This window comes from Hoplias malabaricus, chromosome 5 (genome assembly GCF_029633855.1).
Source record: "Hoplias malabaricus isolate fHopMal1 chromosome 5, fHopMal1.hap1, whole genome shotgun sequence".
NCBI classification, from domain to species: Eukaryota; Metazoa; Chordata; class Actinopteri; order Characiformes; family Erythrinidae; genus Hoplias; species Hoplias malabaricus.
The window spans coordinates 35,709,965-35,782,053 of record NC_089804.1 but is presented as its reverse complement, the minus strand read 5'-3'; the positions used below and the strand labels follow the sequence as shown (position 1 = coordinate 35,782,053).

At 43.9% G+C, this 72,089-nt stretch overlaps 1 protein-coding gene across 1 annotated transcript; it reads left to right on the top strand.

The window, feature by feature from the left end:
- The first annotated feature begins 34,748 nt into the window (after positions 1–34,748).
- camkvb (CaM kinase-like vesicle-associated b) lies at positions 34,749–70,183 on the top strand. The gene is made up of 11 exons (XM_066671469.1): positions 34,749–34,954; positions 60,419–60,520; positions 60,736–60,867; positions 62,769–62,843; positions 64,129–64,267; positions 64,532–64,652; positions 65,412–65,487; positions 65,762–65,898; positions 66,652–66,730; positions 66,858–66,945; positions 67,596–70,183. The coding sequence occupies exons 2-11, from the start codon at positions 60,426–60,428 to the stop codon at positions 67,968–67,970; spliced, it is 1,317 nt and encodes a 438-aa protein (XP_066527566.1). The 5' UTR covers positions 34,749–34,954; positions 60,419–60,425; the 3' UTR covers positions 67,971–70,183.
- Positions 70,184–72,089: the final 1,906 nt, after the last annotated feature.

The following is a 72,089-nucleotide window of genomic DNA, read 5'->3' as shown; positions in this document are numbered from 1 at the left end:
CACAGGGTTAAATCGGGATAAGAAAGTATGCAGAGCAACAGGTAAAAGACGTATCCTGCATTTAGCCGTGACTTCATTGCACCCTCCTGAAGGGAACAGTCTATATTCTCCCTGTAGGGCCTGAGCTGCTGCAGCTGATGATGATGATGGTATTGATGATGATGATGATGATTCATCTCTCCCCACGGAGCGAGACAGTAATTAAAATATTCACCTTTCCTTGTCCTGGTGGGTTCTGCAGCTCCCTGCAGTTTCCTCCATGTGAGTTGTGCTGTAATTGCAGCCTCCAGTCAACCGCTGACCTTAATTAAAGATCAAATGTAGATCTGCCTGACCGACACCTACTACCTACTGACCGCCAGCCTCGGGGTCAGCCATCGTTGTGGTGTAAGCATGGTCTAATGACCTCCAGTCTCTTTATACCCGCTACAGAAATTCAGCTTTAAAAAGACATTTCATCTTCGATTGTCTTGCTGTAAGTGTCCTATAGCATCGTGGGTAACCATGGCACAAGAAAAACTACACCACCAAAAATTACATAGTGTAGTTTCTGCAGTGCTGACTCGACAGAGGGTCTATTCTCCATATTACAGCTCAATGGCCTTGTAGCTGTAATTTTAAGGTAAAATACTAATGTTAAGTGTTTTTCTGATGGATTTCAATCATTTGAAGTGTGTAAAAGACATTCTGTGTGTTTTAAATGATTTTTTTTATATCCATGAACATTTAGTTGTCAGTGTATGTTACAGTTTTACATAGACTCCTTCAGTAAAAGTCCTGTCACAAACCTGCTGCTGAAGAATTGTTTGAGGGTGTATCAGAATATATATGACTATGCTGCATACTGCAGATGGGTATAGAGCATATTATTTCTTTAAGTAGAGTGCAGTATATTATCAAGTTTGATTAACTTTCCCAAGAACCAACCTTAAAATCGACACATATCTACGAATGGCAGGTCTTGTGGTGTGTTCCCCACAAAATCAACTTCAAGTTGCCGTATGTCGGGATCAGACTGCATGAATTTGGCCTGATTTTGTCATATCTGACCATTTTTTTTATGTCAAAACTGAACATGAGCATCCGGGACAAGTAACGTTCATATACTGTAAAATAATCAAAGATCAGCGGTTTATCATTTTTGACGCCACACAACTCCTTGAGGAAAAGTGTAGCATGTTAAATGTTTGGATCTTTTGGCCTTGTCTGACATATCCTATGAAATGTTCCTTGACAATGACCAATAGGAGGACAGAGCTCTGTCTCGCACACATCTACAGAGTAAAGAAAGAGGGAGGCAGCTGCTGCAGCTGTCAGATGAAAAAAATGGAGAAAACTACCTCAAGTTCTCTTTGCAGGATGAACAGTCCATACTCTCCTAATTGAAACACCCAGGAACAGGTCCACAATTGTTTTTTTCTTCTTTTTCTTTTCGGAACACAGAACTGGCAGCATCACACACAGTGCTTCTGTAGCCATAATTGACAATTTCTTGACCTGCCTCCCCAGAAACCTTGGATCTCATTTAAAAGGATACAAACAAAGAATGGTCAGTGTCAAACGCATAGTGTTGCCAGGGTCTCGATCAAGACACGGCACAAATTTACAGCACTAATCTGACATAGTAAATGCTGTGACAGACAAACATATCATGTAAAAGCAACTCTGAGGTTTTTGGGGAAGTGCTGTTCTCTCTGGTTTGTTTACATTCGGAAGCTCAGCACAGTATAAGTTTGAACATTGTGTTGGAGGGAAAGAAATTGACGGTTTGTAGGTGGCTTTTACTTTACTTAAGTTTTTATTCACTGTTTGAAATACCACAGAAACTCATTTGTAACTCCAGCTTTTTAGTTTTGTAGCACTTTCAGTCTGTGTTTAATTTCATGAATTTGAAGTCATCTGAAAGAGCAAAAATAATTAAATCAAATCAAATCAAATTTATTTGTATAGCGTTTTTTAAAACTGATGTTGTCACAAAGCACCTTCACAGAATTCCAGTAAAGACAGGAAGTTTTAACATGAAATGTAAAACCCCCAGGTGAGCAAGCCAGAGGTGACAGTGGCAAAGAAAAACTCCCTGAGGAGCTGAGGAAGAAAGGTTGGGAAGAACCAAGGCTCACACCGGGGGACCTATCCTCCACTGGTCAATATACCCACAAATTATTGACAAAACTAAAAGGACCCTATACATCACATAGGTCTGCTGTTATGCTTATGTGTGCTGATACAATCATAGTATATATAATGTAAGCAATGATGATGACAGCTAGTCCAAAGCAAGTAGCCATAGCTAGAGCATGGGCAGCTGGTCAGAAGCGGGTAGCAGGAGAGCTTGACAATCATCCAATCAGTTGTTGGCCGTCATCCACTCTGAAAAAGGTAGAGGGATGGAATTAGTTTTGATCTGTTTGGATGTATGTGAAACAGAATTTCCAAAGTGTGACTAATGACTCCGGCAGATCTGACTATAACAGCTTAAACTAAAAGGAGAGAACCAGAAGGACAGACAAACGAGGGAGCATCCTGAAACACTGGCATCCCTCCGCTCCACCGTGGACAAACCTGAGTGATCGCCTGAGAGCGGCAGGACAACACCAGCGTCTCAGTTTACTATAATTCCCTGTGTCCACGGACCCCCTGGATCTAAACAAATGAATATTCAGCCTAGATCTGAAGATTTTGACTGTGACATTTGACATTTTCTAGAAGATCATTCCAGAGGTTGGGGGCTTCTGAAGGCTGAGGCTGAAGTCTTCGGAATTCTGAGAACTATTGAAAAGCCAGTAGTCTGTGATCTGAGTAATCATGGTGTCTCATAATAGGAAATAAGATCTTGCAGGTATTCAGGAGAGAGCCCATGTAGAGCTTTATATGTCAATAATATTCATTGATTGATTCATTCATTCATTATCTGAAACTGCTGGTCGCGGTGGGTCCGGAGCCTGCCCGGAATCAATGGACACAAGGCAGGAACACTCCCTGGAGGGGGCGCCCGTCCTTCACAGGGCAACACACACACACACATTCACTCACGGACACTTATGAGTCACCAATCCACCTACCAACGTGTGTTTTTGGACTGTGGAGTGATGATAGAACTGGACTGATATGTTCTAAATTCCTAGTTTCAGTGAGGACCCTGGTCGCAGTTTTTTGAACTAGCTGAAGTTTACTTAAATTTCTGCTGGTGCATCCTGACAGTAGTGCATTGCAATAGTCAATAAAGAAATAGAGGGATAAGGCATTTCTTATATTGGCAATGTTGCAAAGATGTAAAAAAGCTGTCCAGGTGATAATGCCTATGTGTTGATAGAATGATAAATCCGGGTCAAATATGATGCAGAGATTTTTTGCTGCTGAACCAGGTTTAACTAGAAAGTCAGTGAGACCTCTGGTTTATTACTCTTCAGAAGGAGGACGTTACACAACATCCAGCCTTTTACACGGTCCTCTATTTTCTTTAATCTGCTTTTTGCTAGTACGGCCCATGCCCGTGGAGGCTGAAATGGGGAAGTGAACTCAGAAGTCTTTGGGGAGGCTCAGGGTGGCTTATGAATGTGTATGAAGCCGATAACGGTAACATGTATAATGTAAATAGTAATGGTCCTAAAATAGAGCCCTGTGGAATTCCAAATCTTACTTTAGAATAATTGGAAGATAAATCATCCCTGTGATTCCAATCATGTTTACTATCCTTTCTAGGACAATATTGTGGTCTATCGTATGGAAAGCTGCACTGAGGTCAAGTAGCACCAAGAGGGATACATACGTTGGTTCAGAATCAGAGGCAAGAAGAAGATCATTCATTATCTTAACAAGAGCTGTCTCATTGCTATGATGTGGTCTGAATCCAGACTGGAATTGTTCATGGTTCTTATGTAGATATGAACTTAGTTGTTTGGCCACAGCTTTATCTAAGATTACAGACATCAAGGCTTTGTAAACACATCTTGTGGCTGAAGGGTGTGTGTGAGGTAGTACTACACTGCTCCCAGAATATCTCTCAGGGCAGTGTGTGTATGACCTATTTGCTACAGGGGGCTACATATCAGGCCTAAGGGGCAGCTCCTCAGGCTAATTCACTCTTAATGAAGTGCCCCCAGTATAGACACACTACAGTCAATAAAGGCCCTTCTGACCCAAGACATCATGGATTTGATGATGATGATGATGATAAGAGGGACAGGCAGAAACAGTGAGAGAGGGTGAGAAGCCCCTCTCCACACACACACACACACACACCATGGGATGCACACCTCACCCTCGCTCCCATGGCAACCACTTCTGAGGCCATCAGGCCCAAAAGGTCATGGAGGAGAGGGGTGATGGCAAAGAGGTAGAGAGTGCTTCATCCCTCACTCCTGAAAACACAACAGCCCTCCATCCTGATTATTCATTTGCACAATGACACTACACTCACACTCTCTCTCTCTCTCTCTCTCTCTCTCTCTCTCTCTCTCTCAGGTGTTTGAAATTTGTGCTAAACACTCTTCACTACAGGAAGCCAGATGGACACCACAGGAAGTGAGAAACTAAATTCAGAAAGAAATTGTAAGTTCTTTATTTGGTAAACTGAGGCAGTGTTATCCCACATCTGCACACAGCTGGAGTTAAAACCATCGCTAATATCGCCCTAGTGTCAACTCGCAACTTCAGAGCTCAGTTGAGTGTTTTAACACTCTCCTTAAACAGAGTCTGCTGCTGTTTGTGTGTGAGTTTTTTAAACATAATTTTTTTTCTATTGCACGTAGCAGAACCAGTTTTCCATCTCAGCCGGGTTGCCAGTTGCCATAGTTATTGAGAACGGTGGAAAACTACAGCAGCGGAAAAAAAACCCAAACCCTCAGAGAAGAAAGAACGCGAGCCCAATCTTACAGCACTAACAACATCCTGCTGCTGAGAGAGAACCACAACCAAACCACAGCACTCTCAGATTAAAGCCTCTGTCCATTCCTGCCCTCAAGGTCAAACCTCTCATTACTGTTTACACCACGAATTCAGGGCACATGGGGCAACATCTCTATAACTAACCCTTACTGACCCCTCACAATGTCTTAAAGCAGTGTTGCCAAACTTTGTCTGCAGTGACCCCTTTTGTATGAGAATATTTCTGAGGACTCATTTCAACGCACACAATTTATTTTAAACATTGAAGTTCATCCGAAACAAGGTTCTTATTGATCACAACAAAATAAAGTCACAAATGATCTTTACAGTGGAAGTGACAGGAATTATGTAGCTCATTTATTTGCCTTGTTTTGTGTGTGCATGTGTGTGTTTGTGTGTGAATGGTTGGGGGGAGGTGGGGTCTATATTTTCATCACTTTGTCTTCACTTCATGTCTCCATGGTGTAAATCAATACATTTTACGGTGAAGATGGGTTAGGGTTAGGGTTAAGGTCAGGGTAAGTGTCCATGGAAGGAATGAAATCTATGCAATGTCCTTTGAAAGCATGAAATATGGTGTGTGTGTGTGTGTGTGTGTGTGTGTGTGTGTCCGGGGTGTGTGTGTCTCACCAGTCAATGGAAAGAGGAGAAAAAAACATTAGAAAGAAAAAGACAGACTATAAATCCGAAGCCTTGCAGATGATCAGCCCACAAACACACACTAGCATTGCTGCTTCCACACACTGCTGACACTGTGTGTGTGTTTGTCTGTAATAAGAGAGAGAGCAAAAGAGAGAGAGAGAAGATTGGCAAATCCCTGTTGTCTAAACATCTCCAGATGCTGTGTCTCTGCCGTGAGCAGAAAGAGAGAAAGCCTAGCATACAGGACTGAGACACTTTGTTTTTTTGTTTTTACCCATTTACCGACACGGGCACTGACTGTCAAAATAAGACGTGCTGAATTATGCTAAACATGAACCTGTGGTCACTAGGATTTTCTCAGTCTGTTACATCTCACACCAAATCATGTTTCTCCAAACTTCTCCCCCATTCCCACAGCTCCATGGTGCGAGCACTCAGCTGCTAACTTTAGAGCATGGTGTGGTGGTTAGAGTCGGTTTGATTCGAGGTTTTACATCTGCTGCAGTAAAACCACCACTGTTAAATTTGCTCAGCACTGTGGGAGGGATATTAATGCCCCAGAAGCACAGCTGGGTCCCAGTGCTGAAGAAGCTGGATTCACTGAGGAAAGGAGTGTCTGGTGTCTTTGGACTCGTAGGCTGCATCACGGTTGTGTACAACACACTAATACAATAGAGTGTACACTATGTACTAACTTTATAAGTGTGTGTTCAGCAGGCTAGTAAAACAAATATAAGTATTAACATACTACATGGTTTCTTACTAACAGGACATGATGAAATGTTCCAGAGCCAACCTGGAATCATTGGGCGCAAGGCGGGAATACACCCAGGAGGGGGCGCCAGTCCTTCACAGGGCAACACACACACACACACACACACATACACACACTCACACACAAACACCTACGGACACTTTTGCGTCGCCAATCCACCTACCAACGTGTGTTTTTGGACTGTGGGAGGAAACCGGAGCACCCGGAGGAAACCCACACGGACACAGGGAGAACACACCAACTCCTCACACTACAAATTGCACAGTGTAAATAATAGTTTCTGCACTAAAGTAGTGCACTAAATATCAAATAATAAAACATTTTATATTCAGTGTAAGCTTCATGTGCCTCTGTATAACATTAGTGCACTGAGTGTAGAAGTATTAGTTTAATAATCTGTGAAGTGCACAGATGTAGGGAGTAGGGTACAATTTGTAACAGAGCCAAAAGTTTCCAAACAAGAGAAGCTCCTCCCTTTCCGATTTCTGTTGGATTGTGGCCAATAGTGTCCAATGGATTTTTCTGTATATTCAGCTTTGACGTTTGTAAATATACTTCACACTAAAACAATAATTAGGATTAGTGTTAAGTGTGCAATCAGCAGCACCCCTGCTGGGAGGAGAAGGTATTGCCACCTGGGAGAAATCCTCATTCCTCCTGAAGGAACTGCTGACATTTCTTCCCAGAGAGAGCAAGAGAGAGGGGTTGAGAAAGTGTGAAAGGATTCGAGGTGGGTGGAGTGATGGAGGGCTCTGTGTGTGTGTGTGTGTGTGTGTTGTTGTTGTGGGGGGGTCAGAGGGAAATAGAAATATTTTTCCCACCCCCACCTCCCACATCCAACCCAACCCCATGGGGAGAAGGCCCCCAGGAATGAGGAAGCTGTCTTCCTTCTGACACCCACCATCTGCGTGAGAGAGAGAGAGAGAGAGAGAGAGAGAGAGAGAGAGAGAGAGAGAATATAACCTGACTTGAATGAATATGTATACAGTTTATGCAAACATTCAAATTGGATGCATTTCTCTCTATATCTATCTATCCCCACTCTCTCTTTCTTCCTCTTCCTAACCTCTCTCTCTCTCTCTTTATCCTCCCCTCACTCTCTCTCTCTCTCTCTCTCATATTTAACTTGTTCCCATTTATAGATGATTTCACTCCATCTTCCATTTCTCTGATTAAACTCAGTTGTGTGTGCGTGTGTGTGTGTGTGTGTGTGTGTGTGTGTGTGTGAGAGAGAGAGAGAGAGAGAGAGAGAGAGAGAGAGAGAGAGAGAGAGAAATATGGATCTGGTAAATGCTCCAGCTGAAGTGCGGATGGTGATAATCCCTCTCTGTGTCAGGTGTTGAAGCTTATTATCTCTTCAGCTTCTTTCAGTGACTGAATAAACGCGCGACGCTGCTGCTCCTGAGAGGTTTCGCTCATTAATTTGTCACAAATCCACCCTTTTAAAAAGCTTAATCACCTCCACTGCGGTCAGTTCAGACTCACAGCTGTTTCCAGGTATTACCAGCAGTTTCACAAGAAAGGCTCCGTCTCCAGCTTGGTTTCTGCTCTCCATCTTTAGCATTCAGAGCAGAGGACGCAGGACGCAGGACTCGGGCAGTGTCTGTAGAATATTAAAATTTCATGTTCTGTAGCTGATATTTATTTATTTATTTTTATTTCCCCACTGCTTCGCTGCTTTAAAACTGATGTTTTGGAACGAAAAATAATGTGAGAGTAAAAATAACTTCTGCATCACATTAAAATGACCAGCATACCCTCGCCAGCCCAATAATTCTAATGACCTCCTTGTTTCTGCACTCACGATCAGCTCCACTGACCACACAGGAGCACTTTGTAGTTCTAGACTGTTGTCCATCAGTTGCTCTGCATACTTTGTTAGCCTCCTTTCATCCTGTTCTTTAATGCTCAGGACCCCCCACCCCCCTACATTTTAAGAAGAAAAGAAAGGCCTATGATCCAAGGTATTCCTCTGCTCCCAGAGGGTCCAGCAGGTGGTCCCTGACGAGTATGAGGTTAATTGTGTGGGGGCGGCTCCAGAAAGAGGAAGAATGATGACAATTTTTTAACGCTTCTATCATTGTTCCACAGCGGATTGAACAGAAGTCTGTGGCCAGGACAAGAAGGGCGAGAAAGGGGTGAATGACTGTGGGAGAGAGAGAGAGAAAGAGGTGATGGATGCTATCACTCCACAGTGTGTGTTGACTTCCTATGTCTCTTGCCTCATGGCTCAATCGGATCTGAATCTTTGCCAACTCAACTCATTTACTCTCTTGATCTCTTGCAAACCCTGATTCCAAAGACAGCATTTAAACCTCAGACCCTCAGCCTAAAGTGAAAGAGCCCCACCAGTTGACAGGAGCTCACTTATTCATTCATTCATTGATTGTCTGTAACTGCTTCATTTCAGGGTCGAGGTGGGTCCTTCAAAGCTTAGTGACCATGAATGAATTGATGTTATGCAATAACATAATTTTGGGAGTAGGACCATGCCTGAACTCCTCCCCTCTGCCCTATAAATACCCTGTAAAATCACGTCATTTCCGCGTTAGCCAAACTTGCTTCATTTGGCTCATGAGACGGACCTCAACTTGACTGCTTCGCAACGCCAGCTCACTCCTCTGCGCTGGGTTTATTTCTGCTGATCCTCTGCCTCATATTTGGAGCCACGTTTATCAAGCACATCAAGCCTCCTATTTCCCCCTTTTCCGGCTAAACAGCTATGGGACTGCCTGGTATTTGGGGCTGCTTTCAGCTGATGTCGTGCCTGCTTCCTGCTCCGACTGCTCTAAACTCTGGTCTTCCACACGCACACTGCTCTCTCCTCCTGAGTGATCCCCTGCATCTGACTCCGATGCCGGCGCACAACTTTGAGCCTCCCCTTACCTCCATCTTCAGCGATAACAGCTATGGGACTGCCGTGTGTTTGAGGAACACAATCAGCCATTGTCATGTCTTTTTCCCCACTGCTCCCACTACTTTTAAGCGCACCTGCACCTGCACTGACTGTTCTCCTGCTTCTCCTCCTGCTGTGACATGCGTGAGACCCCACCTCGAACTCGAGAATCACATTTCCTCCTCTCCAGCTGAACAGCCTCGATGTTCTTGTAATATGCACCCTGCTGCCAGTGTACGGAGCCCCTGCGATGCAATGTGGTGATGTCATGACCACCTCTCTCATGACTCAACACCACCTGCTGGAGCGTTCCTCATTTTCCTATTACTCTTCCTGATGGTGTCTGACTTTGAAGGCATTAGCCTCAATGTTTTTTCATGTCTTTGCTATCTCTTGGTGCCTAAGAGGGGTGCTTTTTAAATTCATAATTTTACCTAAGCTGCATTAGGATATGACTTGTAATCTGCACTATTTCTACACATTACTAGAGCACTATTTCACCTACAGTGCTCTCCAGGATGATTGCATTTGAAAATATTAAAACAGAAAGCAGCATGTTTCAGCATTCATTCTAAATCAGCACCTCCTTCCCTCTGAACAATGCCTTGATTGACAGCATCCTCGTCTCTTTCTGTCTCTAGTCATCATCCTAACCACTCCTTTTATCATCCCACCCTTCACTTTCCCCTCCTCTTTCTATCTTTCTATACTCATCATCACAACCCCTACCCTTTATCATCCCAAGCCCCTCCCATTATCATCCCACCCCCCTCCCTTCATCATCCCACCCTCACCCCCTGTGGCAGCTGCCGCTCCATGCCTCAAACTTTCCAGCTTGCACCCCATCCACAGGTGCTGCTGCAGGCAAGCCTCCAACCCAGCACTATAGACACTCAATGCAGTCTCCTCGCTGCACTGCTTTCTCATTGTAAATTCACTCTCATCTTATCATCCCTTCCTCTCCTCATCCTCTCAGCCTCTATATCGGCAGCTTGTGTGCTTTGTGGACGTTCGTCCCAAACCCTTTACTATGCGGCTGTGCTATACTCAGCCTCTTACTTTACAACTCTCACTTCTCTTTTTAGGTGCTGCTGTGGACCCTCGACCCGACCCATCTGCTGCTGCACTTCTCCCACCCTCCAGCTTCCAGCTAATGCTCTCTTTTCAGGTGCTCCTGTGAACTATCGTCCTGGACCCTCCCCTCTGCTGCTGTGCAGCTCACACTCAGCTCATGTTCTCTTTTGTTCTCATTTTTTGTGAAGCTCCCAATCTCTGACTTTCCAGCTTATCCTCTTTTCAGGTGCTGCCAGGGACCTTTGTCCTAATCCACCAACTCCACCCCCCTTTGCGCCTGTCCCACACCCCGCCTCTTCCTTTACAGCACACCCTTTCTCCTGATGTGGATCTTCCACATAGTCATCCCCTTCCCCTTATGCTCTCTCTTCAGAAACTGCTGTGGACCCTTGCCCCTATGCTCTCCCCCTCACAAACAAGTGCGTCCACTGTACGGCTCGCACCCTCTCCTGCTGGATTTTACTTCCTGTCTCTCTGCTCGTAAATACGCTGCTCCCAGCCCTAGCTTTGCAGCTCATGCTTTCTCCTACCACATACCTTCAGCCCAACCTCTCTCCTTTCCAGCTACACAGCTTCTAACCTATAATTTGTCAGGCCTCACTCTGTCCCAGGTACTGCTGTGAACCTTGGTCCCATCCTCTCCTCTCGGCAGCCATGCTGCTCCCAGCTTCTAACTTTCCAGCTTGTGCCAATAAGGACCTTCATCCATATCTCTCCTCTAGCAACACCCTGCCTCCTATGGTTCAGTTCCCACTGTTTCTTCCAGCTAATGTGTGCCTTCAACCTGCCCGCTCCCCTATGCAACCACACTGCTCCTTGCCTCTAATTTCCAGCTCAAGCTCTTTCCTTAAGCAATGCCTTGGACCAGCCCCCCTGCCTGACACTCCAGGCACTGGATACCACCTAAGGACATTTCAGTTCATTAATGCTACTCCTCTGTTGTATTCGACTTTCAGGGCTGCTACTAATCCATTTTCCATCTACTGTTGCCAGCCTCTGACCCCTCGCCAATACCCACCACTATCAATTACACTGAAGTAGAAACCGACTCAGATTATCAACACTCTGACTGAGTTATTTTGGCCCCAGATTGATGTCACTGTTATTATTATTATTATTATTATTATTATTATTATTATTATTACACTGTGGCATAATGACAATTAGATGCTTATTAAAAGCAGTTCATTTGTGGGCTCACTAACCCCTTTCATTTACGTACCAGCCATCCAGGACACCAACCATACCCTCAAAAACAGTACCTCAAACTGTCCTTTCTTTAGTACTCAATGACTAGCATTGCTGTAATTGTTGGCGTCCAGCTTCATACACATTAAAAAACCACCCAGAACTCCTCCCCAAAAACGTCTGTGTTCACCTCCCCATTTCAGCGTTTATGGGTGTGGTTTGTACTAGCAAACTATAAATTGTGATAAAGCAAAATGTACAACTGTTACAGACTTCTGAAATGCAATTTTTAGTAAAACATTTTCCAATTTTTGGGGAGTTTTTTGAGTGGTGACAATTTCCTGCAGCACCCCTAAAGGGACATGATTGCTGTTTTTAATATGGTGTGGCCATAAAATAGTTCAGGGTCGCGGTGGGTCCTACCCAGAATCATTGGGCGCAAGGCAGGAATACACACTAGAGAGGGTGCCAGGGCAACACAAACATTCACTCACACACTCAAACCTACAGACACTTTTGAGTCGCCAATCCACCTGTTTCGTTCCGTAAAATACTTTTTTGTGGACTTAATTTATAATTATATATAATTATATAATATATATATATATATATATATATATATATATATATATATATATATAATTAAATATAAATTATAATTTATAATTATAATTTAATGACCGTTAATGCCTCTATCTATTTTTCTGCATGCTTAAAATATTATTATGTGGCCTGAAAATATTATTTCATGAGCAAAATATGTTATTTTGTGTCCTCAAAATATTATCGTATGGCCTCTACACTATTTTAGTGTTTACAGATAATGAATGAATGAATGAAAATATATTAAGGCCTCAAAACACTATATTGAGGCCACAAAATAATTTCTCATGCACCTTTTATATTGGAGATACTATTGACTTCATGAGATATTAATCCAATGTAAAACAGCTTTTGAAATAATATATTACTTTGTGGGCATGCCTTATTAGAAACAACCACCATGTCACCTTAGTGGCTCCTTAATTTCCACTTTCTGACAAAACTCAATATCAACAGAAATAAAAAGAAACATATTGGCTGTGTTTATCATTACACTACACATGGTTTACGCTTTATTAATTTCAATTAACCAACCTTTTATCTCCGTTTATGATACTATGATATGTCATATTATAACAGTACGATTACAATATTTACTGAGGAACTATTGATCTTCTCCTGATCCCACACTCTGGGAACAATGCTAAAAAGCATCACGACAAACTCTTTCATCCTCATACAATAGAGGAACAATTTCAGTAAATGAGATGTGCACAAACTTTGTTAAAGACTAAAGATTGTCCACACTGTATAAAACCAAGAACCAAGGACTTCTGTTTAAGAGGATGCCCCTTGCTCTAGAACACCTGCCTCAGCTCATTACCAAGACTTCCATCTCCTGCTGATTCTGGTTTATTAGAGAAGGACCAAATCACACAATCCTGACAGGGGTGTTCCCCAGAGGATAGTCTTAGGACCAGTGCACTTTATTACTCCCCTGCTACAAAGGGACGAAAATACATGCAATAATTGGTCCAGGTGTGCTCCGCTTGTCTCAATGCACTTTTTTCCCCTATCTGCTGGAGATACTATTGACTTCATGAGATATTAATCCCATGTGAAGCAGCTTTCCAAGAACAGAGGGGAAATTTGCTGGGGACCTGATGCCTGACTTAGGCTTTCATTACTGAATGAGAGGACTTTTGCTCTCGGCAGTTCTCCTCTGAGCTGTTACTGGTAGTGACTCCTTTAATTAGGAGCCAATGGCAATGGTAGGTCTGAAATTACCCCACCTCTAGTGCACTGCACAATCCATTTCTACTCCATGGAATTCACTCGGTTTGGACATTCCTGTACAAATGGCATATTATGTTGTATATATTGTGACCACCTCGTTTCTACTCTCACTGTTCATTCTCTCAGCTTCACTGACAACAGGAGCACTGTGTAGTTCTACAATTACAGAATTGTGGATAAATCAATGAACAGCCAAATGACAAAAGCAAATAGGAAAACTGCAGCTTTTCTAGAAACCAGATTAATGTGAGAGCACAAAAGCAAGGTAGAATGTAAAAAAAAACAGACACAATGAGACATCACTGAGTAAAAACAGAGAAAACAAGAACGGAGAAGAAAGAGAACAGAGCAAAAATTGCTAAAAATCAGAGCTCTTCTGCTCCTTGCTCCTCATTGCTGTGAGCTTGAGTCAGGGGTGAACAGTGAGTGGCTCATTATTATTTAAAGGAATAGGCGCTGAAAGCAGGTGTTCTCCTCCTGATGTGGGTGCTGGTGTGTATTTACTCACTGGCCACTTTATTCTAAACTTTTTACTGTACTCTGTGGCTATTTTATTAGAAAAACATACAGCGCTAAAGACAACCAGACCACCACACCAATGCAGTGGCATTCTTTGGAACAAAGTAAGAATCAAAACTCATGTAGAAATTATACCTCTAACAAAGTGCTGAGATCTCTCTGGATCTCTCTTTCTCTCTCTCTCTCTCTCTCTCTCTCTCTCTCTCTCTCTCTCTCTCTCTCTCTCTCTCTCTCTCTCTCTTTCTCTCTCCCTTCACAGGGGATAGAACCACAGAGAGCCAGGCCCCTAGAGGCCAGCACAGCTTCTTAATTAAACCTTTAACTGTATTCTCCAGAAGTGTTCTGTGTTTTCAAATACAGTCCTTTTTTTCCCTGGATAGAGGCATAAGCTATTACAGTGAGGGAGTCAGAGAAAGAGAGAGAGGCAGACTGAGGAGATGTAAGTGAAGCAGATAGAGGAAGAGAGAGGGGGCGAGAGAGAGGGCAGAATGGAGGGATGAAGGAGGAAGAGCAGATGAATTGGTGTGAGGCTGATCATTAGCAAGTGTGTGAGTGTGTTAGTGCTGATGGAGCAGAGTGTGTGAAGTGTGTGGAGTTGTGTGCCTGTAGGGATTCAGAGCATAATTTAATAGATAAAAACAGAGAGAAGTCCTCCCAAAATCCGTCTCATTCTCTTATTAAGAGCATTTTAAACAGCCAATCAGGAAAAAACACTGTCAGGCCACCGGGCTTCATTTGCATAAATGGTGAGTAATGCAGTGCACTTTTATCCTATGTGTTTCCTGTGCTGTTAGAAACGCTTGTGTTTTCTCTCACTGAACAGTTTATTAGAAACATTGAACTCCCAAAACCAGGCCCAGACTTGACATTTTTTCACAATTCATTGAAGACTCTGAATTGTTCACAGTGACGGTGAATGGAATCAAATGTCTGCCTCTGAAAGCTTCTCACTGGAAGCTGTTAGAAGGAAACAAATTTTTATAAACGTGCTTCCCGCTGTCTGAAACTCTCTTACGATTCTTTAGAGATCGGGGTCTTGGCGTAAATCTGTGTCTTTCTAACGTGTTCCTGGTGGAGAACTGTAACCACTAAAGCCATGTGCTGGTCCTGCTGCTCTGAGCGGAGATCTTCGGTGTGGAATTTCATCAAAGCTCTTCTCCGCAGCAAAGCCAAGCTCCTCTGAGCTACTGAGCAAAGATCTCACTCTTTCATCTGCTTAATCAAAACATAACCCTACTCCCCCGCAAAAAAAAAAAAAAAACCTGACAGCACACCGCACCCACAGAGCCATGTGGACGGAGCGGTTGGAGCTGAATAAGGACATGTCTGCAGCTGATGAGCGATGCGTGAGGAATGAAGCTGTTCTGAAGCATGTCTGAGTGTAATGCGGACTCTCTGGGGAGTGGAGAATCTAATTTGGTTCGATCTGCATCCCTTTGGCCTTGAAATCCCTTCAGAGCTGGCGCTGATAAATACTGCAGGAGGTTTGCTTTAACAGGAGCGAGCAGTGTAACACTTCATTAGCTGCAACGTGGGAATGCTCCAGTAACGGCCGATCCCAAGCTCATTTGAGCTGTGGGTGTTATTTATTTTTTTCCGCCTGAATTGATAAGTGGGGGTGGGGGGTGCCCAGGCCTTTTTGCCTGGTTTCCATGGTTGCATATGTGCTGTGTTGCCAGATCCATATTTTGCTGTCAGATCTCTAACCCCTTCACTCCCTCCAAAACTGACTGGACTTCTCTGTCCTTTTAGCCCCTCCTTGATCGATGCATAAAATCAGCTACTCTAACATGCACCCCATTATGGACACATGCCCATTGACCAGAGGGATGTAACGCCACCTGACACAGAGCTGTCTGAGACCCAGAAATAATAATCCAGCAACCAGCAGGATTGCAAATCTGGTAGTTTGTGTTCTCCTCCAAGTGCGTTGAGCTCTGAGGATGTTGTATTATGCCGACTTTTCAGGTGATTTCATTGTGGCAGATAAAATCATTTCATTATCTGTAACCGCGTATCCAGTTCAGGGTCACGGTGGGTTCAGAGCAAGGCGGGAATACACCTTGGAGGGGGCGCCAGTCTTTCACAGGGCAACACAGACACACACACATTCACGGACACTTTTGAGTTGCCAATCGCCAACATGTGTTTTTGGACTGTGGGTGGAAACCCACGCGGACACGGGGAGAATACACCAACTCCTCACAGACAGTCACCCGGAGCGGGAATCGAACCCGCAACCTCCAGGCCCCTGGAGCTGTGTAACTGCGACACTACCTGCTGCGCCACCATGTAGCCCGGCAGATAAATTTCTCTAAAGCTCTTTTAACACTTTATATATGGACATATATCGCAACACTGAACTGGATTACAGATAATAAATGAATGAATAAATATATGGACATATAATTATAATAATACAGAGAGCCCATCCCACTTTCTTCCAACCTGCAGCCACAAAATATCACATCCCCTCCTCAGAGTTTCACTGAATCAACCCTACGACAACTCCAGAAGGCTCAACAGTTAAGTCTGGCATCCCAGCAACCCCCCTCCTCCAATCTAGCTTTACAGCCCTACCATACCCTTAACAATCAACTACCATAAATCCACATGGGCATCCCTGGTGACTAAGGCTGTACCTAGCCCCACTGGCACCGTTAATGCATGCTCAGTGCAACCAGTCCCATGTGAATTCTACATAATATATTGCCAACCACCACATCAGGATCTCTCCAGTGCATTTCTCCAACTAGTCTGTGTTCTCTTTATCCACAACCACTGACTAGACCTTTCAGCTGTTTCTGATAACTCCTTCACAGCGGCCCTTGGTTTCCGGACCCTGATGCACAAGCAGGGATGTGGTAGACTTCGCTACGAATCCCCAAACACCTATTTCCACTGGTCTTACATGTGCCTGTCACCCATGTTCCCTCACCTCCGCTGCCAAGTCTGCATACTTCAGCTTCTTCCTTTTGAATGCTTCAACTACTGCATTCTCAAATGGCTCTGTTAACTCTATGAAGTAAAATATCCGTTTACTTTCAGAGTATAGCACCAAACCTGGCATTAGTGTAGTTAGCAGGGCACTCTGGAACCTGCAGATTTTTACCTACATAAACCACCACCCGCAATTTCCCGTCTCGTGCTCATCTACCCCATCTACCAATATTTACAGCCTGCACACACTCTTGAATACATGCCCATTCATTCGGGTGACCAGATCTGAGATGGCTACTGACGTGCAGACTGATCCATTAAATATTTACAGAGAAGGTTATCGACCAATAATGGTGGCTCTACAGTCAGAACGTCCAAGCGAACCAATCGGAGTAGGGGAGGGCGGGACTAGTTTGTGAACGAAACGCTTCTTGAAGTTCTATGTAAGCTCTAGAAAAACAAAATCCCGGACGTTTGTGAAATTCCGCCCGGACATTTTTTTAAGTCTAAAAAAGAGGACATGTCCGGGTAAAAGAGGACGTCTGGTCACCCAACCATTCATGCACCAACCTAACCGCTTTATTGCTACAACCACTTGTCATTGCTCTAGGCGTTTTCAGTCCAACAAACATGCTAAAACCTTTAAAAGCTTTCCAATAACACATGACCCAAGGCCTGCTCTTCCACAGTGCACCTTAGCTTTAGCTTCCTTAGCTTTAATGAGCTGCTGGCTACCTGCACCGCTACTTGTGGATTTCACTTCCTTCATGCTTTTGTGAGATGATTTTGTGTTAAAATCATCTCGTGACTCACCTTTCCACATTTAAATTTCTCAACTAAACTTTTTAGTGGTAACTCCAGTATCCCTCTCCCATAACATGCCACAATACTTAAACACTGCTCCACCCCTAGCCATTTCTTTATGGTCTTGTTCATAACCCTTTCCATCCTCTCTACTTCTGTGATTAAAAAATCATAACTATCATCTAATTATCATCTAATACGATGCAGTAAGCCAAATGGCAGACACCACAATTTCAACTTCCCTGGCAAATATGATCTATCAATGTTATTAATAGCCTTTACCAATTCAGCCTTTAGTCCCACAACTTGCTCGGAATTTAATGCTGCACTATACCATCTACCGTGTTTCCCCGATAGTAAGACACCCCCGATAGTAAGACGCAGTGTGGGTTTTAGGGGGGTCGGCTAATGTAAGACGTACCCCGAAAGTAAGACATAGTAAACTGTTCGTTGGAAAAATATAAGCCATAGTACCGGTACCTTTTGCTGCATTAACTGCGGGATGCAGACGGATCTGGAGCGGAATGAGCGGAGGGATGTGGCCGCGGGAGCAGCAGTAATGTTGTCCGTGGTCCAACACGCTGCCTCAGTGCCCTCATGTGCAGCCGCTGGTGGCCGCTCTGATTGGCATGGCCATGGTTGTCATGGAATAAATCTGTTTTATCTTCCAGTATAACATATTCAAACTGTTCGTTCTTACCGTTTTTCATTGTTTTACATGTTATACATGGAAATACCGTCATGATACGGTTGTAACAAGACATTCTTGGCACTTGCTTTTATAAAACTGTTTTATGGTGAATACCATACTGTTCAGGTTGTTAATAAATGTTAATTTTATGGTTAAAACAAAAATCGCCATTTTTTACCAATATAAGACATACCCCGAAAATAAGACATAGTGGGACTTTTGGGGGTAAAAAGAATGTAAGACACTGTCTTACTTTCGGGGAAACACGGTACCTAAACTATGGTCTCTGGTTCACTGGTCTCTCCAGAACTGTAGGGATCACAACACATTGATTCCTGACACAGGGGGATCCTGATCAAACTGTTATATTTGAAGAGTTGGCAATGTGAATATGGAAGTGGTAGTCACTAATAAGTTGCAGTGCTGTGGTGGGTGAAGTGGCTGGTTTTGCTGCCACATGACCCGCCACTTTGGGCTGTCACCCACAATGCCAGGACCCAGCCCCTCCTGAGGAATCTAGTTGCAGTCCTGCGAACAGTGAGACTCGTCTGTGAGAGTTGCATATGAGGGTGCATCAGCTGCCTTCATTCTGCAGCATGTTAGCCTCATGTAGCTAATGGAGAAGCTAACTGTGTTAATGTTTTCAGTGTAATCGAAAAATGAAGGGCTGCCCTGTTGGAGCCACTCTTTCCAGGAAAGCATTTGTCAAAGAGCCACTTTGCTTTATGACATCTCTCCAAAACGAGCTCGTCTCATACACAAATCTGGACACGTCAGCAGATGACCACTTGCTCTCTGACCCCTCCTACCGCCCACACAACATGAAAACCAACATGTTTATTTCAGCCTGAGACTGTGTCCAAATGTTAACGGCTACAAATCTGGAGTTATTTCCTTTTTATGTTTAGGCTTACATTCAGTTCACACTGAATTTTTTCATAAGTTGCCCAAAATGGTATTTTCTACATTCATTATCCATTCTCTCAGCTCCATTGACCACATGGAAACACTGTGCAGTTTTACAATTACAGGCTGTAGTCCATCTGTTGCTCTGCATACTTAGTTAATCCCCTTTCACCCTGTCCTTCAATGACTGGGACCCCTACAATATATGATTTGGGTAGTAGATCATTCTCGGCGCTGCAGTGACACTGTCGTGGTGGTGGTGTGTTAGTGTGTGTTGTGATGGTGCAAGTGTATCAGACACAGCAGTGCTGCTGGGGTCCACTCAATGTCCACTCTTTTGGACACTTCTATCTCATTGGTCCACCTTGTAAAGTCAGAGATAGTAGCTCATCTGTTACTGCACAGTTTCTGTTGGACATCCTCTAGTCCTTCATCAATGGACACAGGACGCTGTCAGCTGGAAATTTTTGGTCTGTGGACTTTTCTCAGTCTGGACACTTTAAAAGGGGCTTTAAAAAATTCCTTGAGCACTGCTGTGTCTGATCCACTCGCACCAGCACAACACACACTAACACACCGCCACCACGTCAGTGTCACTGCAGCGCTGAAAAAGGTCCACAACCTAAGTTTGATATGAATTTACATCAAATTCAGGTTATAAAAAATATCTCCTCTTCTATTTTCAAATATGAATGTGGTCTGGGCTTAAAGTTTAGAACCTGCACAATCCCACACAATTTCTCTTCTTGCTTCAGTGACTTACAAGACAGGAATAATTAATGAACATGTAACAGGAGACGTTTGATCCCCTGTGGGGACCTAGAAGTATTAAGCTTATGTCCTCTTCAGTAGAGTGGACAGCGGCTGGTCCCTAAGTGCCTGACGTCATTTTGGCTCAAGCCTGGCTTCCTGGAGTCCAGCCGAAAAGACAGACTCTGTCTAAAAGCTTCTGTTTGGCAGATGAGATGGACGTCTGCGTCCAGAGAGGTGTTGGAGCTCGACTTTGTAAAATGCCAATTTGTTTAATTTACTTCACTGTCTTTACAGAAAACCTCTGTCCATTTGAATTGTCCTTGGGAGAAAAACAAACTCAAAATGGACAGGTTTTAAGGGAGAAGTATTTCAAAAATCATAATTCCATTTACTTTTGGATCATTTCATACATGTGACACTGCCACTTCTGGATTCTGGATGTAATGCTGTTTTTCCACTGCATGGTACCTACTTGACTCAACTGGACTCTATTTTGTCCCTGGTCTGTTCCCCTTGAAATGTATCTGATGTCGTCTCAAATCCCTGTCTCTAACAGGAACAGCAATGGTGGCGGTAATGATAATCATTGTTTACCCATTGTGTATTGGCATGTTGTTGTTGTTATTGTTTGGTATTGAACACAACTCTGTCATCAGTTCAGACGGATTAGAGTTAGTTCCTTCCTTGTTGCAGGGTCCAGTTCTCACTGGATTTTTTCGCCAGCCACTAATACAAGGAACCTCTTAAAGACCACAGCATAATTTTACTAGCTGTTGTTGTGAGTCGGTTCCAGGACCAGGACCAGATTTACTGAATGAAGAAGCAGAAAAGATGAGTAGAGCTCAGCCAAATTAAGTAGGTACAATGCAATGAAAAATCACCATAAAATCCCTCTTTAATGGTTTCCAAAGATCCAGAGGATGCAGTTCTAGTGCTCCAGAGTTCAGCGCTTAAACCAGTATCATGGCAAAGTAAAACAAAAACCATTAGTGATCTGTTGTGTTACTGCAGAGTGAAATGCACACTGCTGCTAAATCCAGCCCCTAATTCTAATCTTAATACTGCACTCATATGCAGTTACTCTTTTCTAGAGAGATAACCTCCAGTGTGTGCTCACAGTGTCCACAGTTTACAGCTTAAAGCATCTGAAATTAAGCGTCTTCCAACTAACACTGTAGCATTTCTATTGGTCTGTCCATCTTGAAGCATTCACACAATGTAAAGGGCAGGAGGGGTTTTCAGAGCTGTGATTAACAACCAGAAAGATTGCGTTACACAGTTTTAATAGCAGCAAAATGTAGATTGCGTCAATAAAACAGTTCTGAGAAGACAGCTGTGACTTTCACTCAGCGCTGACCGCTGCAGGACTGGAGGATTAATCCTGGCCTTCCTGAAATATGACGGCAGCCATCTGTAAAACCGTGTTTACTGCAGTACTTAAAGTTGAAGGATGATGTGTGTATGTGTGTGTGTAAGAGAGAGCGAGAGGTGTTATTGAGCGTTTATGATGTTTCTAAGTTTTATTAAAAAGCCCATAAACAAGTCTCTTCTCGACACTGATGTGTTTGAAAGCGCCAAAGTCATAATTCATTTTATACAACCATTTTCCAACCTGCCTTTACAGTTTACGTTTTTGTTACTGTATCTTTAAATCTGAGACATATACATGGCTCCGTTCTGATTGGCTGCTTTTGCATTGTGGGATTGAAATCAGCTCCTTTTAGTTGATTCTGCAGTGATCTATTTGCTTCCTGGCAGCCATGAATAGCACAACCTTGAGCCATTTTCTCAGTCCTAGAAGTGCACGTGGTCCCAAAGTTTTCTGATGGTGCTCCATCACTCCAGCCCAGGCTTTTCTCTACTGTGATCTCTGTGTCTCGTTACTTAGACAACTTTCTGACCATTAAAGCACTTTGCACGTGCTTATATAAGCAGCTGATGGCAGGGATGAGATGCTGTCTGTCTTTAAGGAAAAATCTGCTGGGTTCGGCAAAAAGGAGCAGTGTTTGAAGAGAATGCACTCCTCAGAAAATGCTCAGCTGGTACAACACTGCAGCGTTTGTGACCTTTCTGTGGTATGGTCTCTCTGTGTCTGTGGGAGTGTGTGATACCCTGCAATGGCCAGAGACAGAGAAGGACATGGATGACGATCAGGACACATAAGGATTTATTTAAAAATATAAATAAATAAATCAAGGACCATGGGGACAGGAAGCATATGCAAAACATGTGGGAATGACAATGTTTACACTGACAATGACAATGTTTACACTCTGCTTCAAGTATCTGCTGTGTGTGTGTGTGTGTGTGTGTGCTGGCTGCTAGCCTTTGCTGCAGGCGAACTTCAAGAGATGCTCCATGTTCAGATGTGTCAGAAACCTTCACCACAACTTTTTACCCCTGAAGCTCGAAGGTAGTTTTCACAGCCCCCCGGTTTGTGGGAGTGTTATCAGAGGGACTGCTATATCAGGGCGCTCCGCGGCGAGAGTCTGACGCTCTTTGATACCGCTGGAGTGAAAGGTTGAGCTGTAACCTTTGTAGCTCACAGAAAGCCCAGGCTCTTAGCACTCTACACATCCACAAACATTTGGACACCTCACCCAACATTTCCTCATCTGAGCTGACGATCATTAACCAACAGTTTCTTTCGTTTCACAGCAGTAACAGCTTTTACTCGTCTGGGAGGTTTAGAACATTGCTGTGAGGATTTGATGGACCACATACACATGAGGTGCTGACATCATGTGACTTTAAATTGTCCCAAATGCGTTAACGTTTTAACTTTGACAGCACTAAAAAATACAACCTGGAGTTGCTTTAACTGGTGTATGAAAGGCTTTGGAGGCATGTAAACAGAAAGTGCAACAGAAAGCTAATTCCCTGCAAGCACCTACTGACCCTGAACATGGTCGCTAACACTAATGCTAACACTGAGAAGGAACTCTGCATCTCTGCTGGGGAAATGTTATAAAATGTGAGCTCTATATGTATGTGCCTCCATTTTGTGAAAGTGTAAAAGAGCAGGAGGCTGAAGTGGCAGCTCGCCTGTCAAAGTGAAGGGAAATATTAATAGCCTGAAACATCCAGAGCTAATCACCCCTGAGTCTACAGCTTCCACAGCTTAATGTACTGTGTTTGGGAACGTCACTGAAGTCATTTGGTGCTGAATAAATACAGTTTATGCCTGTTTTTTTTTTCTTTTTTTGGCTTCCAAGGTCAGAACGTGTTGGACAGGACATCGCTACGCAAGTTTCAATCACACTAACCAATTCTAAAAATACAGCCGGGCCAAAATCTTGGCTCCAGGACACAGGGTAATGATACGGACAATAAAAGCTGTCTTGGTGCCTGTGCTAGCTTTTTCGTACCTTGTTAGATTGGAGTGCGATGTCCTTGCCAGAGCGCCTGTGCTGAGTGAAGGTTTCCATTTGCACTTGTTTTGCAGGCTAAGGACTGAAAGGGTCTTTTTAGAGAGTGGCTGACCCCCAGAGGGGCTCCAGAGGACTAAAGCAGACCACTCTCCTAAGTCTCAAAGCGAGATTATGCCTCCAGAGTGAATATGGCCCAATGACTGTACTTGAAGCTATAGAAAATAGGACCATGAGGAACAATTTCACACTCTAAAAAGTGCTAAAGCGAGTCAAGTGGGCAAGTTAAAAAAAAACTCAGTCTAAAAGGAAAAAAAGCACCAGGGTTTTTAAACCAAATCTGCCAACTCATGGCTAGTGTGGTCAGCTATAGCAATCTGAATGATAACATCAACATACCTCTATGTAATTACAAAAGAATTCGAATTAGAAATTTACTCAAATCACTTTATTGACCACAGTGCTTGCACATGGAGGAATTTGTTCTCCACGTTTAACCCAATCCGTGCAGTGAAACACACATTTACATACACACTAGTGAACACACATGCCCAGAGCAGTGGGCAGCCCTAGTCACCCCTAGGTTAGGTGCCTTGCTAAAGGGCTCTTCAATCATGACCTGCTGGCACAGGTGATCGAATCGGTAACCTTCAGGTTACAAGCCCAGTTCCCTAACCACCAGGACACAGCTGCCCACAGAATCCAGAATCCAATAAATTTAGAAGATGAATCAATGGGCAGTTGACAAGTGAAAGTGAAATAGAATATGGCTACTGTCCTGTACGGTGGAGTAATAGTGAAGAGGACAGTGGATAGTTCCATCTCTACAATGCCCCCTTCAGGTTCAACTCTGCTGTAGTCAGGAATGACGTGTCCACTTGCATTTTTCTCACCACACTGGTCTCTTCTCTCATGATTGTTCCTGTGTTGTTATGGAAACAGAAACAATGCAGCAGAGCCCCGCCCCATCTACTTCACCCCTCACAATGGCCCCTCCCACATTTCTCAGGTAGAGTCAGCTAAAGCTACAGGGTGGAGTTGCATTTCAGCTCTATTTTATTTATTTTTCATCAGTGTGAAATAATTTTCTCAATCCAAGACAGCTTCAAGCTCAGGGGTTCTAGGGCGGTCTGTCCAGCTACAGCAGCTTTTTGTTTGATTTGAAGATTTTAAGTTTTTGTGTCTATTTCATTTTTTCAGTGCAGGCTCCATGTAAGTTCCACATCCTTTCAAACCCACATGGCTGAGTGTACTTTTTAAGCTGTTAATGTGGCTTATGGGGCAGTACGGTGGTGCAACAGGTTGTGTCGCAGTCACTCAGCTAAAGGATCCCGGCTTCAAGTTCCACTACAGGTGACTGTGTGTGAGGAGTGTGGTGTGTTCTCCCCATGTCCACGTGGGTTTCCCCCCTTGTGTTCCGAATACCTCCCACAGTACAAAAAACACACGTTTCTCCTGCCTTGCGCCCAGTGATTCCAGGTAGGCTCTAGACCCACTGCGACCCTATAAACGGTTAAAGACAATGAATTTGTCTTGAATTTTGGTGTAAAACTTTGGTGTGTCAAATGGTTGCATTAAATGTAATCATATACATCCAGATTAGTGATCGACCGATATCTCGGCTGATTTTTGGCATTTTTTATAAAATCAGCATCGGCCGATATATTTGCACAAGAGGCCAATATTTACACAATGCACACAAGCAATGCTGTGGGCAGCTCTGTCATTCTGGCTGTTAGAGCGCCCCTGGCGTCCATTTTGCCTTCTAATAGACAGACATCATTGAGCACAAGTACAAGCCTCCAACCTGTAGCTGCATGCCAAAAATTGTATGAATTATTTTCTCTTCTTCAGCTCTCACTATTTGTTACTGGCTGCTCTTTGTAACCTGCACTCAATAATCTGCATAGTTGATAGTTGTAACCTAGAAACCCAGCGTTATTTAGCCTCTTATTTCGCTCATTAGTCGACGGCGCCTATAAAAATATCCCTCATTGTTATATCCGTCAGTATATCTCAAGCACTACAGATGCAGTATCGACAGTCAATGTACCAAATTAAAGCTTAAATTCACTGATTTTCATTTATTTACTCATTATATATATATTCTCACTCAATAAATAAGTATTTTTGCTGTCACTGGAAATTGTTATGAAAAATATTAGTGACAGTACAGATTTTCAGATTTTTCACGGCACCATGTTTGAGTCAATGTGTACATATCATACACCAATCGAACGGTCAGACTCTCAGGATCACGAGGATATACACTAAAATGTAGGACTAAGGAATAAAAGGAAAAATAAGATATTCCAAACTTCAGGTTTCTTCCTCATCGATGACAAAAAACGCTGCTTCTCGACGCCTGAAGAGCCCACAAGCAGCTCACACACAGAGTTAGCACACCAATGCTTACCTTAGATAGTCCCCTTCAAAACGAGACTAAATCTGAGTCAAACTTCTCCATCAAACCATTCGTGAGTAATCCTCATGTTTGTGTCGAGTACTGGCCGAAAAAAAATCTCGAAAAAATAGTACACATTTTCAAAAAATTATTAAAATATGATCCGGTGGACCCATGTCACTGCAGCGTGGCTTAGGCTCTCAGTTTCCAACGACATGTCAATCAAGTCTGTAGACCCATCAGGTGCAGAGTTATGGCTATGTGCACCCAAGGAGGAGGGACAAACACGCATCAGAACATATGTTTTCAGCGCCTAACAGAACCAGACACCGTGAGAGACACTCAAACGGTTCTGTTTGACAGCCACAAGCTCCACAAACAATAATCAAGTCAATAAACATGTTTTAAAGCTTTAAAGATGTCTTTTACTAGTTACATTTCCCCCACTGAAGGCATTTAAATGCAGCAAGGGTGTTGGGGAGGTTGCCTTGCTCTACAGCCAATCAGAGTGCAGCTCTCGCCTTTTAACATGTCGGTCATTTAAAGGAACACTGCACTCAGGGAGAAACAAGTGTAAACATCAGAAATAAACTCAGTCCATCAGAATAAAACACACCATAACTAAGGCTTTTTACTGTTTGGTGAGGGGTAAATGGCCACTTGGTGAGGGACAGGAGATGAGTTTCTCATAGAAAGTAAAGAAAAACACTAAGATGTTTACATTAAGTCTAGACAAGATATATACAAGGTACTATTGCAGTAACAGTAATAGTTTTCCTTATGGAGAGCTTGGGGTCTAAAGAGACACTTGGAGAGGCCATCTGTCCACTGTCTGCTTCAGCTTCAATAACTTCAAATCAGTAGAAGGTATCAACTCCAAATATTACCAGATGGAATAGACCCCTGGAGACACAATTTTAAAAAGAAAAAAGTAATGGGACTCATGAACTCTTCAGTTTATAGTCACTAACATTTATTTTTTTCAAAAATAAGACAAGCGCCTACATTTTTTTGTGTTTTTCATAAGCTTTTGACCACTTCATATATATTTCAGGACTCTAAATGGTTTCTTTTACAAATTGGAAGGGTTTTCTGTAAAAATATATCATGAAAATGCCTCTAATTTATTCACTGCCTGAGGAATGGGAATATCGGCTTTACACATCGGCCATCGGCCACTACTGCTGTCTAAAAATCGGCATCGGCATCGGCCATCAAAAAACCCATATCGGTCGATCAATCCTACAGATCTAAAATTTGAGTAACATATTAATACTAGGAATTTGGTGTGTTCTCCCTGTTTCTGCACGGGTTTCCTCCCACAGTCCAAAAATGCACATTGGTAGGTGGACTGACTACTCAAAAGTGTCCATAGGTGTGAGTGAATGTGCCAGTGTGCCATCATTTACAGGGTGTGTTCCCGCCTTGCGCCCAATGATTCCAGGTAGGCTCTGGACCCACCACGACCCTCAACCGGATAAGCAGTTACAGACAATGAATGAATGAATGAATGCATTAATATTCAAATCATATATCTGGATGTAGACATTTGTCCTTTGACGTTCTGTTCCTTCCGCACCCGTATTCTCTGAGATCTCTCCTGGGAAAAAAAACATCTCCTGCTGGAGAAGCAGGTGCCCCCACACTGATTTTGTTTTGCTGGACTATCCCTTTAATTCCTAGAGGCTTGGTGCTTGATCAGCAAACCCCTTATCTTTATGAATTATGCATTTAGTGTGTGTGTGGGGAGTGTATTTCCCCTTCTGCCCTGTGTGTTATCTTGATATAGTCCATGTCCCTGTTATTACACAGTGTGTATTCTAATGGACTCCGTGTTGATAAAGGGGAGAATGCACGGACGCCGCTGTGGTCAGATCCACACTGACAGGACGCCTGGAGGGGGATGAATATTTCACACTGCTCAGCGAGAGGCGGAACACCCGCCAAGCCTCACAACAGCTGTCAGAGAGAGAGAGAGAGTGTGTGTGTGTGTGTGTGTGTGTGTGTGTGTTGGAAGGTGGGTAACACAGTATTCTGGGACTACAGAACCAGAACGGTTTGTTTTTTCCCATGTTTTCTGACTTAGGCAGCACACAGAAAACTGAATGGGGGGTCTTGTTTCACAGTGTGTGGGTTGGTGGGCTCTGGATCCCCACATTAACATACAATTTGGAGCATTGATTTGTGTTCTCTGAAGTGATGAAGCACTATCCAGTACCTTTGGGAGGAGCTGGATTGGGGTCGGTGAACAATATAATCATCGTCCATCAGCACCTGATGATGTGAAAGCAGAGTGCCATCAAATCTGCCCTAGGCTGCTTAAACGGCCTTGGCCCATGTGAAGTGTGTCGGCCTGTGAGTGCTTTGTGACGGTGGAGGGGCTCAGCAGCACCTGCTGGACAGAAACTGTGATAGAAGTCAGAAAGAGTGATAGGAGTCAGTCTCCAAACACAAGCAGCTACAAAAACCCCACCAGAAATAGAAGCTCGATTTGCCCCATAGACCCCCAGAGACGCTGAGGTCCGATGGGCGGGACAAAGCCCAGCATTTATCCAATGTCTCTTCTTGTTTCGCTGCTTCACTATTGAACTCTGTGGAGGCTGAAGCACTGTGAAGCTGCGGGAATGATTGAGAGGAAAGCCGCGTCTTTACCAGTGATAAGAAGCTGATTCTGAACAAAGGTTGAGCACGTTGTAGTGCATATTTATTCAATGACATGTACACACAACAGTATATAATTGATCACTTATTGTTTGACATTTTAGGGGAAGCTGAGCCATCGCCTCTGGCTGTTACTGCAGTACACAATGATGGTTGTACAAGCCTTTGTAGAAGTTTTTGAAATACTTTTGAAAGCAAAGGAGAAAGTGTAAGCTGTAAAAAGCAGGATGAGTTGTTGAACAGTATAAATATAATATATAAATATAAAAATAAGCAGGAACGGTTTGTCCAATATGTATAATTCTCTCTTTCAGGCAAGTGCCAGTTCAGCAGCTAACAGCCGTGAAGAAGCGTCTAATCGTCCTCCTGCGTGTCCCGTTGAGGACTGAAATGTCCAGTGAGAGGAGAAGACACTTTCTTCAATCTGTCCAGCATGTCTTCTAAGTGCATACTCAGCAAAGGCGACCTCAGAAACACAATCTTTATGATACTTTCTATCACTGTTTTTATGATGCTTCAGGGTCCGTCGTGTCCAGAATCACACAATTACGTCTCTCAAATAAGAAGTCGATGTGGGTAGCAAAATAGGTTTTGGGGTTTGCAATATCTCAATAAACTTCTCAATAGAGCAGGGTTTGGCAAAATTTGATGTTTTCCCTAACATTATACATTCCCATATTCAGGAACCATGGAATATGTGAACTACGGTCCACCAAGGGGCAGTGTTAAGCCAGTATCTACTTTTTGGTCTAAGCATAAATTGGTGCATTTGATTTTAAAAAACATGTTCCTCCATAGGGAATGTCTACGATTGTGGAGAAAGGCATTCCTAAGCTCTGCGTGTTGTAAAGTGGAATATTGTGTTTGAGGGAAATAATGATTGTTGTTTGTAAGTGGCTGCAATTTAAATTAAAGTTTAAATTACCACAGAAACTCATTTGTAACTGGAGTTGTTTCGTTTTGTAGCACATTTGGTAATGCAGTTAGCCGTCTCCCGAGTTTGGGGACATTTCCACGTTAACTGATCTGAAACAGAACAAAATAAGTCGATATTAAACACCTGTGGAGCAGGAGTAGGTGAACACCCTCATCATCCTCACCTAGGTTCATGCTTTTCAAGAAGATATGAAGTTCTCTCCATCGTCTAAAACATCTCCAGATGTCTCTGCCATGAACAGAGAGAGAGAGAGACTAGCATACCGGACCGAGACAGTTTGTCAATCGTGAACCTTGCCTTTAAGTAAAAAAAAGCCCAGGGATGGGCAGAATGACTAGCATTAGCACTAATGTTACTCGAAACATTTACAGGTGACGTGTGAAGTCCAGAGGCAGTGGTAATGACCGAAGATGACGTACAGCTGAGTGTTTACAAGAGCAGAGGCTTTATTACCCCGTGGATGGCTGCGAGCATCTAATTTATGGTCACGTCGCTGTTGCTGGAGCTGATGTGAAGTTGATTTATTCTTATCGTTGCTGCAGCGAGAACGAACCCTTTTAATTACATCTGATTAATCTGTGGATGAGAACAAGCCTGGCAGCCGGAGCTGCACTCGCCCAGTAGAGCCCTTATAAAGCAGAGGTTTATAGCACTGAGCGCAGGCCCATTAAAAGAAAGAGGGTGGTAAAGATGGGAGAAATCTGAGCGAGGTTACAATTCCCACCTGGCTCCAAAACCGTTGCAAACCAGGAGAAATAATGAATCCTGTGGGAACAGCAGCATGCTTCAGCTCCAGCTTAAGCCTAATGCTCTTTTATCAGAACCATCTCAAATATACATTTCTGACACTGCACATGGGAGAGGGCAGAAGACCCATAGCTGCCCCCCTACAGCCCCAAGACCAGACCACTAAAGATAATGTTTACTAACAATTGTTAAAGGAGATATTATTAAAGAAACTCTTGTTCAGTGCATGTGCACATTAATGTGTCTGGAGTCCACCAACACACACACTGTGAAACAAGACCACCCAGTCAGTTTCCTGTGTGCTGCCTAAGTCAGAAAACATGTGATAAAAGGAGGTCCGCTTCTGACATCAAGTGCAAAGACTATAGAATTGCCCCACCCCCTCGTCTGAGCCTGTCCAATCACAGCGCTGGAATCACGTTTATGTGAGTGTGCAAAGACGAGGTTAAATGCAACAAAACAGACACAACGAGCGGGGAGAAATAAGGGCACTGAGTAAAAATGGAGAAGAAAGAGAACCGAATGAACACAGCTAAAAAACAAAGCTGTTCCTCACTCCTCACTGCTGTGCACTCGAGTCAGGGGTGAACAGCGAGCGGCTCATTATCATTTAAAGGAACAGGCACTGAAAGCAGGCATTCTGAACAGGGTTTTTAAAACATGGAGAGAACGCTACGTTGGGGCATGTGGGGTTCCCCTGATCACACACACAGTCCTCCCAACCTCAGGAGGTCGGAAAGTGTGTTGAGGTCCGGAGAGGCCAACGGCGCAGTGCTGTAGCCCATCTTCGTCTTATATATAAGAGCTAGTCAGTTTGAATGAGCCCATCGCAGGTTAACAGCTTCTTTCCCAGAGTGTGCTGAGGAGTGGCTCACTGAAGAGATAAAAACAGCCTCATCTGCCCTAAGATAGAGAGATCAGAGAGAGAGAGAGAGGTAATGATGCTTCCACTTGTGGAATCATATTATTACTATTTTTTACTGTGGTCTATCACTGACAGTAAAAACTTTTCCACTCAGAAGAAATGATTCAGAAGAGAGAGGGCAGGAGAATGAGAGAGTGAGGAGCAGCAGGAGTCCTATCAGATCCGTATGGATTAGAGAGAGAGAGAGAGAGAGAGAGAGAGAGAGAGAGAGAGAGAGAGAGAGAGAGGAGACGTATGCATTGTGAAATGGGATTTTAGAAACCTGAAGGATTACAGGAGGGAGTGAGTAATGTCTGCAGTTCTTCCAACTCTTCCCCAATCTCCACCAGCACATAATGTTCCATTTTCTCTCTCTCTTTCCCTCTCTATTTCTCTCTCTCTGTATTTCATTTCACTCTGTTTCCAGGATTTCACAAAGTAAATTTAAAACAGCTAAAGTTAAATAAATATTCCATTAAAAATACTCTTCTGGGGACAGCTGTGTTTTCCTGTGTGTTTTAAACACTGCTGATTGGCTCCAGCTCTGAGTTACACATTGTGTATTATAGGTAACTGCTATACGCTAGGGCACATCAGTTGAGTGAGTGAGTTATTTAGTGTGTAAGTGTTGTCCCGCCCCCTGAATTTGTCCAATCACATTGCTGGACCAGTGTTTATGTGAGAGCACAAAGACACAAAGGTTAAACACAGCAAAACAGACACAATGAGCGTGGAGAAATAAGAGAACTGAGAAGAAAGAGAACAGAGCAAAAATGGCTAAAAAAACAGCATCTACTACTCACTCCTCTCTGCTGTGCACTGGGGTTAGGGGTGAACAGTAAGCGGCTCATTATCATTTAAATCAACAGGAGTTGAAAGCGGGAGTTCTGAACAGGGCTGTTTAGACAGAGGGAGAACACTGCTGTGGGGTTTGTGGGGTTTTGACCAAAGCAGGCCACAGACATATCATTAAGAACCAGAACTGTGTACCACTGTGGACTTAGGGGTATAACATGGCCCTGTTAATACTGTTAGGACCATTGGACCACAGTTAGCTGATGTACAGTCCTGGAAATACAATGATTTTGCTGCATCTTATCCTCGTGTCACACCAGTGCAGCTCCACGCTGTGTATATCTCCCCATATTAATCAGTAACCATAGAAACGGTGGCTCGGTATCATGGTGAGGTTTCGGTGCATCACTGATCGCTGTGATGTCACCGTCTATTGCTGTCATCAAGTCAAGAGTGCGGAGTGTTCCTGCTCACAGCGCTGCAGCTCTTTCTCTGAGGAGGCATCAAACACAAGAGAACGGCACTGACCTGGAGTCAGAGTTCACCGTCTCCAGCTCCTTCCTCAGGGCAGACAGCAGTGGGACAGACTGGAGTTAACTTTTAAATGTACATCACCAAAAAGTGTGTACACCACATTGGACTTGTGTGATAGACTGAGGTCCTGTTCATGCTTCTGCATTGAACCTACCCTGTATGTAATGTGTATGTGCTGCATCAACACTGTACCCCAAACTTAACCTGACACACACTCACCCAGAAATGCAACTACTACATCAACTGTAATTGGTGTGCAGTTGGATGAACATGGATCGAGTTGCACTAACATTATTAGAACAAAAAACATTAAAAGACAAACAAAGACAGAGTAATACAAAAAGGTAGAAAAAACAGATCACACACAAAAAAGAAGAGTACAGAGGCCAGTGAGCAGCACTGAGCTACAGAGCTACAATAAGTCCCAAGGTCGACAGTCATTGTAAATATTAGCAGTAGAGCAATTGGGGATGCGCTCCTCAGCCGAATCAGCAGCATCCAGCATTGTGTAAGAAAACACTAACTCGGTCGACATCAGGGACAGCCAGCAGCAACCACTGCACGGTTCTCAGTCTAAAGTCTTAGGGGACAGAGCAGTGAAGAGACTTCCGAACTTTAGTGACGGAAAAAAAGCTCCACTGGTCAGTAGACCCCGCCGTTAGCATTAGAGACAGCAAACAGCTAACCTCCAAGCAGCGTACCCTCACAGAGGCCATAAATTAAACAAAACGACTGAAGGAGCAAACAAAACACAAGTGAGACACGGGCTGAAGCTGCAGTCACCAAACAGACACCACCATGCTCCGACCCAGCACTGACTGCCAACCGCATTAATTTGAATTGATGTATTACACTTCAGAGACTGCAGACAGCAGCAGATTCACCAAACATTGGTCTGGATGTCATGGAACGTATATAAAAACATGAAACCAGTGAAAATACAGTGAAAAAAAACCCTGGCTATGAGAAACATGAAGACCTGGGAAAAATATGCCAGCATTGTATTTAGTTATTTTCTGGCACCACATGAAAAATAAGCTCTGTCCCAAACAGTGCCCTACTCCCTAAGTAGTGCACTTCACCATTTATAATACTCCACAGATTATAAATCTACTACACCACTACAATACTACTACACCACTACAATACCACAATACTACTACACCACTACAATACCACAATACTACTACAATACCACAATACTAATACACCACTACAATACTACTACACCGCTACAATGCCACAATACTACTACACCGCTACAATACTACTACACCACTACAATGCCACAAAACTACTACACTGCTACAATACTAATACACCACTACAATGCCACAATACTACTACACCACTGCAATACCACAATACTACTACACCACTACAATACTACTACACCGCTACAATGCCACAATACTACCACACTGCTACAATACCACAATACTACTGCACTGCTGCAATACCACAATACTACTACACCACTACAATACCACGATACTACTACACCACTACAATACTACTACACCACTACAATGCCACAATACTACTACACTTCTACAATACCACAATACTACTACACCGCTGCAATACTACTGCACCACTACAATACCACAATACTACTACACCGCTAAAAAACCACAATACTACTACACCGCTAAAATACCACAATACTGCTACACCACTACAATACCACAATACTACTACACCACTACAATACTACTACACCGCTACAATACCACAATACTACTACACCACTAAAATGTATGCTACATCGGTTTTAGGGAGATATTTGAGATTCACCCCTAGTGTTTTGAGGGTGTAACTGAGGGAGTGACACATATAAACACTCACAACAGCCTCTGCACATGGTGCTTTCTGACAGAACTCCTGCCTACTGTAGGGGCGACAGTGGACCCAGCAGAAAGTGGACTTTATAACAGATTAAGGCTGGGTTTCTGATGTTCAGAAGTGTGTACAGATACTTGTGTGCTTGTTATGAAAGGTCAGGTCTTTTATGAGATGGTGGAACTCTGCAGAACCCAATTCGTACCCAGTTTCTATGTGTGCGGTTTTCTGGGAGCAGTGGAAGGATCTTCGTCACGTGTCCAGCTTACAGTCGTAAAAATATAAACCGATTTCCTGCTTCTCCTGGTCTGAGCAATTCCACATTCAGTGATGTTGAGGTTTGGGCTCCAGGGCGGTCGGTCCATTCTCTTGAGGACCCCAGGTGGCTTCCTGCTCTTCTCCTGTGTCCGTTTCCAGTGCCTCGATTTGTCTTTCATTTACATTACATTTTGAAAGAAAGGAAAACAGGTGGACGTCCTCTTCCATCACAAACCACCAACCAGTGCCAAGCCCCCTGGTGCGAAGAGCTCGCGCGCCAATCAGAGCACAGGAGGGCGGGGTGATGGGGTTTGTGGGGGGCAGGATCGTGTGGAGCAGGAGCGCGCGCTTGTGCACAACCTCGCGCTCGGGTTGGGTGGTTGAAAAAGTGTTCGGAGCGCCTGGTTTTGCGCGTGCACTCCAGATGGGCGCGCGGCGGAGGGATTAGACGACGGCGCGTGCGTTTTATCGTCCAAGACCAGAGCGCATCACACACAGACACACGGCACGCAACTCACAGACCCTCAGAGACCCCAGGACTGGATAAAGAACTCCACACAAAAGACGACGAGGAGGAGGACTGGACAAAAGTAAGTTTACTGGAGGTGAAGCGCTAGGGGAGGCTTCGTGGGGGCGCTCCAGCTGTGGTTTAACTCGCGCAGGGCTCACTCACAGACTCAGATTAAACCTAAACCTGAACCTGTACAGTTTACAGCGGAGATTCTCTACCGGCACTGCGGTTTAGTCCAGGACCAATATTAGGCTTAAATATTAACCCATTAGTGCCCAGTAGGCAGCTTTGAGAGTTGTGTCCAGCTGATCGCTCTGAGTGGACGCTGTGTTTATTAACGCAGGGGATTTGTTGTTTATCGTTTCTAAATCTCAGTAAATATCTTAAACCGAGGAGGCTGTGAACTTTAAAGCTCGAGGAATCCATTCTTCCTTAAATCTCCAGCAGCGCATGGGAACCTGGGCTGCTGTGTCCGAGATAAGTGCTTGTGCTTGTGTTTGCTCAGCCAGAACATTACAACAACCTCGTTTCTGCACTCACTGACCATACAGGTGCGTGTTGTATTTTTACAGTTACAAAATGTAGTCCATCTGTTGCTCTGCATACTTGTTCTTCAGTGGTCAGGACCCCCACAGAGCAGGTATGACTCGGGTGGTGGATCATTCTCAGTGCTGCAGTGACACTGACGTGGTGGTGCTGTGTTAGTGCGTGTTGTGGTGGTGCGAACGGATCAGACACAGCAGTGCTGCTGGAGTTTTTAAACCCCTCAGTGTCACTGCTGTTCTGAGTATAACCCACCGACCAAAAACATCCAGCCAACAGCATCCTGTGTCACCGATGAAGGACTAGAGGACAACAAACACACTCTGTGCAGCAGCAGATAAGCTACTGTCTCTGACTTTACATCTACATGGTGGACCAATGAGGTAGGGGTGTCTAACTGAGCGGACAGTGAGTGGAGACAGGGTTTAAAAACTCCAGCAGCATTGCTGTGTCTGATCCACACATGCCACTGCAACACACACTAACACAGCACCAACACATCAATGTCACTGCAGCGCTGAGAATGATCCACCACCCGAATTGTGCCTGCTCTATGGGGGTCCTGGCCAAAGGGGCAAACAAAGTATGCAGAGCAACTTTGTTTGCTTTTTCACAGGTGCACTGTGAAGTTTAAATGGATGCATTTTGCAAGGCCCCTGTTACAATGAGGGAATTCACTGCCATCAAATCCTCACAGAAATGTTCCTTCATTTAATATAAACCTTTTCTTAGAAGAGCAGAGGGTCAACAGAACTTTTGACCATAGCGTATGTCTCTCATAACTCTGTGTTTCAGCCTTTTGTTGTTATTGTTGTTGTTGTTGATAGACGCGGACGCTGCTTGTGAATGGCTGGTAGTATCTGCTGCTGGGCTTCAGTGGAGTTGTGTTATCTTTCTGAAGCATGTGCTCAGCTCCAGCGCTTTGCTGTGTGTGAGATTAAAGATGCAGGTTCCTCTGGTGTGGATCAGGCAGTGGTTAGTCGTAAGATGAAGTGACGCAGTGAGACGTGGAGCTTGTTTAAACTCACGTTGAAGAGATGTGAAGCGTCAGCAGCTGTTTCATTAGCGGAAGGTAATGTGTCATTGATAGAACCATTGACATCATGGGTTGCGCTGCGCCGGTCCAGATCCAGGGGACCGCTTTTACATCAGAGTGTGTGAAACTGTAGGGGTGGGCGATATATTGATATATCGAACAATATCATGATATTCCAGGGAATTTTGTGTTTCTTGCAGATACGATAAAACACTGAAAAGTACTTTATTATTTAAATTTTGTTTCAGACAATCAGTAAAAAACAAATTCACAAAGATTCTGATTTTATTTAAAATATTGAATGCAAAATAATATAAAAAATTAATTGACCACAAATTGAGAAAATGCAGTGCATGCAAATGTAGAACATTACACAAAAAATACCCTTAAAACTTAAACAAATATCAAAACAAATCCAGAATAGACACTGCGTCTTAGAATGTGTGTTAGAATGTGTCTGTTGAATGTGTATATTTTTGTAAACAGTATGCATTTGTGTGTGTGTGTTTGTATGTGTTAATTTGTACCTATGTATTAGTGCGTTTATTAAAGTGTGTGTGTGTGTGTGTGTGTTTGTTAATTTGTGTGTATATATTAGAGCAGTTATTAGAGTGTGTGTAAATATGCATTAGTGTGTCTAGGGTGTTAATGCGTGTGTTTGTGTGTATATTAGACTGTGTTAAGATGTGTATGGGTATTAGAGACCTTGAGTGAATGTTTATGTATGTTGGAGCCTGTCTATTATGTGTGTGTGTGTTAGAGTGTGTATATATTGAGGTCAGCTGTACTCTTTCTGTTACATTAACATTACACTCATTTGACAGAAGGGTCCTACTCTGGGACTCAGGTGCCTCAGGAGCTGCCGGTGGGAAAACACTGACCTCAAATCAGAGGAGCTGTAGAGTGGACACACAGCTCCAAGGAGAACACTTTGTGGACATACATTTACAGCACTGTACAAAGTAGACCTGCTCATATAGAGTCAAAGCTGGAACCACTGTAAAACACCTGCTGTCTTATACCCTGTGTGAACATGAAGAACTGACAAATCAGCTTTAAATGTACAGGCTTTAGAACAGTGTGGAGTCTGTGTGAGCACAGAGCAGTGAGGAGCGAGGGGCAGAAGCTCTGGTTTTTAGATGTTTTTGTTCAGTTCTCTTTCCTCTCCATTCTCATTTTTTTTCCATTTTTTTCTCAGTGCTCTTATTTCTCATCACTGATTGTGTCTGTTTTGCTGAGTTTAACCTCATCTGTGCGCCGTCACATAAACGTGAGTCCTGGGCTGTGATTGGACAGACTCAGACAAGGGGGCGGGACAATTCTAAAGTATCTGCCCTTGATGACAGAAGGGTTTATCCCAGAAAAGTGACTGGGTGGTCTTGTTTCACAGTGTGTGGGATGGTGGGCTCCAGATTAATGTACGCATGCATTGAACAAGTGTCTTTTTTTTCATAATATGTCCCTTTTGAATTATGTACACACAGTTCCTTTTTCTTCTACAAGGTTTTGTTAGAGAATCATATGGATCTCTGGAGAAATGGACTCTGGATATCAGATTTGTGGTTCTCTCCCAGGGGTTTTGACCCAGGCTTGGTGTATGATAATGTGCTCAAATGGCTTCATGTGTGTGTGTGAGGAAACTGGGCAAAATCCAGACTGGAAACAAAAATGTCTGGACACGTGTCTGTGTGTGAAAATCATCTGATATCAATATGTGGCTCTGAATCTGCTTAGTATGTGTGTGTGTGTGTGTGTGTGTGTTTAGAAGCATGGTGACTGCTGATCACTGATTTTACAGATGAGGTTCATGTTTATAAACCCCAGCTGTGGTCAGTAATTCAATTAATCCTCGAACTGGGGACCTTGCAGGGGACGTAAGCCTGTCTTTCCTGGTTGTTAAGACTTCTATGTGTCCTGTATATATTTTTTTCAGTAATAAATCTATTAAAATCAGTTCCAAAGCTATTTTAAACATGGACTATGTGATGAGGGGGACCCGCTCTATGGAGCATAAACTGGTTTATTCAGGAACACGGTAGTAATATTTGTTCCATGCTGAAATGGCAGAGTAAAGGAGCACGTATTTTGCACGCCGGCATTTCCCGAGGCAGGAAGCGCCGGTGTTGGTTCTGGCCTCGTTTTCTCTGAGCGCTAAGGTGAGGGGCTCTGACAAGCGCCTGGAGGGTCTGATCCAGTCCAATAATGATAGGATCTCAGGGGAAACTGCCACTGTGCGTCAGGAGCTGTGCCCTGGAGCAGGACATGTGCTTTTCAATTGACACCTCCGTCTTTACGGAGGGCAACGTGTACTCAGTGAGCTTTTCCTGCTGCGCACAATCTGAATCAGGATCAGAACAGGTTTCAGAATAAGAATCAGGATCAGAACTCTAGTCTTTTAATTTTGCAGTGTTACACAGATGAGATTATAAACACTGAACAAGAACACAGACCACTGTACTGACGTAAAAACTGACCCAATGAACCGACCTAAAGCAAAATGAACAGAATAAGAGAGGAAGAGCAGATTAAAGAGGTCCAGGAGGAAAGAGTAGATGGAGAGTGTACATGAGCTGGGATTGAGCAGGAAAATATCCCGTACAATGTATTACAGTGTGATATGCCTATTTGTACAGAGAGGTGTGTGTCCTGACTGTATCCTCCAGCCTCAGCGAGGAGCCAGCATCCCTCCTCACAGTGGAGGGTCTTAACCCCTCCACTGATCCCAGGCTGTGACTCCAGTCATTTCATTTGGAGGAACTCAAGTCAATAGATGGCTTGACTAGGTGTTGCTCCCAGAGAGATAACAACCGAAGGTTAATCATCATCCCCCCCACTCTGTTTTCTCGAGAGAGATAGAGAAAGAGAGGCAGAGCATGTATCGATTTGGCAGAGTGACAAAAAAAGGAAACGGGTTGAGGGAAAGGAAAAAAAAAGAAAACACCCGCCGAGCTGGAAATGTCACACCATCAGTGAATGTGGTGGAAGCGGCAGTGCTTTGTCTGGCGGAACAATCTTGTTTGCGCTCGCATCATGAGGTTATCACTGCCAGTGATTGAGGGGGCTTTTCTTTGTTGCTGTTCCATTTGCTTAAAGCAGCTTCTCTGTGGATTTGTTAAAATGAGCCTGAGGTTAATCTGAGCCTGTCTATGACCATGGTGCAACTTTACAATCCTCAGTGCTGATCGAGAACGTAGAGGAATGCCAATCACAGTGGACACAGTGGATCCTATTGTGACATCACTAAGCAAGTTTAGTGCTGCCATAGTGACCAAATTTTAAAAGGCCGTACCAGCATGAATTTGTATTTGGTCATTATGATTAATTAAACTATATGTGTACTCCTTAAGAGTGAATTCAGCTGCGGTTAATGTTCACTCACTGTGTACACAGTTTGTAATTGCCATGGAAAAGAAAAGCATGAAAAGAAATGAGTCACTCTGGAGCAGCTGCACATGAGCTGCAACATCCAATGCTATGTGTAGGCTATGTAACCATGGGCTGGGGAGCAGTGGAGCTTGATAGAACTAGCATCAAGAACTAAATCAACAAAACTAGTGTCTGAGTTCACCAGAGCTTTCATGGCTGCCATCAAGTCCTCACAGTAATGTTTCAATATCTCATGTCCTAGCTGTATATTGTAGCAAATAGGAATGCAGTACCTACTGATACCCTTCATAGTGTTAGCAACACCCCCTCCAGGTCTCTCTCTCTCTCTCTCTCTCTCTCTCTCTCTCTCTTTTTTTTTTTTTTTTTCTGGGATGCTGCTGAAAGGCCACGAAGAGCGAAGCAAGATTAGCTTTGATAATCTCAGTGAAGATTAAAAGCCAAGGCTAAATCCACCGTTGTGAACAGACTGTGGATTAAATCTGATCTGTAACGGGCGATGGTATGAATCAGAGATAAGAGGTTTTGTTTCTGTGTTTACACAAATTGTTGTTGTGTAAATGTTCAGCTTTTTAAAAACTCCAGTTCTTGGAAGAACCAACTTTAATTATTAGTCAAACTTTTATGTAACGACTGTTTATAAAATTTAAACTATTATTATATTCTGCTTTTGGGAGAGAGAGAGAGAAAGAGAGGGTGAGTGAGTGAGTGTGTGAGAGTGAGGACGAGAGGGTGAGTGAGTGAGTGTGTGAGAGTGAGGACGAGAGGGGGAGGGCTCAAAGGGTTAGCACTGGTGGTGTTGGGAGACTTCAAAGCCATGCTCCAGCTGATAACCTCAGCAGACAGTGAGTTTAAGGGGAATTTTAAATCAGAGCTGGATGAATATTTCAGCTCTGTATCGAAGCCTGCTGCCGATGTAGACACGCTCTGTGCCGAGTTCTCCACGCCGGAATTCGGGAGGTTGTTATTCCTCGAGATCCGAGCGGCTGTGTCGTCCCTCTGACGCCGATGACATGGTCTTTCTGTCTGGTCTTTCATCATCACTTCGTTTTCTTTTTCTTGCTTTTACTTTGATCAGCCTTCTGTTGTGACCATGAGAACACACAAGACAGGGTCAAATTGGTCAAAGAAAACACTCCTGCTGTAACATACTCACAGGTAACATTCCCACAGGTAATATGCTCCCACAGGTGACACTCCCTCAGGAGTTACACCCTGCAGATAATACACCCAGAGGTAAGACTGCCACAGGACACACTCCCAGGCTAATACACTTGCAGGTAAAACTCCCTGGATAACACACCTGTTGAACTGTTACCTGGGGATTATTACTTGCCAAATTGCCTGAGAGAGTTTTACCAAAAGAGTGTTACCTGTAGAAGTGTTACCTACAGGAGTATGGTCTGCAAGTGAATTACCTGGGGAATACAAGGGTATACCCTAGTAATGTTACCTCTGGTAGTGTTACCAGGTAGTAATCTCTCAGGTAACAGTCCCACAGGTAAATCTGTTCATCTGACACTGCCATAGCATAGCTGTTTGTTGCTAATGCTCAAAGTTTTCTAACTTAGAGAAAGACTTGAGAAATGGGTGGCTAAGCGTTAGGCTTGTGTTAGAAAACTGTCAGACAGTGCGAGGTCACTTAGCACAACGATGGCTAATGTAGTTTCGGGCAGATTGCAGCGTTAGCGCCATCTACAGCTGAAAACCAGGAAAGCTTTTACTCTGGACTCTGACTCATTTAAGATTGAACACAAGGGCACAAGCTTATTCTCACCACACGTTATTTCACTCACACTGTCTATGTGTGGGCACCTGATCTCCTGATATTTTTTTCTACTGTTAATCTGGAGTTTGTTCATGTGTCTTACATTAGAGACACATCCATCGCATTAGTGAATGCGCCATCAAACGCATTAGTGAAGTCAGCCAGTGTACCTCTTGTACATTCAAATTCACCCTTGGCATTGGCCATGGTGAACTTAAACACATGTGCAGCTGCTTCACTCTTTATAAGGCAGTTACAATTATAAGGCAGAGACTACAAGGAAACCAAGATGATTCTTTACTATGAGATTCGCCTTGTGAGAATCACTCTCTCTCTTTCAGGTGAAGGACAGGGAGAAATCCATTTTCATTAAACTTGCATGACTAGCCCTGAGTGCGTTAGCATGACAGCATGTCTCTGATCGATGCAGAGTTCAGCCCCTCTGTTCCTACAGTTAGCCGTCAAGTCCTGCGCAACAAGGAGGTCATAACACTGACCTTGCAGTAAATAAAGACTCTAAATACCACTGGGGATGGTGCAGTGCAATTGAGGGGGGGGGGTCATCAAACATCCCATCAGCTGAGGAGTCAATCAGCCCTGATCTGTTTGCTTTTTTAGCTTTGCCCTGGAGCTACGAGGCTAATGTAGATAACAAGCTGGCCAGTGGAAGCTAATGAGCGCTAATTAGCATCGGTCAAACTGGACGTCTAACTGTCAAAGGCTTGAAGATTCTGCTAATGATCCTTATGAACTTTGAGAGGAATATGAAAGGTTGTTCTGATATGATTTACACTGGAACAGGGAACATCGCTGTGAGGAGTTGATGGTAGTCAGCCCATTCAAGTGAGGTGAGGTAAAAATGCTGGGAAAGGTATTCTGTGTTGGATGGTGCTTCATCGCTCCTGAGAACACAGTTCTTCAGCTCCAAAGCCCAGTGGTGAGGGGCTGTATACCTTTGTAGACAAGGCTTGGCATTGGCTATGGTTCCTTTGAATGTGGCTGCTCCTCACAAGCAGTGTGTGTGTGTGTGTGTGTGTGTGGGAGAGAGAGATAGAGAGAGAGAGAGAGAGGGACAGTACAGTTAATCATCAGTGCTGAACCCACTTATTAACAGCAAGGGATGTTTTTTAATATGTGTTGGAACATATACAGTTTTTCTAGACTCTAATTCACCCCCAACCCCCCCCCCAAAAAAAAAAAAAAATTCCCCACCACATCAAAACCAACAGGACACTGAGAAAAGTCTGTTACAGGGCTCAATTAACAACAGCCAGCTCAACACAAAAGTCTGTGTCAGTACCTGTCTCTGGGAGCAGTACGGTGTGGTCGTGTCTGGCCGCTGCTCCCGGACGGTGCTATTAGAGAAAACCCTTGGTCAGCGGATTCCTTCGCGCATGACTCTCATTTATTATTGAGGCTGGAATATGATTTCGGGATTGTCAGGATCGATAGGGCCAGGGCTGTGAGGATGTGACTGATGTGATAAATCGGGCATTGAGGAGGAGGGGTCAAGTTAATAACCTGCTGTAAATCTGCTGGAGCGCTTTGCAGAGTCGACGCGTTTGGTTGGACAACACGTTAACCCTTTAAAGTCTCAATTACAACCATACCATAAGGATAAGTCTCTTCAGGCGTGTTATTTTGGGTTGGAGCTCAGTGAAAGCAGCAGGAGTTGCTCGGACAGCTGCAGGGTCTCAGGGTGCTGGGTGAGACCCCTCCCCTAGGGTCACTGTCTGTGAGTGTGGTGTGTTCTTCCTGTGTCTGTGTGGGTTTCCTCTGGGTGCTTAATTTTCCTTCTACAGTCCAAACACACATTGCTTGATGGATTGACTGTTTGACATTGTCCACAGGTGTGTGTGTGTGTGTGTGTGTGTGTGTGTAGGAGGGAGAGAAAAAATATGTGTCTGCTCTACTTCATTCACTCCGTCTCCCACTCTGTAAGAAATCACCATGCCCTGGTGTATGAAAATACTCCGCTTTTAAAGCCCAATATTTTCAATGTCGTTCCTCCTTTTAAAATTCTTGGAGACGATGGTTAGAGCAGGAGGCTCCTAAATTTAGCCTCTCACAACACAACGCACATCCTCCTCCCCCAAACACCATGTGACTCTCTCTCACTCTCTATCTGTCTTTGTTTCTATAAGTGTACAGTAAGGATGCTGCTGAAGGATGTAGTAACCATGGCAACAAACAACACACAGGCCTTATCCACACACTCTGTTTAATGTGTGAAGAAGCCAGAGCCTTACACTGTCGTTAAATTAGGCGAGCCAGCGCCACGCTGTGCCACACTGCCACTTACTGCCACCTAGCGCTCTACTGCCACGGAGCTCACTGATGCCTGCCAGCACACAGCTACAGGCCCAGCTCCCTGCTGCCACCACTGCAACCCAGCTCTCTGCTGCCAATAAAGCTTGATTACTGCCACCTCATTCACTAGAGCCAGGTCCTTCTCTGCTGCCACCTTGTTTTTTACAGACTCCAAGCTCTCTGCTGCCACAAAAAGTTCATTAGAATAGACAAGAAGATGCCAGTAGTCGCTGGCTCTTTCTGATGCTATAAGTATAAACACTGGAAATGGGATGTTACTGTTCTCATCCAAAGCATGTCGAGCTGTCCCAAAAAATCACTCCTGCTTTGCCCTGTGCTTTACATCTGTCTGGCATAAATATGGAGTACATTTTTTTGCACTTTTGTGTGGTTAGTGCAGTGTTAATCTGTTGCAGTTCAGTTAGCAATCGCTGTGTTTGTTTGTGTGTGTGTGTGTGTGTGTGTGTGCGTGCGTGCGTGGAGCTGGAAGAGGCTTTACCTGAACTTAGGAGATAAATAGATGTTTTGTTTAAATCATGCATCAGATACACACACACACACACATCCTAAGTTGCTCTCTGTAAAACACACATACACACACACGCTCACAGGGTAAAGCCAATTAGTGTAGAAGCTACTGTGGGGGCGTTCCCTCCATTACATCCACAGCTGCACACCTTTATTCCCTCATTCTCTCCACACCTCCCACACACTGCCCTCCAACCCCACTCACTCACACACACACCCTCTCTATGACATAATAACACTGACTAATCATAACTCAGCTCAGGCCAAAACTGTAGTGCTTCGTATTTAGCCTCTAAAAAGCCCATTCTCTACCCCCCCCCCCCCCCCCCCCCCCTCTCTCTCTCTCTCTCTCTCTCTCTCACACACACACACACACACACACACACACACATGCATTTACACAATGCTTGGTGAGGACTTCCACCTTAATGTTACTGAGTAATTATGCTTTCACCTTAGTCAAGCTATTACCTTAACTTCAGGGGTCAGTGGATCCTGATCCTGGTTTTGATCCTGGTGCCCTATGCTCTGCACATGTTGGTGTTTTTACCCTATTGCCCAGCTGGGTCAGTCCACATGGGGCTTACTGATTACTAACTGAGTGGAATCAGGTGAATTACAATGGGCGGTGGAATAAAGAGAGAGAGAGAGAGAGAGAGAGAGAGAGAGAGAGAGTAATCCATTTAGTAGTAGTGTGTTGTGGAAAAAGGGAAGTGTGTGTTTGAAAAAGTGTAAAAGCCTGTGGTCATTCTAATGAGCATCCAAGACAAATACAGTCTGACATCTAAGACATGCCTCAGTGCTCAGACTGTGTGTGTGTGTGTGTGTGTGTGTGTGTGTGTGTGTGTGTGTGTGTGTGTGTGTGTGTGTGTGTGTAAATCTGGATGATTCAGAAAGCTCCAGTTTGGCTATGAGCTGATGTGGAGCAGTTATGGAGCAGGTGGAAGAGTTGATCCTCCAGGACATCTGCACACATACATACACACACACACACATGGCCAATATAAGACTGTTGGTTTCTAATCATGTTTTACACATTCCAGTGTTCATAAATCCCTCGGTGGAGGTTTCCTTTATTAAAAAAGCTGAAGCGCTGATGTCTGAAGGTCATAAGGAGAACAGCAGCAGTGTTTTTGGACGCTCCTGAAGAAGAGCTTATATTTTGGCTCAAATTTGTCGTCCGTTGGCATCTGAACACCTCAGGCTACGGAAATATTTAAAGACCCCAGTGATTCTCATGAATTTATGGTTTTGGCAGCTTCGGTGCCGTGTAATGTCTTTAAAAACTCTTGTCTAATTTAATAACAGCACCTCTGCACCCTTCTGCTGGCCCTAAAACTCCAGACACTACAGATAAGACCTGGCGGAGAAAGAGCAGACGTCAGAAACATTAGAAAGATATCAGAACACCTTCACTTTTTTTTTTAAAGCTGGTGCTCCACTGATTTGAAGGTTGTGTTACTGAAGCCCTATTCAAACAGGATTCGCACTGGTTATAAAATTGCAGTGAAAATACCAGAGATGGGAGGGGCTACTCGATTCACACACTGCCATCACACAGTGTGGATCAGACACAGCAGAGCTACTGGAGTTTTTAGACTGTCACAACTGTTCTGAGATCAACCCTCTCACCAAAATTATACAGCCCTCAACAACTTTATCTTCTAGTCCTTCATAACAGATAACAGGCGGGTAGGTGGCAAGAAAGCATTACTAATACTTCACACAGTCGTTATAACCGAGTCTATAAACTGTTTAATGGTAATTAAGCATGCTTAAAGGTATGGTATGGATACATTTGCAAAAGGCATTAGTGAGGTCTTATGTGAGTGAGAATTCACCCACTGCAGCTTTGAAAGGACTTGTTCATTAACTCATTGTGTGCAATAACTATGTAGGGCAGGGTGCCTCCAGGACCAGAGCTGACAAACATTGACCTCTACCACACATACAAGCTTGTTTATTAGTGACTAATAATGACATTCATCCATCCATCCATCCATCCATCCAGGGCTACAGTCCAGAAGAGTGCAATGTGAATATTTAACAGCAAATTACATTTAGCATTGTTGCTAATAGTGGAGTAATCATCAAGACCTTCACAGTGTTAACTGCACTGAAGCGATGCTTGCGCTGCACAGACTGTGCTGTTTTAATGAGCGGCAGCTCTACTCATTCAGTCAAGAAGATAAACATATGGTGCCGAAGGACGCAGTTATGAGGCGGTTAGCATCAAGAGGCTCAAACAGAGGCTTCAGAACCTTCTGTACAAAACCAGGCACATCCGTCCGGCTCCGACAGCTCCCCTCGTTATCTCCCCTCATCGCCATTGCTTCAAAGTGGACGAGCTCTCAGACGGCTTAGTCCATGGCGCACTTAGGCAGCGCCGTGTCTGTATTTCTGTCCTGTTAACATGGCTAATGTGTCTGGTAGAGTACAGACTGTAGGAGGCTGTGTGCTTGGTACAGAAAGGGTGGATTTGAAGAAGTAGTTCTATGACCAGAAAGTCAGCTCTCAGATATGGACAACTCTGAGTGTCTGCCACAGTCCACGGAGGCCTGTTGTCCGTAGTTTGAACCAGATCGCCAACAACCCAATGTGGACTGTGCTTAAAGGATGCGGTGGTGCATCAGGTAGTGTCCCGCTCCAGGTGACTGTCTGAGTAATTTGGTGTGTTCTCCCCGTGTCCGCGTGGGTTTCCTCTGGGTGCTCTGGTTTTCTCCCATGGTTGGTAGGTGGATTGGCAACTCAAAAGTGTCCGTAGGTGTGAGTGAATGTGTGTGTGTGTGTGTGCTACCCTGTGAAGGACTGGCGCCCCCTCCAGGGTGTGTTCCTGCCTTGCGCCAAATGATTCCGGGTAGGCTCTGGACCCACCGTGAACCAGATAAGCAGTTACAGACAATGAATGAATGAATAAATAAAAACCAGAAGCTGTGTTGAGTTGATACAACAGTGCCGATACCCCTCTGGGATGAGTGGGAGTGGCGTTTGGGAGCAGTATCTGACCTTGGCAGAAAAGCAGAAGCAGTTACTGATGCTATAAAGGGAACACTCTCTGTTACATTGGACGGGCAGGTGTCCACAAACATTTGAATGCTCTGGAAGTCGTGAAGCTGAGTTCCGGGGACGACGTCGCAGCGGCATGTTTACCGCACTAGAACAGAGGAGAGATAAATAAGTATTAATGTCATTTACTGGAGCCGTGTGCAGAGAGACGCAGAGGCAAATATTACTTCAAGGCGTGTGTTGATATAAACATCCAGTCCCAGGTGATTGTAAGCCCCCGGCTGTCTTGCCCCCCTGGCGATAAATGCCAAAGGAAAGCCAGCAGCCTCTCTCTGTCTCCCGCAGGACAACACCCCAGTGAGCTCTGAGACAAGCGTTCAGCAGGAGCCTGTCAAAATACAGTGACTCAGCTCAGGGCGTGGGATTTAGCAGCTGCCAGGACACCAGACACATCCAAGAGGCAGAGGAGCTACACAAACGTGAAAGGGGGCTACTCTACTAAGAAATGCTAGCAGTGCTCAAAGGCAAGTTAACATTGTGCCACAGACTCAAATGGACATTGTGCTGGTATCAAAAAAACCACACCCACACTACAGCACTGCAGATAATTTAATACATCCACTGCTGAAGTGCCCTTGAGCAACGCAGCTAACCTCCAAACTGCTCCTGGGCATCGAGCTGCTCCGGCTGTGTGTGTGAGGGTTTATTACTTCAGTTGGGTCAAATGCTGAGAATCAGTTTCCCTAAGGGGATCAATAAAAGGTGATTATTATTCGTCTTCAAACAATTACTATAAAAAGGCGCAGAGACACGTCTACACATCCATCTATCCACCTGTCCACAGCGCTGTGGGTCAAACCAGGGCATCTGTCCAGAGAGAGCGGAGACGGTCCCGAACAGTGACATGAAGAAGCCAAGTTACAGGAGAGTTGAACACGATCACTTTAAGAAGAGCAGTGCACAGCATTAACCAAGTAGAGCCCTTCCTGGACATAGATCAGAGGGCTAAGTCTGACCGAAGCCTGAGTGTTCAGACATGCTACTTTAAAGCAGATTCAGATCAGATTTGAATTAATTCTCCAGTAAATCTGAGGACTTTCTAAACCTTGAACGACCTGCTTCTCAAAACAGTGGAGAAGACCGTACCTACTCTCATCAGATAATCATTAGGCCCTTCATTAGCTCCATGTGGCCTGAGGGTGTGGGTGTGTGGGAGACAGATTTAGCCTGTTAGACCACTTATCCCAGCACTTTCAATGTGGGAAATGTATCGCTGCCTTTAGGACATGGCAATGCAGCACAATAATTACTAATGAGACGCAAATCTCGTCCTCGGAGAAAGCACAGAGAGACCCTCTATCACGAAGCCTGGCCTGTTAATGTTCCTGCATTACTGAAGTTTCATGTGAAGCCAGTGTGTTTTCTTGAAGACATGGAAGTTTTCACTTCCTGAGTGAATTGTTGATCCATGCGGATGGTGTTTGACTGTTACACTGAGTTAAAACAGAAAAAAGATAACAGAGCAAAAACAGCTAAAAACCAAAGCTTCTCCTAAATGCTGTGCACTCAGGTCGGGGGTGAACAGTGAGCGGCTCGTTATCAAATGTTTGGGAACCTGAGAAGAACACAGAAAGTGCCTAGACTTCAGTGGAACCCACCTCTGAACTTCCAGAGTGTGCAGTGTGTTGTGGTTTGTCCTGGGTTTATATCAGGGCAGTATCCTCTGTGTGTGTGTGTTCTGAACAGGAAGGTTACTCTATACTTCCATCTTGTAGAATATGACGTGGGTCTACTGTCTCCTGACTCTCTCCAAACTCATCTCTTACAGTTAAGAGCTTTTAACGTCCATCAGCGTCCAGCTCATCAGTCCTGATTATTTCGGCACTCACTTCCTAATGTAAGTGATATTTTTCTAATGGCCATTTTCAGGCACCCTGCCTCTTTCAGCTTGATAGGCTGAGATTTTAGCACGTAATACCTTCTCTGAGTGGGGTGTATTTAGGCATGAATCATCTTAAGGAGAACATCTGAATGATTACACTATCGATTTTCTTTGGGAAGAATACCCACTGAGTCCAGTTCCAGTTTCTATTCATTACTCGTGTGTTTGTAAGTGGAAGAAAAGTTATATTGGGGGTGGGGTGGGGGAGTTAGGGTCCTTGCTATTGGGCACTGCAGCTTTGGATGTTTAGGGAGGAAAAGGTGCTGTTCCTATTCTCCTTGCACTCCCACAATCCTCAGGCAGCGGAGTTCACTGACCAGAAATTAGTGCTGGGTGTGAAAGGACGTGGTCCGGCTGTTGGGTAAATGCATCAATAAAGCAGTGGTTTCTGATTGTTCTGAGCAATAATGATAACATTTCTTTTCAGGAAAACGTTGGCAGTATCGTGTTTATCATCTCTGAGTTGTGTGGTGAAGAATATCCTTTGGATTAGGTCCTGACTCTGCCGTCAGAAGCGGAATATTCCTGGAGTTAACTTTCAAGGAAGCAGTGGGGCACTGGCCCCTTCTGTAAGTTTCTGCAGTGCTGAGCCTGAAGTAGCAACAACAGAGGCTCAAGTCTCTCTATTACAGTTCAGAGGAGCAATTTTGATAAAAAATTGTACAAACAAACACTAACATGGCAGTGCACTCTGAGGTGGGTTTGGGGGCTTTCACACCACCGCTTTGCGCTCTGCTTGGCTTCACGCAGTGTTCGTGTCAACAGCATTTGATTTTTAAGCAGGCTTGTTGCTAACAGGCTAACTGGCTAAATTCGTATGTTTAGCGGTCTCAAAAATGTGAAATCGTTATCCGAACCTGGTGCGAACCTGGTAAGTCACCATTCTGTGTTCATTCTCACGATGTTGTGACACACTTTTAAAGTGGTGTTACAGAGCTCTGGGTACTGGGAAACTGTGAGAATGAGTTTCTCATCCATATCTATTGTATCTGTCGACCCACAGTGCTGCTTGTGTTACATCATACACTTTGGTCCATCTCATTGGCTGCACTTTAGGAAGGTCAGGGGAAAGTAGGTCAAAGTTCAATTCGGCAAGGTGGCAAAGCTTCCTCTAAGCTTAGTTGGGTTGTAATATATGTTTGTATTCGTACAGAGATGTGTAAAGGACAGGGAAGCCTGAAATATCGGTTATCAGTCGTTCCTCCATTTTCTTACGTTCAGCTTGTGACGTGACGCAGCCCTTTCCACGCGGCGCTGATTGGCCACCGCCCAGCAAAACTGGTTTCTCATTTGCATAAAGTGGGAGATATCTCAACTTTTTGTCGCTATCGCTCCCAGAGTTCTCTTCGTGGAGATACCGCTCGGTCTCCATAGAAAACAATTGGAGGTGGCGTGAAAAAACCCGTTGGTTCGCTGCAGTGTGAACGCAGCGTTAGTAGCAGCGGAGTGACCTAATGAATCCCAAATCCTCAGACACTGGGGGAATGTGCTGCTACTGCGCTAACTCCACAGGGCAAAGGCGGAAACAGCATGAAAAAGAGGAAATCAATAAGAATGAAGGCCAGAGCAAAAAAGTCAAAACAATAAAAACTCAAACAGAAACACACTTTCCTCTTTTCTTTTGCCTTTTTCCCTCTGGGGAGTGTTTTCATATAATTATAGAAGGAAGAGAAGCACAGACTGAGAAAATAGCAATCCAGAGCCTGTACCTGTGACTACTGGCTTGTCTTTTTGCCAGAAAACTTACTTTAATACTCAGCATAGAGGCTCCGTCTCTGGGGACCTCTCTGACCCCATGCCCAGGTGTAGATCATCAGGCTTGATTCAGACTGGGAGCCACACTGTGTCTCCCCCTGGTGGCCAGAGTCAGCCTAACACTTAGCTACATTACTCTTTACATTACCTAACACAGCTATGTGGGCTAAGTGCTGCAGAGTGGTCCACGAATAAATCCACTCTTACTACAGCTCAGAAGAGCAGAAAGAATGATTAACCCTTTCATCCTGCCACAGTGGGGGTCTGTGGACAGATTCACACATACACCCATTCACACATGCACATCTGATTGTGTTGTATCCCACACTCTTCTGCTCCGTGGCTGATATATTACACTCATCTGCATCACAGCGAGCCGTAACTCCTCGGCAGGCCTTAATGAGGGTTTTACTCCAGAGCGTCGCTCCACATCGATCCGAGCCGAGGCCGAGAAGCGTAAGCGCTTTCTCATTGACTGCAGGAGACGCGTTCACTGAGCATTTGCCGTAAATCCAGCTCTTCTTTATGGAGAGAGGTGTTTATAGTGTTGACCCCGAGCCTCAGAGATCATCAAACATCTCATCAGCTTCTCTCTGTCTTCTCTCCTCTCCTTCTTTCTGCACTTCTGCTGCCTCGGCAACACTGTGCTTTAATTACACACCATAAAATCAGCAGAGATCTACCACAGCGGAGAGAGAGAGAGAATTTAAAAACTTTAAACCTGCATTCATATAAAAAGTTATAGAAGTAAAGGAGTAGGGGGGGAAATAGGGGAAAGGTGTGTGTGTGAGAGAGAGAGGGAGGGAGATGAGTCTCTTTCTCAAACCTGTTCTTATTAAACATTCTCCCTGATATCTGTGTGTGTGTGTTTCGAAGGGTAATTAAGGGGGTGGATCTGACTTTGATCCCTCCACACACTGTCGCCTTCACTCTACAAATGAGGTTCTAATTCTACACACACACACAAGCACACACATCTTAATTGCTCTGTTTTTAGTTTGTTTTTGTGTGTCTGTGTGTGTCGTATCACAGTTTTGTAAAGTACAGGTCTGTAACTTTTCTCACACACAAAAATGGACGTTCATTTCTTTTGCATTAACTAGAGTTGGTGTCATGTAGCAGCTTCAAGACTAATAAAACCCAGGCTTACTCTACTTAGAAGTGTGTGTGTGTGTGAGAGAGAGAGAGACAGAGAGAGAGAGACTACACTCATATCTGCAGTTCTCATGTATTATTAACTGCTTTACTCCTCCCGTGTCTGTGGCTCAGCGTCAGCACTGCATTCTTTAATAATCACACTCCTCCGTTCCTCAGATTCAACATACATCAGCTTTCAACATCTCACATGGCTCCGAAACCCTTAACAGAGAAGCACGTACACACCAATGAGCCCAAGGTCACCAGCCCAATGTCATGTGTCTACTGTAATTGGGGTGGAAATGGAGGGATGGAGTTCCACCCAAAACCTTTGAGTTGTGTTGGTGTGGAATCAGAAGTAATCAACCAGCATCAATACCTCTGCCTTCCTAATGTAGTCATGGGTGCCATCAGATCCTCACAGCCATGTTCCAGCACAGTGTAAAGGAAAGTAAAGACTGTTACTGCAGCAGAGAAGGCACATACTTTGCAAAACGCTTTTCCGTTTCACAATACGTAATCGACTGCTCGAATTGTCTTTTCTGCTTCTCCATCAGGTAAACAAATCCTGGTCCTGGAACCGGGTTCTTTTTTAGTCCCTACTCTCTACATTTGTAGAGGGCTCTCTAGGTTTTGGGACAGACCCTTTGTAGACATCTCACTAGGTTTTGGGAAAGACCCTTTGTAGACAACTCACTAGGTTTTGGGACAGACCCTTTGTAGACAACTCACTAGGTTTTGGGACAGACCCTTTGTAGACATCTCACTAGGTTTTGGGACAGACCCTTTGTAGACAACTCACTAGGTTTTGGGACAGACCCTTTGTAGACATCTCACTAGGTTTTGGGAAAGACCCTTTGTAGACATCTCACTAGGTTTTGGGACAGACCCTTTGTAGACAACTCACTAGGTTTTGGGACAGACCCTTTGTAGACAACTCACTAGGTTTTGGGACAGACACTTTGTAGACAGCTCACTATGTTTTGGGACAGACCCTTTGTAGACAACTCACTAGGTTTTGGGACAGACCCTTTGTAGACATCTCACTAGGTTTTGGGACAGACCCTTTGTAGACATCTCACTAGGTTTTGGGACAGACCCTATGTAGATTGCATTACTAGATTTTGGGACAGACACTTTGTAGACAGCTCACTATGTTTTGGGACAGACCCTTTGTAGACAGCTCACTATGTTTTGGGACAGACCCTTTGTAGACAACTCACTAGGTTTTGGGACAGACCCTTTGTAGACAGCTCACTATGTTTTGGGACAGACCCTTTGTAGACAACTCATTAGATTTTGGGACAGATCTCATGTAGACAGCTCACCAAGTTTTTGGACAGACCCTTTGTAGACTGCTCACTAGGTTTTGGGACAGACCGTATGTAGACTGCTCACTAGGTTTTGGGACAGACTTACAGAAAGTCCACAGTGGGAGGTTATGCCAGACATCATGTTTAACACATCATTTGTTTTCTAAAAAGTGCCCAAGGGTTTTTAATAACCTCAGAGTGGACCTCGGTTTTATGTCTCCTTTGAAGCACTGCAGTGTTTATTGAGTACAATATACTTGTCCCTGCACATTGGGCATTGGGATCCACCAGACCACAGTGACAAACCACAGGCCTCACCTACATCACCTCCATTTGCAGCCCAAGCTTTCCTAGGAGGAAACCTCCCAGCCCAGACCTGCTTCGCCTCAGTGAATCTGCATGTTCCAGAGTTCAGATGCCATGTCTGCTGGCATAAGGGGTTCATTAGCGAGCAGATGGAGCAGGTGTGCTGGAGCAGATTGTAGACTTCAGGGACATGAGGAAAGCCCCTTTTACGAGCAGAGTATTGAGGTTTTTGAGCTGTGAGGCTTGGCTCGACAGATCTTTGCTGGCTCCCATGTTGCCAGACTGAGTGCGAAAGAAGTGAGAGCTCACAATGTTCAGCTTTTTTTAAACCAGACAATAGCCATGTAGCTGTAGCCAAAAGACTCATCTGGTGTGGAGTGTGTGTATTGTGTAACAGCAGAGTCCTGGAGGACTGCCTTGTCTTTGTGGGCTCAGTCCAGATTTAGAGAGAGGACCCCGATCGAAGCGCTGTGGAAGATTTGACCCAACAACTCCTCCGTCTCTAGGCTGTAGGCGTGTGTTATGAATGTTTTTCATGCCTCTTGTGCGTAAGCTCAGTAAAGTTCCTGTGGCTGAATGCTCACAAATTCTCACAGCAATGTTCCAACATCTAGGGTCACAGGGAAGAATATTAATTAATGACTGAATGAACATGTACATGAATGTTCTTGTGGAAGCTTGTGGAAGCTTCACTTGTGCTGCAGCCCAGACTGTGTAGTTACCCCAGCTGCTGTTCTAACTTTAATGGTGTATCCAATTATTTAGTGTCATTTAGAGCATCATTCTTGGAGCTTTTGATTTACCATTTAGGGCGGCACGGTGGCGCTGCAGGTAGTGCCGCTGTCACGCAGCTCCAGAGTCCTGAGGTTGTGGGTTCGAGCCCAACTTTGGGTGACTGTCTGTGAGGAGTTTGGTGTGTTCTCCCTGTGTCCGCATGGGTTTCCTCCAGTGTCCATATGTGTGAGTGTGTGTCACCCTGCGAAGGACTGGTGCCCCCTCCAGGTTGTATTCAGTCTTACACCCAGTGATTCCAGGTAGGCTCCAGACCCAACGCGACCTTGAAGTGGATAAGCAGGTACAGACAAAGAAAGAATGAATGAATGAATGCTTCACCATTTAAGGTGGAAATTTACAAGCTAACTATAGAGACTAACTACTAGTGACGTTTTATGCTTGTAATTAAGAAAAGAAGACCTGGAGGTTGTGGGTTCGATTCCCGCTCCGGGTGACTCTCTGTGAGTTTGGTGTGTTCTCCCTGTGTCCGTGTGGGTTCCCTCCGGGTGACTGTCTGTGAGGAGTGTGGTGTGTTCTCCCTGTGTCTGTGTGGGTTCCCTCCGGGTGACTGTCTGTGAGGAGTGTGGTGTGTTCTCCCTGTGTCCGTGTGGGTTCCCTCCGGGTGACTGTCTGTGAGGAGTGTGGTGTGTTCTCCCTGTGTCCGTGTGGGTTCCCTCCGGGTGACTGTCTGTGAGGAGTGTGGTGTGTTCTCCCTGTGTCTGTGTGGGTTTCCTCCAGGTGACTGTGAGGAGTGTGGTGTGTTCTCCCTGTGTCTGCGTGGGTTTCCTCCGGGTGCTCCAGTTTCCTCCCACAGTTCAAAAACACACATTGGTAGGTGGATTGGCGACTCTAAAGTGTCTGTAGGTGTGAGTGAATGTAGCCCTGTGAAGGACTGCCGCCCCCTCCAGGGTGGATTCCCGCCTTGCGCCCAATGATTCCAGGTAGGCTCTGGACCCACTGCTACCCTGAACTGGATAAGCGGTTACAGATAATGAATGAATGAAGGAGAAAATAGTGATATTTATGAGTTTATTTACCAACAAGGGCTCATTTCACCTTAATTCTGAACATTGTTAATAGTGGTGCTGAGAAACAAACAGGCCAACTTTGTTTTTATAACGTTTTACAATACAATATACATTCAGAATATATGTCGCTATATAAACCGACGGAAAGAATGTGGGTCGCTTGAAAAAAGATTGAAAATCCCTGGTGTAAATGTTTCCTAGTAGAACTGTTACTGCCAGAGAAGAGGGACCATGTCCTGATTAATGCTCTTCGTTCCAGAAGAGGTAGAAACGAGCAGTTGCTGTATAAAAGTAAGAAGAGGTGGGTCAGAGGAAGATAAAGAAAGTGAGAGGAAGTAGAGAGAGGATAGAAAATGAGAAAGAGGGAGAGTTGGAAGCGTAGAGGGAGTGAGAGATAAGGAAAGAGTGAGAGGGGGAGCATAAACAGATACGAGTGTAGAGAAATAACAGCACAGGACAAAAACAGAGAAGAGAACTGAGAGTCCTCAGAACAGTGAGTGGCTCATTATCATTTAAAGGAACAGGCGCTGAAAACGGACGATCTGAACAGGGGAAACAGAGGGATGTGGGTCTTTTGGGGTTTGGATCAAAGCAGGTCACCTTTGTTTCAGTAAGAAACAGAACTATGTCTCACTGTGGAGAATGGTGTTATTTGTCTTTATTGACTCCAGGGCAGAGGACAGGTGAAGACAGATCTGCAGTGTACACATCTTACCTTTAACTGCCTCACTCCATATTCATCCACAATAAGGACAGAGTGGAAAGATGATGCAACCCAATGATTGTCTTGTCCACTCTGCAGGTGTGGCCCCTTTAGCCTCTGTGTTATTGACTGATCGATTGATCGACTGTATTGATGTTTCTCGAGCTGATCCCACATTCCTTAGGGAACCCAGTTTATTCAAGCGGACAGAAGGCTGAACTCGATACATTGACTCCCTCTACTCAGTAACACACTCACCCAGGAAGGCTTTATTCTAGGTGTCGAAACATTTCTCCAAGGATTTGATTGTATTCTATCTTTAGCTATGTCAGGTATCGATGATGGATAAATAGCTCAGGCACCGAAAGTCATTCTAATGTTTTCAGATGGAGCTCCATCAGTCCAGGGACTGCTCTACAGACCAGCGACTGGGGGCTGCATACCCCTCTAACCTACTCTGGACATTGGGCATGGTGACGCCACAGAGCATGCTGTCTGCTGTCAGTGTGTTTCTATGAAGATGATACAGGCTGCGTTGTGTATCAGAAGTGTCTATAAATTTTAGGCCATTAAAAATACCAGTCCATTTCTGACAGAACTGTCTCTTTCAGGACCATACTCTGACTTTATAGCAAAACCTTTAGAAATGCATAGACAACACACACACACACAACAAAAAAGTTCCTAAAAGCAACTCTAAGTAAAATTACAGCTTCAAAATAATGTAACTGTTGCCTTTTCCTTGATTTCAGGACAGTGCTGTAAAAGTGGATTACACTCAGCATCTTTAGGGGGAGCCCAGGAGCAAAAATACCAGATCGTTCCTAGTGTTCTTTTAGCATTTGTGTATTTGGGGAATTGCAGACAGAGGTGCTCAGGTCTGCGCAAATACAGCAGCTTCTGCACCACACCTCACTAATGCTGCCATCAAATCCTTACAGAAATGCTGCAACATCTGGTAAATATACTTTGGCAGACCAGCAACACAGGAACATGCTCCTGTGTCCCCCACTAATTTTCCTGAGTGTCTGCCGCTAATGTTCCAGAGTGTCCCTCATTAAAATGCAGAGGGTCCCCCCCTATTGTTTCTGAGTGTCCCCTGCTAACATTCCAGAGTGTTCCCTGCTAATGATCCCAAGAGTCCTGCACTAATGTTACTCATGTGATGAGCTCATGAAGCTGGACATTTGTTTGAGGCTATAATATAAAGCATAAAAGTGTCCGATGTGGTTCAACAAACTCCCTCAGAATCCGATCAGAGCTCAGACTGCTGAAGGACTATTTCAGGCTTTACAGGGCGACTCACTGCAGCAGGGGGACAGAGCTCCACTGAGTGGCCTTGGAGACTGGAGAGAAAACTGGGATACATCAAAAAATAAATAAATAATATTTTAAAAAGGCCACCTTTGTGAATGTTGTTTATTTTCCGAAATACAGCTCTTTATATTTCATCAGTGAATAATCAGAGTAGGTTTTACAGCAGGGAATCAATAAACGGTATTGGATTGTGTGTTCGAGGAGTCGACTTGTTTGGGAGAGGAGTCGTTAAACATTGGATTTCCAGACGTAGATTAAAGCGAAAACCAAAAGCCAAAGCTCAGTCATTACTTCAAAGAAGAACTGGTTTATTTAAGCTCACAGCCTTCGGCACGACGCCTCAGTCCAGGGTGGGTATTGAGTCCAGGGCTGAGGATTGGATTTCAAACTCGACGTGTAAACCTCATATAGATCCTTGTATTTTTGTACAACCTTAAGGCACAAGATCTCCCTCAAATGTGGAATCAGGGCAAACTGGTCAATAAAAACCAGCCAAAGAAGTGGGCAGCGATTTCAAAACACTGCTGTAATTCCTCACTCGGAGCTCAGCAAAATAACGGGAAACTTCTGTGGAAAAATCAGCTTCCAAACCTCAGCAGATTTCACATTCACTCTCTCACATATTCATTTACTCACCCCCTTACTCACATACACACTCACTCTCTCACTCACCCCATCAAATATTCATTCACTCACCCCCTTGCTCACATACACACTCACCCTATCACACATTCATTCACTCACCCCCTTACTCACATACACACTCACCCTATCACACATTCATTCACTCACCCCCTTACTCACATACACACTCACCCTATCACACATTCATTCACTCACCCCCTTACTCACATACACGCTCACTCTCTCACACACCCCATCACACATTCATTCACACACACCCCTGACTCACATACACACTCACTCTCTCACACACCCCATCACACATTCATTCACTCACCCACACTATATTAAATTCACTTACCCCCTTACTCCCATTCACTCACTCACTCATCACACATTCATTCACTCATCCTCTTGCTCACATACACACTCACTCTCTCACACATTAATTCACTCACCCATAACATAAACATTCACTCACTCACCCCTTACTCCCATTCACTCACTCATTCATCACACATGCATTCACTCACCCCCTTGCTCACATACACACTCACTCTCTCACACACCCCATCACACATTCATTCACACACACACCTCTGACTCACATACACACTCACTCTCTCACTCACCCCATCACACATTCATTCACACACATCCCTGACTCACATACACGCTCACTCTCTCACACTATATCAAATTCACTCACCCCCTTACTCACGTACACACTCACTCACTCTATCACACATTCACTCACTTCCTTACTCTCATTCACTCACTCACTCATCACACATTCATTCACTCACTCCCTGCTCACATACACACTCTCTCACTCACCCTCACACATTAATTCACGCACCCCGTAACATAAACATTCACTCACTCACTCACACTATATCAAATTCATTCACCCCCTTACTCACGTACACACTCACTCACTCTATCATACATTCACTCATCCCCTTATTCACATACACATTCACTCTCTCACACTATATCAAATTCACTAACCCCTTACTCACATGCACACTCATTCTCTCACTCACTCTATCACACACTCATTCACTCACCTCCTTACTTCCATATTTTCTGTCTCACTCTATCACACATTCATTCACTCACCTTACTCACATACACATTCACTCTCTCACACTACATCAAATTCACCCACCCCCTTACTCACATACACATTCACTCATTCATCACACATTCATTCACTCACCCCCTTACTCCCATTCACTCATGTCATTCATCTCATTCATTCTCTCAACCCCAACTCACATACACACTCACTCTCTCACATTCATTCTCTCACCCCCTGACTCACATATTAATTTACTCTCATACTATATCAGATTCACTCACCCTTTACTCATATACACACTCACTCTCTCACTCACTCTATCACACATTCATTCATTCACACATTTAATCTCATACACAGTCCCTCACTCACACTATAATCCTTACACAATACACACTCACTCTCTCACTGCATCACACATTAATTCACCCACACACTTAATCTCACACACACTCACTCCCTTACTCACTATTAATTCTGAGACACACACACACACTCAAACACTCCCTTACTAAGACTCACTCGCTCCCTCATTTATACTCACTCACTCACACACTCATTAGAAGGCTGAAGTGTCTCCTCCAGGGGGTGCTATTACCTCTCATCTGGCTTTAGGGGCTTTGCGTCAGAGATACTGTGCCTCTCGTTGTATCACTGTTTTTGCATTATTTATTTAATTTTAACCACTTATTTTGTTTTTTAGTTCTGAGTGACTGAGTGATGAAGATTACTGTAATAACACAGGTTTATTTATTCAGGTGACATCCCACTGGGACCCACACACTGTATTACAGCCGTTCTTCCTTCTTAATGTACATCTGAATATCTGATAAAGTAACTGTTGTCATTCTCTCCTTTCTTCTCTTCCTCTCTTCCATCTGCTGCCTTTCTCTCACTCTCTCTCTGTCTCTCATTTTCTTTCTCTCTCTCTCTCTCTCTCTCTCTCTCTCTCTCTTTCTCTCTCTCTCTCTCTCTCTCTCCCCAGAAAGGCCATGCCCTTTGGGTGTTTAACTCTTGGAGAGAAGAAGGACTACAACAGTCCGGCTGAGATCTCAGACCGATATGACCTGGGACAGATCGTTAAATCGTAAACCCAACTTTTACAACTTTTTTATTATTATTATTATTATTATTATTATTATTTCACACCTTTTAACTCCACCTCCAAAAGTGTACATCTCTTTTTATATTAAGACACAAAACCTTGAGTTGAATTTCATGAAGTTTTTATCTTTAACCCATCCTTTACTTTCTCGTTCTTCTCTTTCCCTCTGATCTGTCATTCTTCTGTTCTTCTCTAAGGGAAGAGTTCTGCGAGATCTTCCGCGCCAAGGACAAGACCACGTCCAAAATGTACACCTGCAAAAAGTTCCTGAAGAAGGACGGCAGGAAAGTGCGGAAGGCGGCGAAAAACGAGATCTTCATCCTGAAGATGTAAGTCTCGTGCGGACGGCGGCTTCCTCTTTTCTCTCCTTTTCTCTCTGGTTTTAAAGCTCAGAGCGTCCTCTCCCTGAGGGCTGTTTATCTCCCTTTTGTTTTGGCTCGGCTCCACTTGATAAACCTCCTGAACCTCCTGGTTTGTGAAAGCTTTATTGTGCCGCAGCTCTGCCTCAGCTCCTTCAGTGGGCTCTCTTGCCGAGGCAGCAGATTGAATAGAGAGGATGGAGGGAATGAGAGGGAGGAGAAGAGAAGAAGTGCTTAAATCATCTCTGTGATGAAGTGCAGTGTCCTCATTGTTCTGCAAACAGACAGCAGCTCACTCTCTGATTCATCTCCACTCGCTTCCTCTTTAATGCACTGGGTGTGCTTTTGTGCTCAGTCTTTTACTCCAGTCCCTAAGCTTCATTCTGAAACAGCAGTGAAGGGATATCATGCGGCAGCCAAAATTCAGAGTATACTTTCAAAATAGCAAAGCCGAACTTCTTATTTTAGTTTTCCATTCCACTTTAAATAGTGCCATTGTGACATTCTCACTCTGGAGTGGTGCCAGAATGAACCTACTGCTTCATTTAAGGATCAGACACTTCTTATAAGATGCCTGAGTACTAGCCATAACAGAATTTTTATGGGCACTTGTACCCAAATCCCATTACGAGGATTTATCCTCATTCATTCATTCATCTTCGGTAAGAGATCAGTCAGTGATCACTCCCAACCACAGGTGGCACTAAATCTGTTGTGTAGTGGAAGAACAGTTGCAGAAACAGTGCTGTAACCTGCAGTGGGAGAACTAAACTATTGCTTTCGTTATTGAGTATACGGTGGAACCTCTAGCTACGAACTTGATCCGTTCCGTGACCCGGTTCGTAAGTGGAAAAGTTCGTTTCTCGAGTCAATTTTCCCCATTTAAAATAATGGAAAAGAAATTAATGCGTTCCAGCCCCCACCCCGAAAGTCACCCTTTTTGCACTGATATATGTTTACAACACTCTCAAATTAGTAAAAAAAAAATACATGTAGCGTTACTAAAAATAACAAAGAAATACAGTGATAACAGTAATAAAAAAGAAATAAAAAAGTTTTAAGTGGTTACACACCGCTACCTTGGAGACGTGACGACTGGCTGGAGGAGTAACACAGGCACTGGCTGTATGACGGGAGGTGGGGGTTGGGTGAATGTGGGGAGACGAAGCGTAAATATGGCTTAACATTGATGTCTGCTATTTACACTAATGCTAAATTGCTAAAACTACAATTTGCTAATCTTAAAAGCTCACTCAAGTCTGGGCGCTGGGAGACTCGTCTATTGGGGTCAGTGGCCATTTCCAGCCGCCGGCTCGGCAGAGGCTCTGGTTCATTTCTAGAGTCATGGTTCGTGGGTGGAGGCAAAAAATATTCAAATGCCCAGTTCGTATCTTAGAAAGTTCGTTAGTATGGGTGTTCGTTAGTAGAGGTTCCACTGTACTTAGTTGTTCTTGTCGGAGAGTTATGAACTGATGCATCCACGTTATTTTGTGCAGGGCAAGAACAACATGTAAGTACCCATTCTTGCCGTTTGTGTCCTTGAGTATTGGAACTGAATGGCAGTAGTCACCGATCTTTATTGTAACACTAGGTAAGATTAGGTATTTTTCTCCTGTGCTCCACCTAGCACTGCAGAGTTTAATATATTTTCACAGCACAGTCCTTAAATCAGAGGAGAGGAATGATGTCTACCATATTCCAAAAGTTGCATAGTGCAGTTTCTGCAGTGCTGAGCTTGGAGTAGCAATGACAGAAACAGTTCTTAAAGCCTGGTGGTCTCAAACTCTCAGGTGGTGGAATACATCTTTATCGTGATCTTTAACTCCAGAGAAATATTTTCGCACTCAGTGTCTGATGTGTTTGTTTTCTAGGGTGAAGCACCCCAACATCCTGCAGCTGGTGGACGTCTATGAGACCAGGAAAGAGTACTACCTCTTCCTGGAGCTGTAAGTCCCCCCCCAACCCAGTAACGTCCAGATGAATCCTGTTTTACACTCATGATAAAAGAGTGTTCTGAGTCACACTCAAATGGTTTTCCTGCCTGAGATGGGATTGAACCCTTGTCCACCATCATTATAAACTACACTATAACTAGCCACTCGGCTCTGTCTTTACCCTGTTCTCCAGCTGAGCCTTTAGAGCCATATCAGGTCCTGAGGGATTAGAGCAGAGCTATTGTCAGCGTACGGCAGACAGTGATACAGAACTGAAACCTCTCTCATTTCCACCTCTCTCTCTCTCTCTCTCTCTCTCTCTCTCTCTCATCTAACAGACTCATGTTCTCTTCCATCTGTTGGGCTTTGGATTTGCATTTGTTACTTTTCTACCTAAGAAAATTCCTTTAATGTTTTCTCTCTCTCTCTCTCTCTCTCTCTCTCTCACTCTGTTTCTCACTGTCTCTCTCTGTCTCTGTATCTCTTGAATGTTATACCTCAGTGATCAAACAGAGCCTCTGAATGTGCCAATCCTGCAGGTCTGTTTGCATAATTCAGATTTACGGAGGCACTAATGTGGCGGTGTAATTCCTGCGGCCCTTATTTTCCGTCCTGTCACTGAATTGTACTGCGTTACGTTTGAAAACTCCAGCCATCACCTGCGCTCCGGAGCCTTATCCAAAAACCAGGATATTCCTCCAGTGAGCTGTGCTAATGACAGCTGTATTAGCAATGCTAATCTTTAACAGGGAGGCCTGGACTGAAAGATTGTTGGTGGATTGATGACTTTGAGACCACCCCAAAGCCATGCTTATGAAACCAATGAGAGGGTGCTATTCATTTTATAGTCCTACAGACTTTTCACAGGGCCCCCCTAGTTCTGGAGGTTAATCTGCAAAATTTGCCAAACAATTTACCAAATAATTATTTTTATAGATTTCTATAAACTGCAACATTTATGAAACAAAGAATCAAACTGATTGACAAAATGCTGTCAATCTAATGGTGCATCTTGACTGGACTCACTCTTTTGTTTCCTGGTTTGTTTTCCACTCCCATAGTATAGTCGAGTATAGTCAATCTGAGCAGGTACCATGCAGTGGAAAAGCATCATTTGAGAAAGAACATTTGAGTCCTCCACATGAAGGTGGTCATGTTTAAAATAGAATCTATGATACATCCTGTCCACTAGGTGTCAGTATAATGGATGTTTCATTGTGTAATTAAACACTTGGCTCCAAAAATGTTTAAAAGTGTAGGAGCATTTAATATTTACGCTGTACGATTTGTTTCACAGTGCGACTGGTAGAGAGGTGTTTGACTGGATTCTGGACCAAGGCTACTACTCGGAAAAGGACACCAGCAACGTCATCCGGCAGGTCATGGAGGCGGTGTCTTATTTGCACTCCCTAAACATCGTCCACCGCAACCTGAAGGTACATAACATTGCCCCCTGGTGGTCAGGAGGTCAGAACATATTTCAGCCCTAATTTGGAAAAATAGCAGATGGAGAAATTAATGATAAATGACCTTATCACACATGGAACAGCCATGAGAACCAACAGATAACCCCAAACCTGACCCCTCACTTAATGTCAAGTGATGATTACTGATGAGTTACGAAAGAAAGGATATGTCTTCTTCCACAAACACATTTTGTGCTCATCTCCAGGTTTAACTCAACTTTGTCTCTGTTTCAGCTGGAAAATCTGGTGTACTACAACCGTCTAAAACACTCCAAAATTGTCATCAGTGATTTCCACCTGGCCAAACTTGAGAACGGACTTATTAAGGAGCCCTGTGGAACTCCGGAGTACCTGGGTAAGACTTTACTGACTCCCAGTGATAACAGCAGTCCATTATCAGTGGTTATTTAGGGCTGCAGTAACACACTGAGGGTCCCGTCCACATGGATCTGGATATCTTTAACCAATAGAGATTTTCCACCCTTCATATAATATATCCCCATTCAGACGAATATGAAAACGGTGCATCATCATACACGTCCAGTAGGGGGCCACAGTACCTCTTAAAGAGAGACATCAAAACACCACAGACAAAGCGGTTGAATCCCAAATCACTCCATATTAGTGCACTACACGAGTGAAATGACTAGATCTTAACACTGCATTATACCTTTTAAAATACAAAATCATTTATATTTACTCACATATGGGAACCCTAGTGCTGCATGTGTGTGTACATTGTAGCTTTATATCTTAAGTAATTCACTGTACAGAGAATGAGGAGCTGTTTGAGTTTCAGCCAGAGACGGACAAGCTGTGTGACATCAGCATTTCTGCTTTTGGACGTACACACTACACCACTGACCACTGGGTTTGTGAAATCCTTGAATTTAAAGTGATTTAAAACTCTGTGCTCGTGTGGATGGGAATCCAAAACAGACCAAAGCCTGTTTTTAAAAGCATCCAAATCTGTGTGAATGGGGCCTTAGAAGTTTGTCTGTGAATCGTTCTGCACTGGGACTACAGTCAGAAACATGTTTCTACGTTCATTCAGACACATTTAATTGAACCTCTGCATGTCTGAGTAACACTGAGTATCTTTCTTTGCCTGTAGCTCCAGAAGTTGTCGGTCGACAGAGATACGGCCGGCCTGTGGACTGCTGGGCCATCGGAGTGATCATGTACATACTGTGAGTGTGGTCTTCAAACAGTCATCTGTCTAATAACTGCAACAACCTCTCATCTGGCTGCAGGTTCTCATTCCAGTGAAGCAGGAGCACTCCTGATTCTGCTTGTTTAATCAGCCAGTCCCAGTCTCTAAATAGTTACACAGGGTGTGCTCCTGTTTGGTGACCCCTATCTTACAGTGTACCTCTGCATCCTACACCGGAAGGATTTTGGTCAGATGCTGTTCTGGTTGATGGCCTTCGTAGTGATATTTCCCTCTTTGGATTTTGCCCACAGACTTTCAGGGAACCCACCCTTCTACGATGAGGCAGATGATGATGATTACGAAAACCACGACAAGAACCTGTTTCGCAAGATTCTGGCGGGAGACTACGAGTTTGATTCTCCGTACTGGGACGACATCTCAGACTCGGGTAACTCTACCATACTGTGTCTGTTATAACATCAAAACATCAAAACAGCTCTTATTTCTCTGCGCTCGTTGTGTATGTTTTGCTGCGTTTAACCTCGTCTTTGCGCTCTTACATAAACGCAGGTCCAGCGCTGTGATTGGACAGATTCAGACAAGGGGACGGGGCACTTCTAAAGTCTTTGCACTTGACGTCAGAAGCGGGGCATAATCAGAACAACTCATTTTAATGTTTTCTGACTTAGGCAGCACATAAAAATGGCTGGGTGGTTTTGTTTCACAGTGTGTGGGCTGGTGGGCTTCAGATCCTCACATTAATGTGCACATTCAGTGAACAATTTATTTTTTTAAGCCAGCGATTGCAGAATGGACAAACCAAACACTGTCTGTAGAGTATGCCTTCCATATCTGTATGCCAAATAGGCAGTTTGGAAAGGGAGGGGTGACAGAGGGGTACTCGATTGGTTGAAATCAGCCTCACCACTAGATGCCACTGCACTGTTAATGTAAGGTGGATTGAAAAATTTAAAGGCATTGCTATAACTGAAGGAGCCATTTACACAACACTATTCCCTTCTGTTATTACTGTGAGAATAATACCTTTACACTCACTGTAGATTCACATTCATTTTTTGCTGTCCAGCTGTAAACAATACACATATTTCAGACTCATACTGGATTCAAATCATATCCTCCTCAGGTAACTACTCAGGTTTTTTTATTGTTTCATATATTATTTCACCTGGTTTGTTTACAGCCAAAAGTTTAGTGTCTCGTCTGATGGAGGTGGATCAGGATCAGAGGCTGACGGCGCAGGAGGCCATTAACCACGATTGGTACGGGTGACTTACTCATGCCTCTCTGCAAATATATGTGTGTGTGTGTGTGTGTGTGTGTTTCGCAGGTATATAATGCCTTAAAGTTTTGTAGCACTTATCTGTAGCTCCCTCTCCTCTTCCTCAGGATATCAGGGAACGCAGCGTCCGATAAGAACATCAAGGAAAATGTGTGCGCACAGATAGAGAAGAATTTTGCCAAAGCAAAGTGGAAGGTAATAATTACATTGGAAATGACTTTATTCATCCATGGCAGAGTTGTCGGGTTTGTCCTCTACTTTTATCACCTACTGTTCCCGGTGTTTTAATTCATCGCTGGGACACTTTGGGAATGTGTTATTTTTCTTTTCAGAAGGAATAAGATTAGGGCAAGTACATTATTTATCCTGCACTTTTGAGTAGGTTCAGTTTTATCGACTCGAGGTATTAAGTCAGTTGTGTTGTGACTATATATTTAACCTGTCAGCTATTAGAAATACACAGCTTTACTGGGAATGCTGAGTCTTTGAAAAGGACAAGGGTATGTTGCCCACCAGAAATTATATCATGTAGCCTGCTAAACATGAGTGAGTGAGTTGCAAGTGAAGCCTATAAAGTGGTTCACGTCTAAAAACGTACTAATAACCATTTTGAAGTAGGCCTGTTTGAGATTATGCTAATTGCTACTTGGTTGCTAAGTACTTATGCCCACATTTCCAAAAAAATAAATAAATCAATAATACATTCTGTCCACTAGGTGTCAGTATAATGACTGATTCATGCCCACATTTCCTAAAAAAAATGTAGCAGGTAAGCAGTGCTCACAAACTTTGGAATGTAGGCATTAGCACCCTCCACTGAATCTCTGATGATTTGTTTTCTTCAGAAAGCCGTGAGGGTCACAACCATAATGAAGAGGCTGCGAGTTCCAGAGCACCACAGTGACCCTGCAGCAGCGGCCGGTTCAGCAGCCTCCAACCCTGGAGCTGGAGCTCAGGAAAATCCCCAGGTTCCACCCGAGGCCTCTACAATTGTTGCTATAGCTACAACAGCAGAAAAAAGCACTGCTACAGTGGCCCCTTCTGATCTGGAGCCTGTCAGTGCAGAAGCCCAAGCAGCTTCAGCTTCAGAGCATCAACCAACTGAGCTGGCTTTAGCCCCCGCGCAACACGAGGGTAATTCTACGTCAAGGTGTAATGGCGAGGCATCTCCTGCCAACCCTCCATTAGCCACATCTTCCGGAGATGAACAGAATGGTTAAAGCTTCTCTCTTTCTTCTTCCCATCCCTCCTTCCCTCACGTTTAAACCTTCAGCTTTGTAAATTAGCTGCTAGCATGGTCACCCTGAACCTGCTTCGCTCTCATGCTAACATTAGCATTGTCAGCGGTGTCACACAGAGCCTCGCCACTGTCTTTTCCTGAGCTAATGCTAACCCTGAGAAATGTGTATGAAGATGAATAACTTTTGCTAACAAGCCATACTCTGCTAACTAGTGTTGTTTAGCACTCTTAGCTAACCGGTGTGGTCACTTCCCATTGGTCACATGAGCTACAAAAACAAAAGTGAGTCAGGCTTTAGTTGTGGTCAGTTGTCCAGAACACTGTTGTGAAAAAGTTTGTGATTTGGGAGGATTTCGTTACGAATGGATCCGAAACAATGGGATCTAGTCTTGAGCCATAACTTCAGCTACATTTTTGTGGTGATTTTTGTAGTGGATTCATTTTTTTTTTTTTTGCAATAATCTCAGACACATTCAGCTTTTAAAGAATAAAAAGAGATTACGATTGACACTTCGAAACACAGCTGTTGTTTTGGTATCATATTTATGACATTGACTTCAGTCATCTGGTCTGAAGAATACCATAAACCATGGCTTTAACAGCACTAAAGCAATATTAGGGAGAATTTTTACTTTAAGAATTACAGCTTAAAATCATCTTGATGCTCCACTGAACTGTGATAGGGAGAGCCCCTGTCATTGATATTGCAGGCTCAGCACAGCAGAAACTGCACTGTGTAACTTTTGGAGGAGTGTAGGAAACTACAATCCACCTCCCTCCCTGTCCCACATGTCTTAAGGACAGTGCTGTAAAAGTGAATTACACTCGGCAGCTGTAGGAGGAGCCCAAAAGTGAAAATCCTGAATCTTACATGGTGTTGCTTTAAACACTGGAACATTTACCTGACAGATTTAGCAAAATAATGAAGTAACGACGGTCTTATTTCTACTCTCTTATTAACTGACCAAATCTTTGTAGACTACACTCAATCAACATCTGAAGTAGCTGAATCATTTATTAGAAAAGTGGCATCTCCAGATGTTTGGAATTGTTGTGTATTTCTGAGGTTGGATTTACTAAACCGACTTAATGTAACCTGCTTACTTTCTTAACCTGGCCCTTCTATGGACATCTGAACCGTGTCCAGCTCGGAGCTCAGGAAAGCATGGCTTGGTTCTTTGAGAGTTGTAAAATTTCTGTAAATATTAGCCTCTACATACGTAGCTGAAAACAGCATGCTTTTTGAGATTTGCTGTTGATTTCATACGTGTCCTGGCAACGCGCGTCTCGACGAAAATCCGACTCTTGGCCTTACTTTGGAGAGTCCGTCCATCCTGGTCCAGCCATTTTCCGAACAAGTTCTAATCGTGATGCTCTGTACCTGTCTAGGTTGCTCTTTTCACTGGTGATAGTTTTAGAAAAGGGGATTTAAAAGGGTCTGATCATATTAGCACACTTAGCTAGGATCGCGGCGTTGCTAGGCTAATGTAAACACAGAAAAATCTTACTTTTGCCAGAATAGGTCATAGTCATGATGTAAATAGAGATCAATTGCGTGCTCTACCCTTTTTTTTTTAGAGTACATATGTTTTGAAGACATAGATCCATGGGGGGGTTTGTTTTGTTTTTGTTTGTTTTTGTTTGTATAAGTTGCGTTAGGCCCTGGACAATATTCTGTAATTGTTTACGTTGTTTCAAGTTAGTTCATTGTAGTATGTGTTTGGTTCACATTAGCTACTATGCATTTAAAATCAGTTTGCGTTTATTTCTGTCCATTCGTCCCAGCGTGGGAACCGCGTTCTTTGAATCTAATAATAACATTAGTAATAATGAAGAAGAAGAACTCTTCTTGTTCTTGTCTGAATATGTTTATGAATATTTCTGACTGATTCCTTTTCTTTCTTCAGTAGGTTTGCGATAAACAAAAAGTGCAATATTTACAGCTGAAAAATAGATCCTGGTTATTATTATTTATTCTTTCAAATTATTCTTCAAATAATTCTTTCAAAGTATTATATATATATATACACAGATCAGCCACAAGTTGATCACAGATAAAACCACAGACAAGTGAAGCGTCGACAGGGTCATGGGCCCCTTACACTGCGCTGACCCCTTTCTATAAGAGCAGTGTTAACTCTTTCAGCAGTGTGTGCTGCAGTAGCTATTTTGTGGGATCTGAGCCAAGGGACCCTCGCCCTCGCACCCTCAACCGTGAGCGTCAGGTCCCAGAGCCTGATGCCACTCACTGTTCGTCTTTCCTTAGACCAGTTCTGGCAGGTACTGACCCCTGCACACCAGGATAACCCCACAGGAGTTGACCAAGACATTTTGACCTTTACAGTGCAGCCCCAATCCTGACCCTTTCCATTTCTACTACTGTTCACTTGCTGCCTGATATACACCCCTGCCTCAACAGGGGGTGCTATAATCACATTATTATTACTGTTCACTACACCTGGCAGTGGTTCTAATCTCGTGGCAGATTTGTGTATATACAGTACTGTGCAAAAGTCGGAGACCACTGTTTATTCTCTTTTCAGCATTAGGGAAAACAAAGGGCATCTGAATATTTGAAGTCTCCAGTGCTCAGTCTGAGGAGTTGGTTTGGCATTTTCTTCTCATACTCATCCAAAGTCAGTTCCAAACCCATTCAGTGATAGCGAGGTTTAGGCTTTGTTCTGAGAAACACCAGCAGCTTATTTTTTTTTTCTTTTTTCTTTTGTGTTTATTTCCTTTTCTCAGCGCAGGCTTCTTCTCTCTAGCTTCACATCCTTTCAGACCCACAGTGTGGGGTTGTTCTCAAACAGGTCACGGTTGTTAGGAGCCCCACCTTCTATGCTTCTGACTTTTGCACAGTGCTGTTTTATTTACACGTGTCCATGCATTTTAGCATGAAGCATTTTGCTGGACCCTCGCTCTCCTGCTCCAGCGCAGCCCCAGAGCCTGAGAGAAGAGAGGGATATGGTGAAGTCTGAGGATGGAACCCTGAGCAATAGTTAACTACTGCGATACTGTGACACTGTTCCTGCTGTTCGCTGGCGTTTGTCCGACTCGCTGTGTTCGAGCGGCCTGTCTGTGCTGTGACTGGACGAGTGTTAATGAATATTAATGCTTTGAGATAAAGGTCCTGGTGTTAGCTGGTCATTGTAGTGGACACTCAGTCACATACGCTCCTCAAAATTCTGGTAGCAGCTTATTGAGACTTGATCTAATGAAGCCTGGGCAATTATAAGTTATACACATGGGGTTGACTGAGAAATTCAATGTGTGTGTGTGTTATAATCACATTTCTGCTGAAATCTGGTTATAAAACATTTTACATCTCAGCTGTTTCACACAGTGTGTAATGGATTGATTTATTAATAATAATATTTATTTACCTCTGTATTTATTCTGTGCTCTGTGTCTTAGCATTACTGTGCACCTGAGGCTGAGACTTATTACATGAAATGACACATTGTTTTTGATTTATATGAAAGATAAATGTAAAAGGATTAAAGAGAAATAAAGTGAATGTTTGTCTGAAGAAAAGTGAAGAGTTTTAAACTTTAAAATTTAAACATAGACCGCGACAGAATACTGTGTAAACACGACTCAAAGCAATGATTCCACCCCCCACCCATCTTTCCCGTTAGTCCTCTGTTCATTTTTTTCTTCCGACTCTTTCTGCTGTATCTGATGGATGTTTGTGGACGTGTGGGCTCTGATGGAGCTCTGGTCTTTCTCACCTTTAACCTCTGTATTCTTCGAGTTTCATTTGTTTGATGGTAATAAACAAAGAGAAAATTAATAGATAAAACATCAACAGAAAAATAAATGAAAATAATCACCACCGACTCTGTGTGTGCTGTGATTGAGTGCCAGGTTTCAACTGCAGCTTAAATATTGAAGTTAACTCTCTCTTACACACACACACATACACACACACACACACTCACACACACACACACATACACAGACACACACACACATACACACACACACACACACACACTCACACACACACACACACATACACAGACACACACACACATACACACACACACACATACATACACACACACATACACACAAACACATACACACACACAGACAC

Coding starts and splice junctions, on each gene's coding strand:
- camkvb (XM_066671469.1), top strand. CDS start 60,426: ATGCCCTTTGGGTGTTTAACTCTTGGAGAGAAGAAGGACTACAACAGT. Junction 62,844..64,128: donor TACTACCTCTTCCTGGAGCT/GTAAGTCCCCCC, acceptor TTTGTTTCACAG/TGCGACTGGTAGAGAGGTGT. Junction 65,899..66,651: donor GGACGACATCTCAGACTCGG/GTAACTCTACCA, acceptor GTTTGTTTACAG/CCAAAAGTTTAGTGTCTCGT.